Below are 71,402 nucleotides of genomic sequence, written 5' to 3'. Positions count from 1 at the left end.
CCTCTAAACTTTCAGCTCATACAAGGAGAAGACTGATCAGAGATGCAGCCAAGAGGCCCATGATCACTCTGGATGAACTGCAGAGATCTACAGCTGAGGTGGGAGACTCTGTCCATAGGACAACAATCAGTTGTATATTGCACAAATCTGGCCTTTATGGAAGAGTGGCAAGAAGAAAGACATTTCTTAAAGATATCCATAAAAAGTGTTGTTTAAAGTTTGCCACAAGCCACCTAGGAGACACACCAAACATGTGGAAGAAGGTGCTCTGGTCAGATGAAACAAAAATTGAACTTTTTGGCAACAATGCAAAACGTTATGTTTGGCGTAAAAGCAACACAGCTCATCACCCTGACCACACCATCCCCACTGTCAAACATGGTGGTGGCAGCATGGTTTGGGCCTGCTTTACTTCAGCAGGGACAGGGAAGATGGTTAAAATTGATGGGAAGATGGATGGAGCCAAATACAGGACCATTCTGGAAGAAAACCTGATGGAGTCTGCAAAAGACCTGAGACTGGGACAGAGATTTGTCTTCCAACAAGACAATGATCCAAAACATAAAGCAAAATCTACAATGGAATGGTTCAAAAATAAACATATCCAGGTGTTTGAATGGCCAAGTCAAAGTCCAGACCTGAATCCAATCGAGAATCTGTGGAAAGAACTGAAAACTGCTGTTCACAAATGCTCTCCATCTAACCTCACTGAGCTCGAGCTATTTTGCAAGGAGGAATGGGAAAAAATTTCAGTCTCTCGATGTGCAAAACTGATAGAGACATACCCCAAGCGACTTACAGCTGTAATCGCAGCAAAAGGTGGCGCTACAAAGTATTAACTTAAGGGGGCTGAATAATTTTGCACGCCCAATTTTTCAGTTTTTGATTTGTAATTTTTTTTTAAATATCCAATAAATGTCGTTCCACTTAATGATTGTGTCCCACTTGTTGTTGATTCTTCACAAACAAATACAGTTTTAGATCTTTATGTTTGAAGCCTGCAAAAGGTCGCAAAGGTCAAGGGGGCCGAATACTTTCGCAAGGCACTGTATATGTATATAATATCCATTTATTCAATACATTTTAGAATAAGGCTGTAATGTAACAAAATGTGGAAAAAGTCAAGGGGTCTGAATACTTTCCGAATGCACTGTGTGTCTATGTGTATGTATATATATATATATATATATATATATATATATATATATATATATATATATATATATATGTAGTACACACATACACACACAGTCGTGGACAAAAGTTTTGAGAATGACACAAATATTAATTTTCACAAAGTTTGCTGCTTCAGTGTCTTTAGATATTTTTGTCAGATGGTACTATGGAATACTGAAGTATAATTATAAGCATTTCATGATAATGACAAAATGAAAACAGGTTTTTAGAAATGTTTGCAAATTTATTCAAACTAAAACAGAAATCCCATATATACATAAATATTCAGACCCTCTGCTATGAGACTAGACATTGAGCTCAGGTGCATCCTGTTTCCATTGATCATCCTTGAGATGTTTCTACCTCTTGATTGGAGTCCACCTTTGTTAAATTCAATTGATTGGACATATGAAAAAGCACACATCTGTCTATATTAGGTCCCACAGTAGACAGTGCAAGTCAGTGCAAAAATATAGCCATGAGGTCAGAGTCCCTCTGTGGAGATGGGAGAACCTTCCAGAAGGACAACGATCTCTGCGGCACTCCACCAATTAGTGGCCAGACGGAAGCCACTTCTCAGTAATAGGCACTGGACAGCCCGCTTGGATTTTGCCAAAAGGCACCTAAAGACTCTCAGATACTGAGAAACAAGATTTTCTGGGCTGAAACCAAGATTGAACTTTTTGGCCTGAATACCAAGCGTCACGTCTAGAGGAAACCTGGTGAAGCATGGTGGTGGCAGAAACATGATGTGTGGATGTTTTTCAGTGGCAGGGACTGAGAGACTAGTCAGGATCGAGGCAAATATGAACGGAGCAAAGTGCAGAGATGAAAACCTGCTCCAGACCTCAGACTAGGACGGATGTTCATCTTCCAACAGGACAACGACCCTAAGCACACAGCCAAGACAACGCAGGAGTCTCTAAATGTCATTGAGTGGCCCAGCCAGAGCCTGGACTTGAACCCGATCGAGAGAGACCTGAAAATAGCTGTACAGCAACACTCCCCATCCAACCTGACAGAGCTTGAGAGGATCTGCAGAGAAGAATGGGAGAAACTCCCCAAATACAGGTGTGCTAAGCTTGTAGCATCATACCCAAGAACACTTGAGGCTGTAATCGATGTCAAAGATGATTCAACAAAGTACCGAGTAAAGTGTCTGAATACTTATGTAAAATGTGATATTTTTTATCTTTTTAATAAACTAGCAAACTTTTTTTTTACACAGTTTTGCTTTGTCATTTTGGGATATTGTGTGTAGATTGATGATATATATATTTTTTAAATACATTTTAGAACTAGGCTTTAACCTAGCAAAAAGTCAAGGGGTCTGAATACTTTCCAAAGGCACTATGTATGTATGTATGTATGTATGTATGTATGTATGTATGTATGTATGTATGTATGTATGTATGTATGTATGTGTGTATGTGTGTGTGTGTGTGTGTGTGTGTGTGTGTGTGTGTGTGTGTGTGTGTGTGTGTGTGTGTGTGTATCCATCCATCCATCCATCCATCCATCCATCCATCCATCCATCCATCCATCCCACTATAGGCACACAGTAAAACAACAACCTACTACATCTAATGATCTTCCACCCCCTTACTAAGCCATCTTCCTTTCCAGAAAGAAGACTAAACGAGAGAACATCATAAGGCCAGTTTCCCAGACCCAGATTAAGCCTAGGTCTGTGCTAAAAAGCAGATATCCTCCTTTGGAATAGATTTTTTTAGCCCATCACTAGGCTCAATCTGAATCCAGGAAACCAGCTCCAACAGTATATTTCTTATAGTCTGTCCCTTGCTTCTGAAGAGTGTTAAACAGTATACAAGCGTGGGAGGCATTGCCCAGTGTGACCACGCTGAGCAAAGCCTGGGAGAGACATTAGCACCAACTGGCATGAAGGCTGAAGGTCACTGGCCGCCCCTGACATTTTGTCTGGGCACTCATTTCCTAAGTATATATCCAGATGAACGTTCCCCCTTTTACCCACGTAACTGTTAAGGAAGAGGGGGCCTATGTACAGTATCAAGCTGTCGATAAAGAGGCTGTACAGAATTGCAGTTGCTAAATGTTAACTTCATATTTCCGCTTGAGTTTTACCTGTATGGTTCAAATACACACACACACACATATATAAAACCAAACAATCATTAAGGCTAATAATATAATATTTTGCTCATGGGCCTGGGTAGGTGTGCCCCTTTCTGTCCAATATGGTTATTTCTGGGCAATATTTCAGCCAATTTAGGGAATCCCTTTTGGCTCAAGAGCACTATCAAGAGGCAAAAGTTCATTATAGCCTCTTTAAAGATGTTGGACTCTCAGTTCCCTGTTGCGACTACAAATACAAGTGGTTGCGTTTCGGTTTTATGAGGGGATAACAGTACACAAAACCTATTCAACTGTTTCAATTGAAGTTTGTCAGATTTTTGTCAATGTAGAGTAATGTCAAGATGAAGCCATGTCTCACGACATCGGTTGAGCAGATCCAGCTATTTGAATCAATCACAAATGAATAGAAAATATAAGCAATGTCTAATTTCCTGGTTCTATTTGGCACTTATCTATAGCATTCAAGTGCATTGGAGGCATAGAGCTGGATCTACACAACCAATGTCATGGGATGTGGTTTCATCTTGACATTAGACTACTATAGAGGTTTAAAAATATCTGACAGACTTTGATTTGAATGTGTTATTTCCCTTAAAGGCTACTCACCAACAGTATTTATTTACATGGCTATAAATGCTATATGACAAAAGTTCTCTGGAATTTCAGCAACCTCAGCATGGTACGTTGTATGTAAGTACAAGACATTCAATACGCATCTAATCCCAACAGAAAGGTGAAACTAGCCTGACAGTCTGTGACAATTGGTCTTCCGGTATTCACACTTTTCCATTTCCAATCTCAACCGGTCTTTACATTTTTACTCACTCTCCCCTGAATAAGCACTTGGAAGTTGCTGAATTAATTGATTATTTACTTATTCAACATTGGTGAAAAGAAATTGAAATGTAAATATGTATTATGGAAATCATTGTCATTTGGGGGAATTGTTTTGGCACAAACTACATTTCAGTTACAGCTTTTCAATTCTGAAGATCTTGCTTTTTTTTTATACCTGTGGCCAATACATCTTGTAACCTTAAAAATAGCTGGTGTGAAACAACAAATAATTGCATATTGCGTGTCATCTGTGCTATGTAAGGGCAACCAATAGAGGGCGTGCATTTATTACTGTGGGAAAGCCCGCATTGCAACATACAGTATTATTCACACAGTCACAATTACAATTATGTAACCCTTATCCCTAAACCTGACATTCCATTCCAAATACTTCAGAACAGTTTGAAACATATGAAAGCAGCCCGTTTCCTTTTCCCCCATTTTAAAATATTTTATTCAAGTAACATGGTTAAATTGCACATTAATTAAATGGCTTTAAATAGATAATACAAAGGGGGGAAAAAGTCACAAGAAAAAAAGAGAACCTCCAATACTGAGCCAAAAGTATATACAGGCAACGCTGATTATAAGCTTACTACTAACGCTTTGCATATGACTCCCCCTACATTGAAAATGTAAACATTGGTATATAGTATGCATTTCATTTTTGATTATGCCATTTAAGGAGCAAGCTGTCAAACAATGTAAAGTATTGCAGCGATGACATATCATCTCAGATACCATCACTGCAGGTCTCTAGTATTTGTAATAGGAATTACTGCCACAACTGCAGTTTCTTCATAAGAAAAAGAGACCCCTCACAAGAAGTATTTAAGAAATATGTTAAGGTCTGGCAGCTGTTACATTCATTCCAGGGACGACGTTTAAAGCAGTTGAACACACACTAAAAGGTGCTCTACTTCCATTCCAAGTAGTTTAGAACGAGAGACACGGTCAACAACTTCCTACACTCTAGCACAGAAAACCTTAACACTTCAAAAGTGCTCATTTCATTCATTTATACATTTTCCAGGTAAGATATTTGTTTCATTCAATTTCGACGTGCACAACAGTAAGTGCAGCTATCATAACAACATGAGTAAAGACTTAAAAGGGACAGTTCACTCCAAAATCAAAGTTTGTGTTCAGACTTCCAGACTAATGTTGCGTTAAGTCCACATCCCGTGCCTTCAGAAAGTATTCATACCCCTTGACTTATTCCACATTTTGTTGTGCTACAGCCTGAATTCAAAATTGATTAAATAGATTTTTTTTCTACACAAAGTACCTATAATGACAAAGTGAAAACATGTTTTTAGAAACTTTAGCAAATGTATTTAAAATTAAATACAGAAATATCTCATTTAGATATGTATTCACACCCCTGAGTAAATACATGTTAGACTCGCCTTTGGCAGTGATTACAGCGGTGTGTATTTCTGGGTATGCCTGTAAGAGTTTTGCACGTATGGATTGTACAATAGTTGCCCATTATTACTTTTAAAATTATTCAAGCTCTGTCAAGGTGGTTGTTGATCATTGCTAGACAGCCATTTTCCAGTCTTGGCAGAGATTTTCAAGTCAATTTAAGTGAATATTCAACGTTGTCTTGGTAAGCAACTCCAGTGTATATTTGGCCTTGTGTTTTAGGTTATTGTCCTGCTGAATTTTTCCACATTTTAGAGATTTGTCACTGGCCTACAAACAATATACCATAATGTCAAAGTGGAATTATGTTTTTTTTGTATTATATATTTATACTATTATACTACTATTATACTATTTTAAATAAATGATGAAACAAATTGAAAGCTGAAATGTATTCAGTCAAATATTAATCCCATATGTTATGGCAAGCCTAAATAAGTTCAGAGGTAAAAATGTGCTTAACAAGCCACTCTGTGTGCAATAATCCTGTAGTGTTTAACCATTTTTTTATTGACTACCTCATCTCTGTACACAACACATACAGATAATTGGAAGGTCCCTCAGTCGAGCAGTGAATTTCAAACGCAGATTCAACCACAAAGACCAAGGAGTTTTTCCAATGCGTCGCAAATTATTGCACCTATTGGTAGACGGGTAATACAAATTAAAAATCAGACATTGAATATCCTTTTGAGCATGGTGAAGTTATTAATGAACCCTTTGGATGGTGTATCAAAACACCCAGTCACTACAAATATACAGGCACCATTAGGGTTTGCTAACTGTCCCGTATTAGCCGGGATGTCCCTTATATTGTGCTAAAATAGTTTGTTCCATACGGGACCTCCCTTGTCCCGTATATTCATCCAATCACAGTATAGTGTAAACGTGCCAATTTCTGCAAAGTCATTTCTGTTATTGTTCGGTCGGTTTGGCATATCAAGGAAATATGGATAAACATGCAAAAAAATACTGTTTATTGTAGCTGCACAATGTGAAGTAAAAAAGACGTGGGTTAAGCCCATCAGTGGTGACTCAACGAAAGCTTTCTGTACTTTATGTGCCGGGAATTCTCAATTGGCCCTGAAGGGGAGAATGACCGAACTCAGCATGCATCCACAGAAAAGCACAAGGCCACGCTAGCTAAAGGTGCTAGCAATATCGGTGCATTCTTCGTGAGCTCTCCTTCACTGACCCGGAGCAGGCGGTGGTGGCCCTCAAAATGACAGACAGTCAGTATGGACCAACTCTATGAAGAGTTTTGTGCTAGCGGGAGGAAATGCAGAAAGCCAGACAGGATACCACAAAAGTGAGAAGTAGTAGTGAGAAGTAGGTGGCAGTTTACCAAAACCTAGGGAATGCCAACTTGATCAACATGTTCAGGATTGTCTCATTGGTCCTCAGTGTGCCAGACTCAAATGCCTTTGTAGAGAAGATTTTCTTTCGGATGACCATTAAATGGTCAGACTCGAGAAACCGCTGTAGCACAGAGCTGAAGAAAAAAGAAGTGAGTGACTCATGCCCCTCTTTTCCACTTTTGCATTTGAAAATGTTATTTTTTTGCTGTAAAAGTTCCAAATTGTGATTTATTTTATTATTTATTTTGAAGTTTATTCACATAAGTTTACATAACGATACAGTTTTAGTAAAGCTATAGAATATACAAATGTTTTGCCTTTCCAATTGAATAAGAATATACGCTGTACATTCATTCACACAACACCGTACCCCCGTGGCACCGTGCACTGGCATGCAACCTTTTGTCCCTTATTTGGTAGTGAGAAAGTTGGCAACCCTAGGCATCGTTCCTAACTCAGATACCGGTGAGGAAGGACAGCACCAGGGATATCACCATAAGGACAATGGTGACTTTAAAACAGTTAGAGTTTAATGGCTGTGATAGGAGAAAACTGAGGGTGGATCAACAACACTGTAGTTACTCCACAATACTAACCTGATTGACAGAGTGAAGAGAAGGAAACCGGTGAAGAATACAAATATTGCAAAACATGAATCCTGTTTGCAACAAGGCACTGAAGTAATACATGTAGCAAAGTAATTCACTTTTTGTCCTGAATACAAAGTGTTATTGGATTTGTCCGGAACATACAACACATTACTGTGTACTACTCTCCATAATTTCAAGCATAGTGGTGGTTGCATCATGTTATGGGTATCCTTGTAACCATTAGGGACCGGGCAGTGTTTCAGGATATAAAAGAAACGGAATGGAGCTAAGCATAGGCCAAATCCTAGAGGAAAACATGGTTCAATCTGCTTTCCACCAGACACTGGGAGATGAATTCACCTTTCAGAAGGACAATAACCTAAAACACAAGGCCAAATCCACTGTGGAGTTGCTTACCAAGAAAACAGTGAATGTTCCTGAGTGGCCGAGTTACAGTTTTGACTTAAATCTACTGGAAATTCTATGGCAAGACCTGAAAATTGTTGTTTAGCAATGATCAATAATCAATTTGACAGAGCTTGAAGAATTTTGAAAATTCTTCAAGCCCAGGTGTGGGAAGCTCTTAGAGGCTTACCCAGAAAGACTCACAGCTGTAATCGCTGCCAAAGGTGCTTCTACAAATACTGACTCAGGGGTGTGAATACTTATATAAATGATATATTTCTGTATTTCATTTTCAATACATTTGCTAATATTCTACAAACATGTTTTCCCACTAAGGGGGCGAGTCAGCTTTGATATAAGCTTGTACAAAATGGAATTGGAAGTACAAAATGCCAAACATCACCAGGGTGTTGGTATTCAGACTAATTCTGCAGGTAGGTAGGTGTTTGATACACAGTCTTGCTCATGAGAAAATGTGTGATAAGTCTTGTGGCATCTAGCAGCATGTGGAGAGGAGCCGGTAACAGTTTATTTGGATAATCCCATACTGATGGCAAATGGACGTTCAACTAAGCCAGTGGACAGAATTTGTTGAAATTACGTAATTTCAACCAATTTTGCCTGCTGTGAACTATCAACAAATTGTTCAAACAATATCCACTAACCCTAACCTAGCCCTTAACCCTATACCTAAACATGAAGTGAGACCGAAGAGCAAAACAATAGTCCCTTGGCCGTAATAATAAAACAAAGAATATACAGTCACCGGGCAGGCAGAGTAATAGACGAGGGACTTACGCAGGTGCTCAATGGAGCCAACTTGGAATCAGGCGCTAAGTGAATAGTTCTACGACTCGATTGTGTCGGTAAGATTACATGGCTGGTCCTAGTGAATAAAAATGTACATTTTTGATTAACTCAATAAAACAAACTGCACATGATCTCACACTCGTATTATGAACTACATCCATACGACTGCAACACAGAATTATATTGGCTCACTCATCAGAGACATTTCAGACAGACATCCAGTAACAGTACATGGTTGTATCACGTAAGGCTCATGTAAACATTCAGTTGACAATTATTCCCTTGTAAACCAACCGACACCCACCCCAGTACTTAAATATATTTTGGAGATGACACTAATAGCTGAAGAGACAAAATCAAGAAATATAATATTTTGGATCATTTGTGTGACATCCCGGTTGAAACGGGTACTTACCATTTAAATTAATTTATACTTACTTTAATTAAGACATTTCTTAATTAGATGGTCAATACCGGACTGTAAAATAAATGATTACCAGTAGACCTGTTAGACACAGTGATGCAGCCAGCTCCGAGGGGCATTGAGACAGGTGTGCCTCTGGCAGTTACACGGTAAACTGCTTGAACATGAACTGGAGGGATATACAGTGCCTTCAGAATGTATTCACACCCCGTGACTTTTTCCACATGTTACAAAGGGGAATTAAAATGGATTTGTAATTTTTTGTCAATGATCTACACAAAACACTCTAATGTCAAAGTGAAAGAAAAACGCTAACATTTGCAAAAAATATATATAAGAAATAGAACTTCTTGATAAGATAAGTATTCAACCCCCTGAGTCAATGCATGTTAGAATCACCTTTGGCAGCGATTACAGCTGTGAGTCTTCCTGGGTAAGGCTCTAAGAGCTTTGCACACATGAATTGTGCAACATTTTCCCATTATTATTTACAAAAATCTTCAAGTTCTGTCAAATTGGATGTTGATGACGGCTGGAAAACAATTTTCAGGTCTTGCCATAGACTTTGAAGCAGATTTAAGTCAAAACCGTAATTTGGCCATTCAGTGTCTTCTTGTTAAGCAACTCCAGTGTCGCTTTGGTTATTGTCCTGCTGAAAGGTGAATTAATCCCCCAGTGCCTGGTGGAAAGCAGACTGAACTAGGTTTTCCTCTAGGATTAGGCTGGTGCACAGCTCCATTCCATTTCTTTTTCATCCTGAAAAACTCTCCAGTCCTTAATGATTACACAGATACCCATAACATGATGCAGCCACCACTATGTTTGAAAATTTGGAGTGGTACTCAGTAATGTGTTGTATTGGATTTGCCCCAAACATAACACTTTGTATTCATGACAAGTGAATTGCTTTGCCACAATTTTTTCAGTATTACTTTTGTGCCTTGTTGCAAAAATGATGCATGTCTTGGAATATTTGTATTCTGTAAAGGCTTTCTTCTCTTCACTCTGTCAATTAAGTTAGTATTGTGGAGTAACTACAATGTTGTTGATCCATCCTCAGTTTTGTCCTATCACAGCCATTAAACTCTAACTGTTTTAAAATCACCATTGACCTTATGGTGAAATCCCGGAGTGGTTAGGAAGGACACCTGTATCTTTGTAGTGACTGGGGGTATTGATGCACCATCCAAAGTGGAATTAAAATCTTCACCATGCTCAAAAGGATATTCAATGTCCGCTTTATATTTTATTACCCATCTACCAATAGGTGCCCTTCTTTGCAAGGTATTGGAAAAACTCCCTGGTCTTCTTGGTTGAATCTGTGTTTGAAATTCACTGCTCGACTGAGGGACCTTACAGATAATTGTATGTGTGGGGTACAGAGATGGGGTAGTCATCCCCAAAAATCCTGTTAAACTATTATTACACAGTCCATGCAACATATTTGATGACTTTTGACACATTTTTACTCCTGAACGTATTTAGGCTTGGCATAATGAAGAAGTTACTTATTGACTGAAGACATTTCAGCTTTTCATTTTTAATTCATTTGTAAAAATAAATAAAAAATAATTTAAAAAATTGAAAAACATAATTCCACTTTGGCATACTGGAGTAGGCACAGGTGAATCTGGGTGATTTCCCCCCAAAAAAATAAGGTGATTCCAAAATGTCAAAATAAGGCATGATCCGAGTATGAAATGTTTTATGGCAATAAAGACATTTAGGCATTCCTTCAAAACAATTAGATGTGGGTAATGTTCACTGTCAAAAACATGCCCAATTCCTATGGGATATGTATGGATACTAATTATCAAACATTTTATATTTTGTGAGATTGTGAATTGTTTGTAGGTATAAAATAGTATACAGAGTTATCTAACTGTCCAGTGGTCAAATATAGATCAATTCTAGAAATGGCCTTACAAAAATAGAAAACGAGACCCCCTATTCCAATCAATAAACTTGACTTTAATTATTATACCTAAACCATCAGCTACTTGTAATCACTTCATAGTAGTGCTATGTGGAAGCGTCAACTAAATTGGCGACACTCCCAACACATAAAATTACTCGCCAAATTGGTGAAAAATACAATAGGAAGACCATGGTGAATTCCCTCAAGTGCTTTTTGTTATACAATCGACTCTCGCAGGATGTCTATTGACTCACGGCTACACAAATAGGGGGTGACCTCTACGGGGACCACCAAGAGGTTTGGCCCAGCAGGCTCCGGCCAGGTAGGTTCCAGCCCTGTGGGCTCCGACCCCGATGGTTGTGTTTGCCCGGGGAGGTCCAATGGCGGATCAGACGTCACAGGGGCTGAGTGTAACACCACCTCACTGGTGACCTCAACGGGGACCACCAAGAGGAGTGGTCTGCCAGGCTCCGGCCTGGTGGTCTGGGTTTGCTTGGGGAGGTCCGATGGCCGATTGGACACCAGAGGGACCGATATGGGTTGCGCTCGCAACCCAGCCAATTCCATCTCTGCGGCAAGGTCCAGGTCGCTCCCATAGAGCACATTCATCTTTCGCACCAGAAGTCCCTCCGTCTCCGGGGGCTCCTCATTCTCCACCCGCCTTATCTGCCTCTTGGAGCGGCGCATGAAGGAGGCATGCAGGATGGAGCGCTTGAGAAGGTGCTTGCGGTAAGCCCGCTGGATGATCACGGCTGCTGCCTCCTCCTCCTTGCGCCGCAGCGTGGTGGTGATGGGCTCGTAGGAGTCTGTCGTGGGGTTGTTCATGTTGAACTTGGCCTCGATGCTCACCTTCATGGCCGTCATCTCCACCCCTTCGCCCAGCACCTCCTGGGTGACGGCCAGCAGGATGTCCAGGCAGTGAATCTTATCGCCCGTGACCAGGGGCAGGTCCATCGAGATCAGCTTGATCCGGTTGGGCTTGGCGATACGCAGGGGTTCCTGCAGGGTGTCGCAAAACTCTGACAGCTTGGCATATTCGATGAACTGCGTGCCCTCAAGGTCGAACTTCTCCCAGGTCTCTTCGAACATCACAAAGTCATCCTCGCACAGCAGGTCCCCACTCTCCTCTTGGGCCGTGTTGAAGTTCTCTAGGATGATGGCGATGTACATGTTGACCACCACCAGGAAGGACATGATGATGTAACTGCAAAAGAACATGATACCCATGCCTGGGTTGCCGCAGTTGCCCCGAACGTCCGAGCCCGGGTTCTCAATGTCTGGGTCGCAGTCTGGAGGACCGCTGTTTAGAATTGGCAGCAGAAGACCATCCCAACCCGCAGAGGTGGTGATCTCAAACAGGCAGATAATACTGCTGCCGAACGTCTGGAAATTGAAGATGTCGTCGATGCCCGCCTGTTTTTTGACGTAGGCAAAGTTGGACATGCCGAATATAGAGAAGATGAACATGATGAGGAAGAGCAGGAGGCCGATGTTGAACAGGGCAGGGAGTGACATCATCAACGCAAATAACAGCGTCCGAATGCCCTTGGCACCTTTGATGAGACGCAGGACCCTGCCTATCCTAGCCAGCCTGATGACCCTGAACAAGGTGGGTGACACAAAGTACTTCTCTATGATGTCCGACAGCATTATACCTGAAGGGAAATTAGATAAACAATGGTTAATGACCAATCACACCTCTCCATCTACTGTCGAAATAACTAATCTTCAATGCTTTTCAGTGTGGCATTTTTCAATTGGAGTTTGGTTTACTTTCTGAATCAACTTGATTTTCAATGGAATTGACCCCAACCCTGTAGTAACTTGTCTATGACTTATCCTATGTACAGTATACAATCAGGTATACAGTGTAAAGAATATTGAGGTACATACCCGCGACGGACAGGATGACCACGACAAAATCAAAAATATTCCATCCGATGGTGAAGAAGTAATGGCGAAGGGCAAACATCTTGAGCAGACACTCTCCGGTGAAAACGACGATGAAGGCCAGGTTGATCTTGTAAAGGACATTTTCCTTCTCCGCGCTTTGGTCGTCCGTCTCCACCATCATGGTGACCATGTTGAGGCAGATGAGGACCATGATGAAGATGTCAAAGAACTGCTGAGTGATGAAGTCAAACACAGCGCCTTGAATCATGTTCTGTAGGGGCCCGAGGGTCACATGAAAGAGAGAGTGAGGGAGACAAACACAAATTTCATTAGGTGTGTTAAAGCCAATGTTGTGTAGAACAGGTTAAGGTGGGTCAACGATGATGTCATGGCAAAGTCATGCATTTTAATGTCACTGTGTATGTGGTATACTCAGAGCAGGACCTGCAGACTCTAGCCCCATAACATAATTGAATTATTAGTTGTACATGAAATGTATCACACAATTACTGGTCAAAAGATTGACATTGAAATTCTACACATAAAAAATACACTTTCAACACAAAAGATCATTGATCAAATGATGTAATCCCTATAATCAGCTATTTATTTATTGAAGGTGCTTATGTAGAGTAAATGTAGTCTTGGATTAGAAAGATGTAATAAATCGTAATACTAGAGAGTAGCATAAGAGTGTGGCTATAACCGAATACCATTTATGTGTTGCATACCGTAGGCCTTGGGATAGGCTTCACTGGCTTCTTCGAGCCAAGTTTCTTCATGGCTTCATGATATTTCTTCTGCTCCTCTGTCATAAAGATGTCGTCACCAAAGTGCAGGATCAAAATCAAATCAACAATTATTCTGGGCATTTACATGTATACAGGTATATATCAAAATGAATTAAAACTGTATATATATTCAATCTAGATTTTTTTTAATTTGTAGTCAATCTGCGATTGGTACATCAATTTTTGGACTTTTAAAATAGTTATATATACAGTTTGATTCTTGAAGAGTATCTGTACAGTATACAGTGCATTCAGAAAGTATTCAGACCCTTTGACGTTTTCCACATTTTGTTACGTTACAGCCTTAATCTAAAATCCTCATCAAATAATACCCCATAATGACAAAGCGAAAACAGTTTTAGACAATGTAGCACATTTATTAAAAATATAAAACAGAAATACCTTATTTACATAACTATTCAGACCCTTTGCAATGATACTTGAAATTGAGCTCAGGTGCATCCTGTTTCAATTGATCATCCTTGAGATGTTTCTACAACTTGATTGGAGTCCACCTGTGGTAAATTCAATTGATTGGACATGATTTGGATAGGCACACATCTGTCTATATAAGGTCCCACAGTTGACAGTGCACATCAGAGCAAAAACCAAGCCACGACTTCGAAGGAATTGTCTGTAAAGCTCCAAGACAGGATTGTGTCGAGGCACAGATCTGGGTAAGGGTACCAAAACATTTCTGCAGCATTTGAAGGTCACCAATAACACAGTGGCCCCCATCATTCTTAAATGGAAGAAGTTTGGAACCATCAAGACTCTTCCTAGAGCTGACCGCCCTGCCAAACTGAGCAATCGGGGGAGAAGGGCGTTGGTCAGTGAGGTGACCAAGAACCCGATGGTCACTCTGACAGAGCTCCAGAATTCCTCTGTGGAGATGGGAACCTTCCAGATGGACAACCATCTCTGCAGTACTCCACCAATCAGGCCTTTATGGTAGAGTGGACAGACAAAAGACACTCCTCAGTAAAAGGCACATGACAGCCCGCTTGGAGCTTGCCAAAAGGCACCTACAGACTCTCAAGACCATGAGAAACAAGATTCCCCTGTCTGATGAAACCCATATTGAACTCCTTGGCTTGAATGCCAAGGGTCACGTCTGGAGGAAAGCTGGCATCATCCCTACGGTGAAGCATGGCGGTGGCAGCATCATGCTGTGCCAATGTTTTTCAGCGGCAGGGACTGGGAGACTAGTCAGGATTGAGGGAAAGATGAATGGAGCAAAGTACAGAGAGATCCTTGATGAACACCTACTCCAGAGAGCTCAGGACCTCCGACTGGGTTGAAGGTTCACCTTCCAACAGGACAATGACCCTAAGCACACAGCCAAGGCAACGCAGGAGTGGTTTCGGGACACGTGTCTAAATGTCCATGAGTGGCCCAAGAGCCCGAACTTGAACAAGATCAAACATCTCTGGAGAGAAAATAGCTGTGCAGCGACGTTCCCCATCCAACCTGACAGAGCTTGAGAAAATCTGCAGAGAAGAATGGGAGAAACTCCTCAAATACAGATGTGTCAAGCTTGTAGCATCATACCCAAGAAGACTTGAGGCTGCAATCACTGCCAAAGGTGCTTCAACAAAGTAGTGAGTAAAGGGTCTGAATACTTATTTTGAATACATTTGCAAAAAAATCATGTTTTATTAATGTACACTAATTGTTTGAGTGTTAATTATTTCGGGACTAATAAATTATATTAGTTGAATTGAGTAAATGCATTCCTCGTTTTACAGAGCAATTATTTGATTAACTACACGCTTATAATTTAGTGGGTCTATTGGTAGTTGTTATTTACACTATACACATAGCATATGCTTGGGTACCACATTGACATCTCTGATGTGCTTGCCTCAATAAATGAATGCTAGAAGAAGCTATTTGTATCTCGTCTCTTAATAATTGCATAACGGCGCAAGTTAGACATGTTCATTATTTTCCTACTGAGAGGTGATGTAAGGCTCGCTACCTTGACTAGATTCCTCCAGAGACGTACACGGCCTGTTGCCTTTATTCACATAATATGAATGTAGTTTACTATTATATTCAACATTTCTACATAATGGTTGGGTCATTTCCGAACCTTTACAAAATGGCGACTCATCCAGTTGTTGGGGAATTCTATATCCAACTATATATCTATCATCTTTTAATCACTTTATTTAATCGTAAAAAAATAAATAAAAAAGAGATGGTGCTTATCTTTTTCTTTTGCTGGTTGAAATTGTCAATAATGACACCAATGAAAAGATTGAGGGTGAAGAAGGAGCCGAAGATGATGAAGATGACAAAGTAGATGTACATGTAGAGGTTGATCTCATATGAGGGCTGCTCCTCCACCTAGGGGACCATAAATAGTTTCGCTCGTCAAACAAACGAAAAAACTATTTACTTACAACAATTCAACTGCCACCAATGTGTCCGGTAACACTTTGAAATGACTTTCCTGAATAAGCATGAATAATATCTGACTGTGTATAACTATACACTTTTAATAAAAGCATTTTGAAGCATTACAATTCACAAGCATTAATCACATTTATGATCATTTATAAAGCATATATACACACTTTTCAATGGCTTACTCAATAATGCTATGACTTTTGTATTCTGTGGTAATTTCTCCCCAAACCAAATGTTTATATTACAGTATCTTATATTTCTATAAGTACCTACTTCTCGAGAGTCCACGGCAGCATACATGATGTCCATCCAGCCTTTAAATGTGGCCTGTAGAGAGATAGGGCACTTTTTTTCAGATACTTTTGAGTACACCAACACCCTCAGAGAAGGAAACAATATTAAATACTTTAGTAGACCAGGGGGTGACCAAGTCTCTTCCTTCAGAGCTACTGGGTATGCAGGCATTTGCTCCAAACCTGTTGTTACACACTTGATTGAGTTAATCGAGTTCCTGGTGAGCAGCTAATTAGTTGAATCAGGTGTGCTAGAGTAGGGTTGGAGCAAAAGCCAGGAGGAAGGGTAGCTCTCCGGGAGGAGGATTGGGCCACAGCTTGAGAGCCAGCGCACAGCACCCATGCATCGCAGAAACCCTGGCCCTCACCACTTGCAGCAGAGAGAGGTAGCCCAAGCCCACGTTGTCGTAGTTGACTTTGACGTTGACCCAGCGGGCTTCCTGGGTGGCGTGCTGCAGGGCAAGGCAGTCGCTCCTGTTGTTGACCTCGGTGATGGGGAACAGCTCCTCCGTGGTGGTGTTGATGCAGCGGTAGAACTTTCCGGCAAACAGGTTGACCCCCATGATGCTGAAGATGAGCCAGAAGATGAGGCACACCAGCAGCACGTTGAAGATGGAGGGGATGGCGCCGACAAGAGCGTTTACCACCACCTTCCTCCCATAGACAGGACACAGTGCAGTCAAAACCATTAAAGTCACCTCCGTTACAATAGTCAGCCATGACCACTGCAGTCACCGCCGCCCAACAGTAAGTCATGCTCAGTCAAGACAGCAGTAAGTCAAAATAGTCAGTCAAGACAGCAAACACCACCTTCGTCACAATAGTCAGTCATGATGACCACTAACATCACCTCGGTCACAATAGTAATTTATGACCACTGCAGTCACCTTGGTCCCAATAGTAAGACATGCTCCCTGCAGTCAAAATAGTCAGTCACGACCACTAACGCCAGCTAACTCACAGTAGTAAGTCATGAGAATAATACACTTGTCACAAGTAGTCACCTCCGTCACAATAGTCAGTGATGACCCCTAACACCACCTACATCCTAACAGTCAGTCATGACCATTTACATCACCTCCTTCGCAATAGTCATAGCTAACCACAGTCAATTCTGTCACAAGACGTCACTGTCAGAGACGTGTCACTGTCAGTGTGTGTATGCGTTTAGGATTGTCTGTATCAGCATTTCTGTCGGTGTGTCTTTCTCTGCGTGGATATTTAAGTGTTGTACTAATAGGTTTGAAACAGTTACTCACCCTCATTCCCTCAAATCTTGACAGGGCTCGAAGTGGCCTTAGAGCCCTGAGTGTTCTAAGAGACTTGATTGGTCCAAGTTCAGAGTAGCCCATCCAGTTAGCTCCTAAAGTGACTAAGGAAACCTGAGGCAGGATTGTAACGTCATTGTAGTCACCCAACATCTCGTTAGATGCTTGTACGAATGACCAAAACTTTACAAATTTAAGGTCTTGTATTTTCTGCCAAGCAGGATAACAAAAAAAAATCTATTACTTGCGGAGAATACAAGGTAACCCAAATTTCATGTCTTCCTTGATTTTCACGTAGATGTATTATGGAGCTCGCCCACAACAGTGATAATAGTTGTAACATTGCTTAACCCACGTTTCATTCTGTGTAAATATCACTACAAAAACAATTCAATGGAAACTCACATCCACAATTAGGAAGTCCAGCCAACACCAAGCGTTGGTGAAGTAGGTCTTGAAGCCGTACGCCACCCATTTTAAGAGCATCTCAATGATAAAGACATAGGTGAAGACTTTGTCTGCATACTCCAGGATGATTTTGATAGTTCTTCTCCTCTCAATGTAAATATCCTCAAAAGCCTATCAGAAGTGAGCCAAAGAAAATGGATCTCAATTTAACCAGTGGCCTTCCCAGAGAATGTTATAAACAGAAGGAAAAAATGATGAATTAACACTTTCTGAATATATTTTATTCATCAGGTGAGCCAAGGTCATTAGGACAAAAGTCAAATAGCTCGGTAATGGAGTATCAACTGTAAATAGGTCAACGACCAGGGACTCACTCACCAGAGCTCCACTGCTTAGGAGGATCATGAAGACTATGAAGGTCTCAAAGTAGTCGTGTTCCACGATGGTGAAACAGGTCCTGCGGAGGTTCCACCACTTCTTGCCTCTGCCCTGAGAGACGTCAAATGTCAGACACGGCCATCGCGCGATACAGCCTGGAGCGAGAGGGCGAGAGAGAGAGAGAGAAATGCCAACATGGTGTTTTTGTACGCCTCATTTGGACTGTTTCACTTGCCTCCCGAGGTGCTGTCTGTGTAGCATAGCCTACAGTCTAGCCAGGTCCTGAGCAAGTTGGACAATCACGCAAATAGAAGAAAAAAAAGATGTGACAAATCATGGCAATCACTTTACTGACATTATTAAGATGTGACTCCAAACTCTATGGTCCGACCTTACTCTGCTGATGTGCCAATTTGTGTGATATGGGACAAAGTTTACAGGTATATTAGACATCAAACACTTGAAATTAGTGTTGCATTTTTGTAATTTAGTAACAATACATTGTAAAGACCATGAAAATCAGGAAACCCAACCCAGATATATTTAAGCAGGGGACAGTATTTCCTGTGTACCATCAGTGAAGCAAGCTTCTGGTTCCTCTGGCTCTGGCTCCTCCTCTTCCTCCTCTTCCACAGGCTCTGGTTCAGGTACATAGTCCACCGTGCTGCACACCGAGGACTCGTCACCCACTGCACCCAACAACTACGGATGGGGAGGAGAGAGACTGAGTGGCTGAGACAAAATGTCAGCCACAACTTCAGGATAGGAGAGAGAGGAGAAATCTAACTCATGTAGGATTGTGAACTCGGATTGAAAAGAACCACCAAGTGAGATTTGTCCTGATTCTTATACTTGTTTGCTTAAATATCCAGGTAACACTTTACATGGTATACTTGAAAGATTTCTGAAGGGTTTATAAGTAGTTTATTAACTGATAATTATTAGTTCATAGATAAAGCAGAGTACAATTATCGTCTTCAGTTTGCCATCATACTGTACCTTCAAGTGATCACCTTGTCCATTTTCTTCATCTGATGTAAAAGACCCACTGTAGTCATCATCGTTCTCAAAGTCCGTCTCCCCCTGGGCAATGGGCACATTGAGGCTCATCTCGCCGTCTGCCTGAAGCCCGTCCACACAGTTGGCCATCCCGTCGGCCATCTTGGAATCCTGGCACATGTCTAAGTGGTTTAGTGCAAAGGTCTCCTTTTCGGGGTTTCCTTCGATCCCCTCACCCCCTTCCTTGTCCCCGGTGGCCTTTTTGCCCAGTAGCTGCAGGACCATGTGGCGGACAGAGGCTTTCACCCAGTCGATGCCCCAGTTGATCCTGCCGATGGCGATCTGGAGGTTGTTCATCTCACCGTCGTCATCACTGGACAGGTTGTCTCCACTGAATGAGCTGAGCAGCAAGGCCAGGAAGAGGTTCAGCACCTACAGGGAGGTAGAGGTGGCAGTTCTCTTTGAAAGTTAGAGAGAAGGTGTCTGACAGGGCAGTGTGGGGAATCTGATCCTACTTTACTCCCAGCTACTCCAAGCCTTGTGCGTTTAAGGGAGGTGTCCTGGGAGAATTAAAAGACAGCCAAAAGACACATCTATTCTATTCTGCTTCATGGCTTAGTGACTTACTGCGAGCTTACAGGCAGCTGAGCAAAAAATTGAGGAAAACTAACTAAATTTCAGGCTTCTGCCTCTAACCCTAGGAAACTATTTTCTACCTTTTCCTCCCTCCTTAATCTTCCATCCCCCTCACTGCTCCCTCTCTGCGGATGACCTTGTCAACCACTTTGAAAAGAAGGTTGACAACGTCTACTCATTAAATCAGCCTACTGACTCCACTGGTCCCACTCACATAGAACTACCCAATGCCTTGACCTCTTTCTCCCCTCTCTCTTCAGATAAAATCCTGCAACTAATAAAATCACTTTTTATCGCTACTGTTTACAGGCCTCCTGGGCCATATACAGCGTTCCTCATTGAGTTCACTGAATTCTTATCGGACCTTGTAGTCATAGCAGATAATATTCTAATCTTTGGTGACTTTAATATTCACATGGAAAAGTCCACAGACCCACTCCAAAAGGCTTTTGAGCCATCATCGACTCAGTGGGTTTTGTCCAACATGTCTCTGGACCTACTCACCGTCACAGTCATACTCTGCCTAGTTTTGTCCCATGGAATAAATGTTGTGGGTCTTAATGTTTTTCCTCATAATCCTATATCGAATCTTCCATTCCTCTCAAATTTTTTGGAAAAGGCTGTTGCGCAGCAACTCACTGCCTTCCTGAAGACAAACAATGTATACGAAATGCTTCAGTCTGGTTTCAGACCCCATCATAGCACTGAGACTGCACTTGTGAAGGTGGTAAATGACCTTTTAATGGCATCAGACCGAGGCTCTGCATCTGTCCTTGTGCTCCTAGACCTTAGTGCTGCTTTTGATACCATCGATCACCACTTTCTTTTGGAGAGATTGGAAACCCAAATTGGTCTACACGGACAAGTTCTGGCCTGGTTTAGATCTTATCTGTCGGAAAGATATCAGTTTGTCTCTGTGAATGGTTTGTCCTCTGACAAATCAACTGTAAATTTCGGTGTTCCTCAAGGTTCCGTTTTAGGACCACTATTGTTTTCACTATATATTTTACCTCTTGGGGATGTCATTCGAAAACATAATGTTAACTTTTACTGCTATGCGGATGATACACAGCTGTACATTTCAATGAAACATGGTGAAGACCCAAAATTGTCCTCGCTTGAAGTCTGTCTTTCAGACACAAGGAAGTGGATGGCTGCAAACTTTCTACTTTTAAACTCGGACAAAACAGAGATGCTTGTTCTAGGTCCCAAGAAACAAAGAGATCTTCTGTTGAATCTGACAATTGATCTTAATGGTTGTACAGTCGTCTCAAATAAAACTGAAGGACCTCGGTGTTACTCTGGAACCTGATCTCTCTTTTGACGAACATATCAAGACTGTTTCAAGGACAGCTTTTTTTACACCTACGTATCATTGCAAAAATCTGAAACTTTCTGTCCAAAAATGATGCAGAAAAATTAATCCATGCTTTTGTTACTTCTAGGTTAGACTACTGCAATGCTCTACTTTCCGGCTACCCGGATAAAGCACTAAATAAACTTCAGTTAATGCTAAATAGGGCTGCTAGAATCCTGACTAGAACCAAACATTTTGATCATATTACTCCAGTACCAGCCTCCCTACACTGGCTTCCTGTCAAGGCAAGGGCTGATTTCAAGGTTTTACTGCTAACCTACAAAGCATTATATGGGCTTGCTCCTACCTATCTCTCTGATTTGGTCCTGCCGTACATACCTACACGTACGCTACGGTCACAAGACGCATGCCTCCTAATTGTCCCTAGAATTTCTAAGCAAACAGCTGGAGGCAGGGCTTTCTCCTATAGAGCTCCGTTTTTATGGAATGGTTTGCCTACCCATGTGAGAGACGCAAACTCGGTCTTAACCTTCAAGTCTTTACTGAAGACTCATCTCTTCAGTGGGTCATATGATTGAGTGTAGTCTGGCCCAGGAGTGTGAAGGTGAACGGAAAGGCTCTGGAGCAACGAACCGCCCTTGCTGTCTCTGCCTGGACGGGTTCCCTCCTTACACTGGGATTCTCTAACTCTATTACAGGGGCTGAGTCACTGGCTTACTGGTGCTCTCTTTCATGCTGTCCCTAGGAGGGGTGCGTCACTTGAGTGGGTTGAGTCACTGATGTGATCTTCCTGTCTGGGTTGGCGCCCCCCTTGGGTTGTGCCGTGGCAGAGATCTTTGTGGGCTATACTCAGCCTTGTCTCAGGATGGTAAGTTGGTGGTTGAAGATATCCCTCTAGTGGTGTGGGGGCTGTGCTTTGGCAAAGTGGGTGGGGTTATATCCTTCCTGTTTGGCCCTGTCCGGAGGTGTCATCGGATGGGGCCACAGTGTCTCCTGACCCCTCCTGTCTCAGCCTACAGTATTTATGTTGCAGTAGTTTGTGTCGGTGGGGCTGGGGTCAGTTTGTTATATCTGGAGTAATTCTCCTGTCCTATCCGGTGTCCTGTGTGAATTTAAGTATGCTCTCTCTAATTCTCTCTCTCTCGGAGGAGGAGGACCTGAGCCCTAGGACCATGCCTCAGGACTACCTGACATGATGACTCCTTGCTGTCCCCAGTCCACCTGGCCATGCTGCTGCTCCAGTTTCAACTGTTCTGCCTGTGATTATTAGTATTTGACCATGCTGGTCTTTTATGAACATTTGAACATCTTGGCCATGTTCTGTTATAATCTCCAACCGGCACAGCCAGAAGAGGACTGGCCACCCCACATAGCCTGGTTCCTCTCTAGGTTTCTTCCTAGGTTTTGGCCTTTCAGGGAGTTGTTCCTAGCCACCGTGCTTCTACACCTGCATTGCTTGCTGTTTGGGGTGTTAGGCTGGGTTTCTGTACAGCACTTTGAGATATCAGCTGATGTACGAAGGGCTATATAAAACAATTTGATTTGATTATGGAGGTCTGACCACACGACAACCTGCCCGCTCAACCTCATTCCCTCCTCAAGACCATCTATGGATACCTTCTCCCATTCCTCACATCCCTCATCAACTCATCCCTGACCATTGACTGCTTCCCCTCGGACTTCAAAATTGCCAGTCGATCCCCTTCTCAAGAAATCAACACTCGACTCCCTTCTTTCTTTTCTTTCCAAAACACTTGAGCGTGCTGTCGCTGACTAACTCTCTCGCTATTTCTCTCAGAACGATCTTCTTGACCATAACCAGTCAGGCTTCGAGACGGGTCACTCAACCGAGACTGCTCTTCTCTGTGTCATGGAGGCTCTCCGCCAGTGTTGTGTTCGAGACCACCTAAAGTGGGACCGGTTCAAGACAAAGACCGGAGCAAATCGATTCCGAGTCAAGACCAAGACCGGAGGGGGTGAGAACGAGTCAAGACCGAGACCAGGAGGGAGACAAAGGGCCCGAGACCAAGCCAAGACCAGGAGGGAGACAAAGGGCCCAAGACCAAGCCAAGGCCGAGACCAGGAGGGAGACAAAGGGCCCGAGACCAAGCCAAGGCTGAGACCAGGAAAATGTGAGTCCAATTCAAGACCATGATTGTAATTTTGTCAAATCATCACCATAGTAAGAGTTTGAAATGTCCAGTATTTCTGCATTCATATTTCAGAACAACATATGGATTCTTTAGATATTAAGAATGGTGAAATGCTGAATGCTGGGGGAGAATAGAGCCACTCTACAAATTATTACTAACCCAAACCCAGTGGGGAACATTGAGTGCCTCCTATAATAATACCTCTAATTACCTTATTCTTTTCAATGATGTTCTGATTTAATCTATTCAGTTTTTGTTGAGAAGGGTTAACACTGAAGAGAAAAAGAGATCCAATCAGGATTTTTCTTTAGTGGTCTCTGGGGAGATAAATCTAGCTAGCTAAGTCAGCCATTGGCTACCAAAAAAAGTATGGAAACTTTTGCCTTCTCAAAGGCCAACAGGTCCTTGCGCAACAGCGAGCAGTAGTTTTCCAGTTTATCCACGGTCTAGTAGGCTAGGTTTGCAGTGGCTGCAGCAGGTGTTATTGAAGAGGAAGTTGTTGCTAATTTGTTAGCTTCTCCCTTTTCAAGAATAACTTTCAAATGATCATCAGCTGGTGAATGGAAGTGTGTTTTTTTATTGCAGGGAGCTTGCTGTTATCCATCTCTTTGAAAATAACTTGTTGCATTTAAACTTTAGGTCAGCGGATACTTTGTGTGCTAAACGTGAAATGCTTTTGCAATGGGAAGTCATAGTTGTACATTTCGATTCGGAAATGCTTAGCCTCATGGTTGTGTTTTTGTATTATTTTGAATAGGCAACTACCACAGTCTTGTAGTGGATGCGAGCTTCGACTGGAAGCCAGTGGAGTGTGAGAAGTAGCGGGGTGATATGGTAGAATTTCGGAAGGTTGAAGACCAGGTGGGCTGCATCGTTCTGGATAAGATGCAGGGGTTTGCTGCCCGCTCTGTCCAGTTCAAGCTCTTCTCTGTCCTGGCACCCCAATGGTGGAACCAGCTTCCCCCTGAAGCTAGAACAGCAGAGTCCCTGCCCATCTTCCGAAAACATCTGAAACCCTACCTCTTAAAAGATTGCCTTTCATGTACTAACACTCGCACTTAATAGCTACTTTATTAAGGAAAATGTGCTTACAAGGACTGTGATAAGTGGTTGTCCCGAGATAATGAAGAGAAGCAAACTTACACTATTTTCAAGTGCCTCCTAAACCGAACGTTTGTGAGACACGTGTGCACCAAGCCTCGTGCTGTAAAATAAAGTGAATCCGTTTAATCATACACCTGGGCGTCTCGTATACATAACGCATATAAAGTTGATGTCGTTCGGTGGTGACAATATAATGTTGCCTATGATTCTTCTGGAGGTGGCTATCTTTAGTGTCTAAACCCCGTTAGACCATATCTGGGTTCTTATTTCTCAGATTAAGATGTAGATCATGGTTACATGGTGGACTGGGCAAGGCTGATCTCTCTCATTCCTCTGTAAGGAGCTGTGAATCAGCCAGAGGCCCTGGGAAAGGGCTGAGAGGGGCAGAAACACAAGGCGTAAGGGGGTTAGCAGCACAGGGGGCTCGAAAGGGCTAGAAATGAAGGGCTACGGTAGCGGTGGATAGGGCTGTGGAGGGAATCAAAGTGTGTTGAGACATAGGGCTGACAACGGGCTGACTTGTTGCTAACATAACACCACAAAGAAAAAAAAGGACTTGGGGGGGGCGCAAACTGGACTGAGAATGGTAGAAGTAGTCTCTTGGAGCAAATACAGGGCTTATAGGAGAGACATCGGGGGAGAAACAGGCTGGAGGGGAGCAGACAATAAAGAGTTCAAATCGAGATGATGACCAACCATAATATACATTGTTGGCTGCCACTCAGAGCGGCCTACCGTTATTGAGCTCGTAAGTCACAACTGTACTCAAAAGGAACCTCCCCCATATTCCATACAGCGTGTGTTCATGTGATGGGACATTTGATTACCTTCTCTATCAATTAGTGATGCATTCTGCAGACGTCTCTCTTGGATCTGATCCCCGAGCCCCTCTCGCCGTGCGCCGCTCAGCTGTCCGTGTTTGTTCCGTCCGTGCCAGGGGGCTCACTTAAGCTGGGTCTTAGCAGATACCCAAGGTCAGAACCACTGTTTGCTGGCTCAAGTCATTTGACTTAAATAGATAGAAGCCCCCCCCCCCCTCCTCCACCGATTAATAAATAGACTTAAAATAGAATGACCCAAAACACCATTATTGTGCAGTAAAACCACGAAATGTAATGAAAGTGAACTGAGATCTGGTGTTTGGTGGTTGTTTGAATGTAAACTCAATGTGTATTATGATACATCCAAAGTGGAAACATCCACAGTGGTTCTGCAATCTGAATAATTGTGTTTTTAAGAGTGGGTTGAGAAAACATTTTTTTTATATATATTTTTTTTAGTGCATGTACAATGCAGCATCAAAACACAAACAATATGTTTTGGCAGACTGTGTCTCTCATACAAGGCTTATGTAAGTTATAGAGGTAATGTGGAAAGTGGGCCTTCATCACTGGTTTTCATGTGAGAGAACTGTTCAGAATTCTCCCATTCTGAGGTAATGGAGGTGGAGAGAGGGCACTCGTGGAAGGTTTGCCCTCTAGCAAACTCTATAAAACAGGCAAGTTTTCGGGCACCTCCCCTGTATTCGGACACATATTTAACCCCTTATTTTTGTTGGCACCAAACTACCTTCATGCTTCCATTAATTTGAATGGGTAACAAATGAACAAAAGCGGAGAACACCATTGTGTTCATGAGTCTCCCCTTTCCATAGTGGTCATAATAGTTTCTCTAGGCCAAACTGTTCGGACGCTACAGATGTTTTTGTGAGAAGACCGTGGTCTCATGGTCTGACAAACACCGCTGTTGCTCGGCAACCGTCCACCACAGATGCGGTGGATTGAGATGCAAAAAAAAAAGAAAATCTCTACCTTAAACTGACGGATTTTGATGGGGATTTTTTTTATTATGTTACTTAGATTCTTAAGGATTTTAACTAAACTATTTGTAATTTAAGTGCATAAATATTATTTTAATTATGATTAATCGCATTGTCTGAAAACATCCCAAATACATAATCTGTACAGATAAAATCTACAATGCAATGCAAAAACAAGTTGACCTCGAGTAGGATGTCTACCAACTCTACCCAGAGGTATTGAAAACAAACTTGTGATTAAATTTCATTTTCTTATGTTATAAAATACATTTTAACAAGGCAAATGTGATTATTCATGTCCTCAATAATTCAGTGGGGTCTTTCTCTAACATTATATCCAAAAAGTCAGATTTCATAACTTATCTAGTCTATCCCATAATAAGCACCAAGCACTGTTGACATGGAGGTGCAGTTTACTAGCAACAACTTTTGAGGATTTTACATTTTGTGGTGGTCGTCTTCAAAGTTGTTTACCTGGTTAACAAAAAGCTAAATTACCATGATACAAGTTGAAATAAATGTAAGAGGCTTTGAAAATAAAAAAGCTTGTATTAAACTTAGTGCTCCATTGCCATTTCACAGAGGTACACTTGTTTTTGTAAGAAATCTTCAAAAGAGAACAGGACTTTCTAATTAATATGAGAAACGTATACTAAAATTCTACATGTCATGTCTCAAAATCGATATCCGTCTTACCTCTCTATATATTGTTTTATGTCCTGTGAATTCAACAGGAAAAGATGAGTTCATCGGGAAAGTGAGTATGTCGGGTAGCCAGTAGCCTTAATTCTTTCAAAATCCAGCCTAGCTGACATTACTCAAATTTCCATTTTTTGACCACTTTTTTCCTCTGGCCTCCATTGATTTAATCACCATAATTCTGACTGTCCCACAAGGGTTAACACTCCAATAACTTTTGAACAGATTCCCTCTCTCCACTGGGATTCTCTGCCTCTAACCCTATTACGGGGGCTGAGTCACTGGCTTACTGGTGCTCTTCCATGCTGTCCCTAGGATGGGTGCGTCACTTGAGTGGGTTGAGTCAATGACGTGATCTTCCTGTCCGGGTTGGTGCCACCCTCGGGTTCGTGCCGCGGGGGAGATCTTTGTGGGCTATACTCGGCCTTGTCTCAGGGTAGTAAGTTGGTGGTTGAAGATATCCCTCTAGTGGTGTGGGGGCTGTGCTTTGGCAAAGTGGGTGGGGTTATATCCTGCCTGTTTCACCCTGTCCAGAGGTATCGTCGGACGGGGCCACAGTGTCTCGACGCCTCCTGTCTCAACCTCCAGTATTTATGCTGCAATAGTTTGTGTCGGGGGGCTAGGGTCAGTCTGTTATATGTGGAGTATTTCTCCTGTCTTATCTGGTGTCCTGTGTGAATTTAAGTATGCTCCCTCTAATTCTCTCGCTTTCTCCTTCTCTCTCTCCAAGGATCGAAGCCCTAGGACCATGCCTCAGAACTACCTGGCCTGATGACTTCTTGCTGTCCACAGGTGCTGACCTGTTGCACCCTCTACAACCATTATTATTATCTGACCCTGCTGGTCATCTATGAACATTTGAACATCTTGGCCATGTACTGTTATAATCTCCAACCGGCACAGCCAGAAGAGGACTGGCCACCCCTCAGAGCCTGGTTCCTCTCTAGGTTTCTTCCTAGGTTCCGGCCTTTCTAAGGAATTTTTCCTAGCCACCGTGCTTCTACATCTGCATTGCTTGCTGTTTGGGGTTTTAGGCTGGGTTTCTGTACAGCACTTTGACATTGGCTGATGTAAAAAGGGCTTTATAAATCAATTTGATTATGATTGAGACATGAATTTTGGACCATTGTTTTTCTTAGAGAATTACATACACAATTAACATATTATTTGACCATTGGTCAAAAGATGAGCTTTTAATTGGACACCCTACATTGGAGGTAAAAAAATGTGTTCTTTATGAATGTACCTAATTATGCTTCCCGTTACTTTAGAAAAAAAAATATTGTAAATTATTTGTTTGTTTTGCTTTTTATGCGCTTTGAGATTTTTTTTTTATATTGTTTTACCCCTTTTTCGTGGTATCCAATTGGTACTCTTGTTCCAATGCTGCAACTCCTGTAATGGACTCGGGACGCCCGCTTAACCTGGAAGCCCGCTGCACCAATGTCTCGGAGGAAACACTGTCACCGTAAACCTGACGACCATATCAGCGTGCATTGCGCCCGGCCCACCACAGGAGTAGCTAGTGCGCGATGGGACAAGAACATGCCTGCCGGCCAAACCCTCCACTAACCCGGACTACGCTGGGCCAATTGTGCTCCGCCCCTTGGGTCTCCCGGCCGCGGCCGGCTGCGATAGAGCCTGGACTTGAACCAAGATCTCTAGTGGCACAGCTAGTACTGTGATGCAGTGCCTCAGACCAGTGCGCCACTCGGGAGGCCCGTGCTTTGAGCATTATTAATCTAATCTACAGCTCACTTTGAGCAAATTCTGGATTTTTTGACAGCCCTAATAGAAATGATCTGGTATATTGTAATATAGTGTAATCTGATTACGGGATTCGTAGAGGGACACTACTGATAGTGGTTGGCTTAGATGCCTTGGTATTGCATGGAACCACAAGTGGTGGCTAAGGCAATCCACTCCACCTATGATGGGGTGCAAGATGGGAGGCCCTGTCCCTGTCTTTACTCATCTTCCAGAACAAGGACATGCAGATTAGCTGTTAGCAGCTGACCACACAAGCACAATATTTGCGGCGTGAGGCCAAATGCATTTCCTCTCTCTGGTGGTTATTAATAGAATCAAGCGGAAATGGCTATTCTCATCCCGACGAGCTAACAAAAGCACTGGGTACTCGCGCCAACACTAACATGGCTTTTTTTGTGTCTCACACCCCCTCAATCCCCATCCAAGTCCCCTGCTGCCTATGGCTGCTGTGTCTTCCAGACCAACAGCATATACTGTAACTTAGACACTACACTGTTAAAATAAAGTGTGTTTTTTAACACTAAATCTAGTGGCAACTGAGCTGCCACCACCTTAAAGGAGACGAGACCTTAACTTTACTGAAGTATTGAAACACTTGGTTGTGAAGGTATTGGGACAGATTTAAGGTGTACTGAAACATTCATCCTGAGGTGTTCTGAAACATGACACGGTATGTTGTAACATCACATAATCAAGAGTTGTGCCACACCTTCCCTAAGACTGGAGAACTAACCCAGAAAAGGTTGAAAACACAATTCCAAATACTGTACTGTAAATGGGAGTGCCTCCTCTTATTGTACAGTGGTTCTTCCTTTAAAAGTTGCAGCGTACTGCAGCACAGCGCCGCAGAATTCTATGGCACGTTATTTAACTGTCAGCCATAGTTGCCAGAATGATGCAATTTACCACAATCGCCAACCATCTACCACAAACGGTCACGGCATAAGCTCAAAACTTTCAAAGGAAGAACCACTGTATATTCCCTACTCTTATATGGTTTGTTGATTAACTCCTCATTAGTAATTCCAAAAGGTCAAATGTATTTTTACTCGTTACGTGGTGGTCCTGTTCTGTGAGCTTGCGTGGCCTACCAGTTCACGGCTGAGCCTTTGTTGCTCCTAGACGCTTCCACTTCACAATAACAGCACTAAGAGTTGACCAGGGCAGCTCTAGGCAGGGCAAAAATTTGACAAACTGACTTGTTGGAAAGGTGGCATCCTATGACGGTGCCACGTTGAAAGTCACAGCTCTTCAGTAAGTCCATTCTACTGGTTGTCTATGGAGATTGCATGGCTGTGTGCTCTATTTCATACACCTGTCAGCAACAGGTGTGGCTGAATATAGCCAAATCCACTAATTTGAAGGGGTGCCCACATACTTTTGGCCATGTAGTGTGTCTGTTCTTGGTGTCTCTAGGGGGCCAAAAATAGACTCTCCATCAGCTGTGTGCACAATATCTCCTGGATTGACTGAGCATTACAATACTATAATCGTTAGGTCTGCAGAGATTTCGAATAACTGTTACGGAGATTTACAAGTTGACAGTAGTGACAGATGTTCACAGTTGGGGACCGCGTGTGTTGAGAGGCATTATCTAGGATCTCTAGAATGTTCACTATACTTAAAAGATTTATTGTGCCCTCACATTGAATCTATTTATATTTCCATACAAGCCTAATTAAAGGGATAGTCTTTACGTAACCAGATAAGACAGTGTCTGTCCTATATTTGAGAGATATAAGTAAGCCCTGGAAACAAAACACATGTATTACCCGTATACATGTGTAAGTTCCCTATTCACTTCCATACATTTTTCAGTCTGGTACTAGGTTACCTTCAGACGAGTCTTGTGAAGCTTGAGCGTCGTAGAGCAAAAACAACTGATATGTACATATTTGAGAGCATCTCACCTTTCCATAGTGAGTCCTAACAGTTTCTTGCCCAAACCATTTGTACTCTGTGGACGTTTCCATGAAAACCAATTTTTCGGGAACGTTTCCTGGTCTGACAAACACCACTGTTGCTCTGCCACCTTCCACCGCAGATGCGGGAGGCCGACATCGGCGGATACAGTGGGTTGAGACGCTGATATCTCTAGCATAAACAGACTGATTTTGAAGGGGATTTCATTTATCACGCAAATTAGATTCCCACACGGGAGTGGGCATCGACTCTATGGTGAAACAGCTACGCCCGTTTGTGATATTATGAAAACAACAAACTTTTCCGCCCTCTGACATTGCACATGCAATAGAAGAGCACAATATGCACTGCAAATGTTTTTGGACCATGTTCCGCGACCCTCCTGAGCTCGGTAACAAAAACAATAAGAATGTTGGCGGGGCGTCCGTGGTGCTATTTCCCACTACCGCAGCTTTAAGGATGAGGGTTAGGTTTAGGGATTAGGGTTACAGTTGGGTGTCTGCTGCACTCACCACCAGGTTTCCGATGACCATGACCATCATGAAGACCACCAGGCACATCCCGGCTCCGGCCACCTCCATACAGTCCCACATGGTCTCGATCCACTCCCCGCACAGGATGCGAAACACGATGAGGAATGAGTGGAAGAAGTCGTGCATGTGCCAACGTGGCAACTCGCAGTCGGTGGCAATCTTACATACGCATTCCTTGTAGCTCTTGCCAAAGAGCTGCATGCCCACCACGGCGAAGATGAAGACGATGATGGCCAGCACCAAGGTCAGGTTGCCCAGAGCGCCCACAGAGTTGCCAATAATCTTGATCAGCATGTTGAGCGTGGGCCACGACTTGGCTAGTTTGAAGACACGCAGCTGCCTCCAACACATAGTACATTAACAGACAGACAACACACAAATTGCATTTTTCATGGCTTGATGTACTCTTGATGCAAGTTCCATTGTTGTACATTGTCCCTGTAAACTAAATGAGTACAATAAAGTTAATCTACGAATACTATTTCACAGACATGAATTGACTGGAAATCAGTGTGTCTTACCAAACGGAAAGACCTGAGAACGGACAGGCCTTGGACATTGGCTAGACCTAACTCCACCAGACTGAACGTGACAATGATACTGTCGAAAATGTTCCAGCCGACCTGGAAGTAGTAGTACGGATCCATGGCGCAAAGCTTGAAGACCATCTCTGCTGTGAAGATCCCAGTGAAAACCTAGAGGGGGATTCATATCAGAAATATAAACAAGTTGTCATTTGGATACATCATGTCAAATACCATAACTCGGATGTTAAGATATGTTCTCATCAACACAAGAAAAGACTAAGTAATATCCGATTCAAGCGAACAACATGACACCTGAAATGATATGTCACGCAGTTATAATAAGGAAGCGAGAGTAGCAATGCAAGTTTGAGCTAGCAATACAGCTAGCTTTACACACCTAACATCTACCTCTAAACTACCCCTTTAAAAGTTGTTACCAGGTTCCCCACGGAGAGCATGTGGTCAAACTCTGGGCTCATGGGGTAGTGCTCCATGGCCATGAAGAGGGTGTTGAGCACGATGCAGATGGTGATGCCTAGGTCCACGAAGGGGTCCATCACAATAAAGAGCAACCACTTCTTCAACCATACCCAGGGCACGCAACAGTCCCACTTCAGGAAGATGTCGGCAAACTTGTACCAGCCGGGTGGACAAGGCTTCTGGGCGTCTTCCAGCTCTATTAGAAAGAGAGGGAAGGTTTAGATGACCAGTTCAATAATAATGTTTAATGGAAACATAAATAATGGAAACGTTTAATGGAAATAACAAACAAACATTTTTTATATGATTTGGAATTATGGCTGAAAACTCTACAATTCATCCCTCTTGCCATTGTTATGAAGTTAAAAAAAAGACAACGAAACAAAGTTACCCAAGACTACTAAGACACCCCTAGAATATTGATCTGGCATTCGAGCAAAATGTCCTGCTCTAAAAAAGTGACAGGAGGGGATGAGTGGATGATTGACAGAATAAGGGACATTTGTCATTCATTGCCCTAGTTCAACGCTCTTTGATTTTAAGAACATGCATTGGTGACATTCATGTGTCGTTAAATGTGTACAAATATGGGCAATCTGTCTGTTCTAAACAAAAAGAACAAGTAAATGAAATGCAACGGTGGGTAACACCAGAATTCAAGCCCGTGGTGCCAGCCCGCCCTGGAAGGCTGAAATAGCTCAAGCTTAGCACCAAGAGGGCATGCAACTGTACATTAACAGGGCTCTCTCCCCCCTCACTCACACACACAATGTGATTGGCTGCTCTGTGTGTGACAGACTTCAGACAATGCTACTGTAATGAGAGGTGGGGGGTGGGGGGGGTCAGAAGGCCATGTCTACAACCACCATGATAAGCTAGGCAATTACACTTCACATTAGAGCGAAGACTGCATCCACTCCCAACTAAGCCTAGTGTATTTCTAAACTTGCCTGAGGGACTTGACTTGTCTCCTACTGTGGATGGTTATGTTTGTCTCACAGGCAAGAAACAGACCAATGACACACAGTACATTTCAGGGCATATATATGTATATACACACTGCTCAAAAAATAAAGGGAACACTAAAATAACACATCCTAGATCTGAATGAATGATATATTCTTATTAAATACTTTTTTCTTTATATAGTTGAATGTGCTGACAACAAAATCACACAAAAATTAATCAATGGAAATCAAAATTATCAACCCTTGGAGGTCTGGATTTGGAGTGACACTCAAAATTAAAGTGGAAAACCACACTACAGGCTGATCCAACTTTGATGTAATGTCCTTAAAACAAGTCAAAATGAGGCTCAGTAGTGTGTGTGGACTCCACGTGCCTGTATGACCTCCCTACCATGCCTGGGCATGCTCCTGATGAGGTGGCGGATGGTCTCCTGAGGGATCTCCTCCCAGACCTGGACTAAAGCATCCGCCAACTCCTGGACAGTCTGTGGTGCAACGTGGCATTGGTGGATGGAGCGAGACAGATGTGCTCAATTGGATTCAGGTCTGGGGAACGGGCGGGCCAGTCCATAGCACATCTTGCAGGAACTGCTAACACACTCCAGCCACCTGAGGTCTAGCATTGTCTTGCATTAGGAGGAACCCAGGGCCAACCGCACCAGCATTTGGTCTCACAAGGGGTCTGAGGATCTCATCTCGGTAACTAATGGCAGTCAGGCTACCTCTGGCGAGCACATGGAGGGCTGTGCGGCCCCCCAAAGAAATGCCACCCCACACCATGACTGACCCACCGCCAAACCGGTCATGCTGGAGGATGTTGCAGGCAGCAGAACGTTCTCCACGGCATCTCCAGACTCTGTCACGTCTGTCACTTGCTCAATGTGATCCTGCTTTCATCTGTGAAGAGCACATAGCGCCAGTGGCAAATTTGCCAATCTTGGTGTTCTCTGGCAAATGCCAAACGTCCTGCACGGTGTTGGGCTGTAAAGCACAACCCCCACCTGTGGACGTCGGGCCCTCATACCACCCTCATGGAGTCTGTTTCTGACCGTTTGAGCAGACACATGCACATTTGTGGCCTGCTGGAGGTCATTTTGCAGGGCTCTGGCAGTGCTCCTCCTGCTCCTCCTTGCACAAAGGCGGAGGTAGCGGTCCTGCTGCTGGGTTGTTGCCCTCCTACGGCCTCCTCCACATCTCCTGATGTACTGGCCTGTCTCCTGGTAGCGCCTCCATGCTCTGGACACTACGCTGACAGACACAGCAAACCATCTTGCCACAGGTCGCATTGATGTGCCTTCCTGGATGAGCTGCACTACTTGAGCCACTTGTGTGGGTTGTAGACTCCGTCCCATGCTACCACTAGAGTGAAAGCAACGCCAGGATTCAAAAGTGACCAAAACATCAGCCAGGAAGCATAGGAACTGAATGTGGTCTGTGGCTGCCACCTGCAGAACCACTCCTTTATTGGGGGTGTCTTGCTAATTGCCTAAAATTTCCACCTGTTGTCTATTCCATTTGCACAACAGCATGTGAAATTTATTGTCGATCAGTGTTGCTTCCTAAGTGGACAGTTTGATTTCACAGAAGTGTGATTGACTTGGAGTTACATTGTGTTGTTTAAGTGTTCCCTTTATTTTTTTGAGCAGTGTATATATATATGATAGTAGTTGAAGTTGACAAAAACAAATATTTATTTTATGACTGGATCTATAAGGACATTTCTTTCTGAAAATACACTGAACAAAAATATAAACGCAACATGTTGATCCCATGTTCCATGAGCTGAAAGAAGATCCCAGAAATTCTCCATACACACAAAACGATTATTTCTGAAATTTTGTGCACAAATTTGTTCACATTCCTGTTAGTGAGCATTCAATCCTTTGTCAAGATAATTCATCCACCTGACAGGTGTGGCATATCAAGAAGCTGAGTAAACAGCACCTTGTGCTGGGGACAATAAAAGGCTGCACTAAAATGTACAGTTTTGTCAAACAACACAATGCCACAGATGTCTCAAGTTGAGGGAATGTGCAATTGTCATGATGACTGCAGAATGTTCACCAGAGCTGTTGCTAGAGAATTCAATTTTAATGTGTCAACCATAAGCCACAAACTCCAACTTCATTTTAGAGAATTTGGCAGGACATCCAACCGGCCTCACAACCGCAGACCACGTGTAACCATGCTAGCACAGGACCTCCACATCTTCACCTGCGGCATCCCCTTTAATGGGGAAAAAACTCTTTCTGATTGGCTTCTCTCCCAGGCCCATCCATGGTGGCGCCCCTGCCTAGTCATGTGAAATCCATAGATTTGGGCCTAATGAATTTATTTCAATTGACTCATTTCCTTTTATGAACTGTAACTCAGCAAAATATTTTAAATTGTTGCATGTTGCGTTTATATTTTTGTTCAGAATACAGTTATCAATGCAGGGCTGCATTTTACTCTCTTCCCAAACAAATCCTGAATTAAAATGATATCATGGTCATTGTTGATGATATCACAATGGTAATACTATCATTCAAGAATCATCGTCATCATTATCAGCATTTTCACCATTGTTGTCGTCATCATCATGACCATCACTGTGTCGCTCTCTTACCCTCCATGACGGTGGTGAGAACACTAACAGCACTCGCCGATCTGTTCTTCAGGCCTGGCTGCTCCAGATGGAACATGCTGTCCTCTTTGAGCTCGTCCTCTGGAACCGACTGGGGGAGGGGGGGGGTGTGAAGTCTCACCATCACTGGCCACTAAACATCTTACATGCTGTCTACACCGCGTGCTCAAGCATTACAAAATAAATGTACACATACATGTTATTTAATCATTGCACCCACACCACTAGCGCGCATTAGCGAGCGTCTGCGTAGCCGGGCGCTAAAATAGAACTTGGTTCTATTTGTGACGCTCAACGCGCTGCAAGTCCTGCCTCCCAAATCTCCTCATTGGTTTTTAGGAGCATATACTCATGTGGGTGATTGAAAGATGAACTGAGGTCCACACTCCATTCGGTTGTAGCAATGCACCTTAAATTTGGTTGCCAGGAAGGAAGAGAGATGACGAGAAAGGAATTCCGTTGACCGTTTTATCTGTGGATTAATTGTCGAAGTAGAGGACCTTGTGCATTTCAGGTAAAATAACAACCCAATGTTTATATCCCAGGACAAATTAGTGAGCAACAGCAAGCAAGCTAGCTAAATTCGCCATAAATGTTTAACGGTTTTCGACCTGGCCCCAAATTAATATAATTGGTTCAGTTTGTTTTGATATTTAAAAAATATAATTTGTTTTACCAGACCACATGACCACACGTATACATATGGTCTAGTAAGCATGTTAGGTGTCACTGAACTCTTACGATAGAAGGGTTGTGTATACAAGACAACAAAGAACAATAGCCAAAACAACCTGCGTTTGATGTGAATTTGTAAAAGAATGAGACAAAACAAACTGCACTCCCACCACTGTGGACCCATTCTGACCTATAAACGTTGACCTGATAAGATAAACATTAGCAAGGAGACGTCACACTGACCTCCGACTCAGAGGACACTGGAACGATGGCCAGACGGGGCACGATTCTCCCATTACAGTCCTTGATAACGTCATCTCCGAGGCTCTGCTCGTCATCCGCAGAGCCCCCGTATGACCCAGAGTGATGACTAAGCTCTTTCCGACTTGTCAGGGTCGCCTGACTTCCAGCAGCAGCATCAGCTTGCTCCTGTGAAACACCAATGATAAATCGATCAGAGTTAATTGTGTAAAGTAGGGCAGCCACTGGCCTACTGGACAGGCCGTGGTGAAAACATTTGCACACAAAAATGCAGTCAAAAAGTTGAACTGAATATTATTTAATTTACCTGCAACCCATTTGTGTAGCCTAATAGCCAGACAAATCAATACATAGTGGCTGAATTGATCCTCAAGCAAAAAAAAAACATTTCCTAATTGTTAGGCTATTTTAAGTGTAATTTTTATAAAAACCTTTGTAGTAGCTAAATGGTATATAGTTAAAGATAAGAGGCTAGACTGCATGATGAAACAATCCCTAGTAAGCTAGTGTTTTGAGGGTGGACTGTATTTCTATCCAATCTGGTAGAGTGAGGTGGGCTCATGTCATGCAGGTTCAGGTAGGCTATACAGGACGGTTGTATATTCCAAAAAATCTATTGGTAGTTGTTTAGGGGTGAACTTGTTACGCCAGTGAGGGCTGCATGATATGGGCAAAAATTTGAATTGCTATACTTTTTTTCAAATTGCTACCAAATATTGCGATTTGACTTGGATATGTAAACTATACATTGAGGTTACAAAACATTCTAAACACCTTCCAATTATTAAGTTGCACCCCCTTTCGCCCTCAGAAAAGCCTCAATTCGTTGGGGCATGGGCTCTACAAGGTGTCAAGCGTTCTGCAGGGATGCTGGCCCATGTTGACTCCAATGCTTCCCACAGTTGGCTGGATGTCCTTTGGGTGTTGAACCATTCTTAATACACACAGGAAACTGTTGACCATGAAAAACCCACCAGCGTTGCAGTTCGTGACACACTCAAACCGATACGCCTGGCACCTACTACCATACCCTGTTTAAAGGGACTTAAATCTGTTGTCTTGCCCATTCACCCTCTGAATGGCACACATACACAATCCATGTCTCAATTGTCTCGAGGCTTAAAAATACTTATTTAACCTGTCTTCTCCCCTTCATCTACACTGGTTGAAGTGGATTCAATAAGTGACATCAATAAGGGATCCTAGCTTTCAACTAGATTTACCTGTCATGGAAAGAGCAGGTGTTCTAAATGTTTTGTATACTAAGTGTAGCTCAGAACATAGAAATATAATGATTTATGTTAAAACGCAAAGTGGAAAGCAGTATTTGTCTTGTTTGGAACAATCTTTTGACTGCATTTGACCTAACAGAAAAGCATGCAAACGTATAGTGAATATAAGTGAATCTAACAGCGAGGAGGAGGAATTGTGCTGCTTAAGGGAACAAGCCGCAAGAGGAGAGAGGAAGAGAGAGACGAAAAAGAGTAAACTATTATTATTCTTTTTTATTTACACGCTGCTGAGTGGTGTTTCAAAACATTCCGATATGGACATCTCTTGCGATATGGATATTGGGTAAACCGATTTGAATTCAGTCACTTTTCGACAGCACCCCTTTTGATTGGAACGAAAACTTCCATACATACTGTATTTGCCTATTGTAGAAGTGCTCAAGAGACAAAAGTGCGCAAAGTTGACCTATTTTGCTGACCTTTAACACTGGAAAAGATAAACGGTTTAAAGCTTACAAACAGGTTTGTTAAACTATTTAATTTCTTGAAAAAAAATAATTGTTGTACAAATTGTCATTTTACCAGAAAAAACAATAAACTCCTTTTTTTTCATATTCACATACAGTATGTTGTAGCTTAGACCCTATTTTACCTCATCTGAGGTTTTGTGTTGTGCCCGCCATCGTTTGATACACAACATGCTCTTCATTACAGGTTGGGTGTCATGTTTTGGCTGACTAAAATTGGAATAAAATTGACATTTCAACTTTCAAAATTTAACACAGAGATGGTTGGAGGTTCACGCAGAAAACGTTGACTTGAATGGGAATATCTGTTTAAAACTATACTGTTGAACTATTGAAATAATAGAATAGACGTGACTATTTAAGTTGACATTCAACGGTGGGTGGACTGGCGGCCGTCTTTGTGGTAGTAATTAAAGATCAAATTTAAATTGGTGTACCAGCTAAATTGCTTAATATATTTGCAAATAAATTCATTAAAAACCCTACAATGTGATTTTCTGGATTTTCTTTTCTCATTTTGTCTGTCATAGTTAAAGTGTACCTATGATGAAAATTACAGGCCTCTCTCATCTTTTTAAGTGGGAGAACTTGCACAATTGGTGGCTGACTAAATACTTTTTTTGCCCCACTGTATATTTTAAACCAAATACTTTTAGACTTTTACTCAAGTAGAAATTTACTGGGTGACTTTTACTTGAGTCATTTTCTATTATGGTATCTTTACTTTTACTCAAGTATATGACAGTCGGGTACTTTTTCCACCACTGATCTTTTCCAATGCTAAATACATGGAGGTCTCATGGTATGGTGGTGTATGCAAAATGGGTCAACTTTGAGCACCTCTATCTCCTAAATGTTTTGGCATTCAGGTCCAAAAATCACTTGCTGTCTACTTCTTCCCTGGGTAAACACATATGGAAAGTGTTGTTTAAATCAAAAGGGATTCTGTCAAAAAGGTATTGAATTCAAATTGATTTACACTATTGCACATGTCAATATTGCGATTTTGATGTGAATTTGATTAAATGTGCAACCCAAGTGATGTAAAGGATAATACTTTGGGTTTTGTGGGCCAGCATCCCTGACACAAAGAGAAAGTAAGTCCAAACTATCCTATTTGGTAGCCATTCAATATACCATCAGTCAATTGCCCCAACCTAATGATATGTACATTAGTCCATATATACTGAGAGGCTTCAAAAATTGTATTTACATAGTGTTCAGTTTGATGTCATAATTCCTCATATCTTTTAAAATTATTATTAAACTTTTACTTTGACAGGGAAGTCATACTGAGACGAGATGAGCCCCGCGTAAAATACATAAAACATATATACAATACACAAAATTACAAAACAAATTTAATAGAAAAAGACATTTATCAACATAGATTTCTCTGAACTGACCAAGGGGAACCAGAACATCTCATTTCAGAGATCTCTGGGAGTTGTTCCCCATAAAGGGCGCAAAAAAACCTAAAAGCATCTTTACCCAACTCTGTGGAGACTGAAGGGACCTCCAGTGTTATCTAAGCCTGTGACCGGGTTTGTTCATTTGTAAGTCCACATTTAATTAATAATGATAGATACATAGGACGTTTCTGTATGAGTGCTTTGTAAATAAACAGAAGATAATTCTGCTCTCTCCTTACATAGAAATAGTCCCAACACACTTTTTGATACAAAACACAATGGTGAGTTCTATAACCATCACCAGTAATAAACCTAAGGGCACAATGAAAAACAGCATCTAGTGGTTTAAGTGTAGATGATGCTGCATGCAAATAGATAATGTTCCTATAATCTAAAACAGACAAAATTGGCCTGGACGATTTCCTTTCTATTATTTCCTTTCTATGCTTTCTTTCTTTAAAAGAAACAAGCCTTGAGCTTTAACTTCTTCACCAGCTCAGTGACGTTTTTTTTAAATTAGTTTTTCATCAAGCCAGATACCAAGATATTTGTAGGAATGAATTTGCTCATTTTCTTTACCGTTCAAACTAGTCTTTACAAATTCATTTAAATCTGGGGTATGGGGTCTAGAAAAAGAGCATGCATTTATTTTTGTTTGCACTAACTTTAGATCCAAGGGAGCCTGGAAAATGGGTTGATAATTATTAAGATCACTTCTACCACCACCTGTAATGGCAGATTTCCTCCTCTTCTTCTGAAGAGGAGATGTAGCAGGGATCGGACCAAAACGCAGCGTGGTAAGTGTCCATATCGTTTATTATAAAACATAAACTGAACACTAAGAACTACAAAACAATAAATGTGAACATGAACGAAAACCAAACCGAAACAGTCCCGTGTTGGTGACAAACACAGACACGGAAACAAACACCCACAAACCAACAGTGAAACCCAGGCTACCTAAATATGATTCTCAATCAGAGACAACTAACGACACCTTTCTCTGATTGAGAACCATACTAGGCCGAAACAGAAACCTAAACATAGAAACACAAAACGTAGACTGCCCACCCCAACTCACGCCCTGACCATACTAAATAAAGACAAAACAAAGGAAAATAAAGGTCAGAACGTGACACCACCCTTAGTGTCCATAGCTAATAATGCAGCAGTAACTTTTGTTTCTGTGAATTGCCAAAAAGGAAAACTCTGACTACCATTTCCCAAGTCATGTGAGGTTGACTGATCATCCATCGAGGCAACTGGAGACTCTATGTGGGAAGAACAGTCAACTAACTCACCAAGACCAGTATGACCGCCATTTCGTTCAAATAAGAAACCAGCTGAGATAAAATGTTGATTAAAAGCATCACAAATCTGAACTTTTTCAGTAAAGGCGCAGGAGTCTAAAACTACTTTCTTTTCCAGAATTTAGAGGGATCACTAACAGAGTCTGCCATAGCTCTAAGGTAGTAGTGTGATTTGGCCTGTTTTGTCATGAGGATATGCAGTAGCTGTCACCTGACCTGGGCTTGGATCCTGTATTGCTCCAGAAGCCTCTGAAACTCCTCCTCCTTATCCTGCGCCTCTTTCAGAGTGGCCTCGTTCTGCTCGTCGTAGGCCATGGCAACCACGGCCAGGATGAGGTTGATGAGGTAGAAGGAACCCAGGAAGATGACCAGCACAAAGAAGATCATGTACGTCTTCCCCGCTGCTCGAAGTGTCTGCATACAAAGAGGCATGCAAAGACAAGTTTGGAGAATGACACAAAATGGTAAGTCAACATGCAGTTTGTAGTAAACCTCATGAAATTCTTTTTAGGCACACTCCCTGCAGTCCCTTTCGAGGAATGGAGAGCGCTCACATTTTTACAGGACAAAGTCCAGGAAAAGTCAAACTTAAGGCTTAAATTTGTACCTATGAAACAATTTATCATTCTATACTATATTATATATTGTAAGTACCAACCAGTTGGAACAGGTTCTCCCAGTAGTCCTGCGTCATGAGTCTGAAGAGGGACAAGAAGGCCCAGCCAAAGGAGTCGTAGCTGGTGTAGCCGTAGTTGGGGTTTCTCCCAGCCTTTATGCACGTGAATCCTTCTGGGCACTTCCTATCAACAGTGGTGGGTAGCGGGTGAAGAATCAGTTTGCACACAGCCGGCCACCCCTCCTTGACCCCACAATCCTCAACATCTAGAATGCTGCTTGTCAGAGACAAGAGCATAACTTATATCTGATAGTTGTATTGTGTGTATAGCTTACATAACATTTGACTACTTTTCCAATAGTGTTCTGTTTGCCCACAGTGGTGTGCATCCTTCTATCAAAACCCTGATATTGCTTTACTAAATGTAAGAAATACATTCATAACTCATCTTTGTATCATTGTGCCATTTGTGTTATCACAAAGTAACATACCCAGCATCAGAGCTGTTTCCGCAGAGAAGAGCATCCAGACTACCTTCCAAATAGTAGTGGTTCTCTATAGCCGAAAGACAGAGCAAATCAAACACAAACTAAAAGTACTGTTCATACCGTCACATCAGCCAGAAGTAGAGGAACAGATGACTTGTCTCAGTGGTTCAAACGCACCTATATTGCTGATGTACTCCTTGAAATCGACAGGAACAGTGGAATTTGATGTTTCGCCGAAACCCATGGTGGCGTCAAGCGACGAGGTGGAGTTGTAATCGTCGAACACCGTTGAGTTGAGGATGGGCCATCGGACACACTTGTTGCGCAAATTTCCCATGAAGAGTTGCAGGCCGATGAGCGCAAACACGGCCAGGGCGAACACAGTGAGGATCATCACGTCTACCATTTTCTTTACAGACTGGACCAGGGCGCCCACGATGGTTTTTAATCCTGGTCAAATGGATGCATGTCAGTGACACATCTGTAGGCCGAGATAAACCAGATCGTGCATAGTGGCTCTGATGGCTTACTGGTTTCAGCATGGTGCTGTCAACACCAAGGTTATGGGTTTGTTTCCTGAATTGGCCACACATACTATATATTTGACTGTGTAAACAGTAAGTTGCTTTGGATACTATTACTATTATTATCTGACATCACAGTGTCAATAGTTCAATAAGTCTGAACGTGTGCATACAAACCAGGTCAATTAATTGAAGACATAATCAAGAAAACATTTTGATATTGACATCAGTTTAGCGAGTCTCAACAAGAGCTGCAGATTAAACAACCTGGACTCGGGTAGAGGTAACATGGTAAATACAAATCTGCTAAACGTATGATATATTACGAATTCCAATTTGCTGTGGCTAATGTTAGTTAGGTGGGAAACGGTTGGGAGTTCGGGTTAAAGGGTTAAGGTTCGGATTAGCTAACGTGCTAAGAAGTTGCAAAGTAGCAAAACATTTGTGTAGTTCCAAGTTACTACTTAGCTAAGATGCTAAATTTGAAACGTGATGAGATTCCAACACGCAACCTTTGGGGTTGCTAGAAGTTCGCGTTATACGCCTGCCCAAACACCTCGACCAACCACCCTACTTTAGTTTTTTCCTTCAGTGACCTTCTGTTTTATGTAACCATTCCGAAAGCAACATATCATACTAATTAAGATAGTACATGTAAATCTGGGACAATGAGACCAGGCTGGATGAAAACATACCAGGAATCACAGTGATTGTTTTAAGGGCTCGGAGTACACGGAACGTCCTAAGGGCTGACACGTTGCCGAGATCAACAAACTCTGTGACGTACCTGTGGAGAGACACACAGTACAAGCAATATATTAACATTATTTAATTGTGGACTGACTGACAGTGGACAACAGTGGACCTGTCACTGAAGAACGTCTTGTGTGTTAAAAAACATTACACAAAACATCAGACATGGTGTTCGCTGTGGTATATGATATCTTGTTTTATAGAGTCTATTTTTGTATTGGTCCAATTCTTGGGCCAAATGGACACACTGCTTGAGAGGGTGGCCAGAACCATTTATCCATCTCGCAACAAGACGTGTTGTATATCACAAACTATTAGATTGTTTTTTCATTTTTTAAAACATTATTATTGGGTATGTTTTCAAATGTTTTACATGATTTAATCATAAATGTATTTAAATGTTTTGGGCAAAAATGCACAGAATGTATTTCTTAAATATAATATGGCCAGGGGGTCATTGCAAAAAGAAGAATTTATCAATTTACTTACTTGGATAAATAAAGGCTGGATGTATAAAATGTGTTATAAAACATTTACTAACCATTCCAGTTTGCTAACAATTATATCATTTGTGAAAGAGGGTTGAGAGCCAGTCGGGTGTTTAGGTACTCACGCCATGCTGATCACCATGAAATCCAGCCAATTCCATGGATCTCGAAGGAATGTAAAAGGGCCAACAACAAAGCCTCTTGACAACACTTTGCATGAGGCCTCAAAGGTATAAATACCAGTAAAAACATACCTGCAATGAGAAAACAGTATCTTCCCAATGCACTACTTCTGCAATTCTCTCTCTGTGAGCTACATTGTAATTCAGAAATAATTCATTGTTTACATGACTTAAGACACTTTGAACCATTAGATATCGTGGTAAAACAGTGACAAGTGCAAAAGCCCGTTCAGGAATCAATTCTGAAATTCAGCACAGGTTGGTATACTTACTCAACAGTTTTACTCCATGACGGTGGGTCGCTCATCGTCATAAAAAAGCAGTTCGACAGAATGGTAATCATGATGAACATGCTAAATAACTTAATATAGAGTCAAGGCAAACCGGCGGGCACACTGATTGTACTGCAAAAGACAATAGTAACATCAAAGGTCGCTAAACCCTGATGGGGTACAGCTTTATATACAGTACACAACAATATAAGACCATCCTTCTTACAATCAGCCCTTCCCTACACAGGGCAGCTAGAGTCCCTACATTAAAAAGGATATGAATGTATGAGAATTTTAATGGCTCCTCTTCTAAGATGATTGAAGGGGCTTAGAATGTAGCAAGCTGATTCAGCATTGAACCTGAAGATTGTGTTTCCTTTGGTGATCACGATAAAGGTCTGGAAAAACACAACATGAAAAGACATTACCGCACTGCTAAGCGAAGGACTAAAGTAACAAATTGTAAATAATAACGGTTAAACTCTGAACACAAAGCTTACATGGTGGTAATGCAGTCTTATGCATGACATAAAGGATATTACATGCACTCCGGACAATTTATGGAATCATATTTGTCAAGTCATCCACCCTGTCATATTGCAGTGACACTCCAGCAAGCTAATCCAGGCTAGCATCCTAGTTCGCTAATCCCTTTTAGCCCCAAATTAATTATATCACAGATAAAGGAAAACCACACTGTAGGTTTCACCCAGAATTTTAAAGGACAATCTTGGTTTAGTGGCAATATCCAATGACAATGTCCCTGAAAGAACAGTGTGTGTGGGGTGTGTCTGTTTGAACGCATGAAGTTAACACCTCAGAAGCAGCAATAACGATTGAGAACCTTGTGAATCTCGTGAACCCGTAGTGTGGTTTTCCTTTATTGGTAAGTGATCAAATTGGGGCCTTAGTGTGCAAGACATGTACAGTCGTGGCCAAAAGTTTTGAGAATGACACAACTATTAATTTTCACAAAGTCTGCTGCCTCAGTTTGTATGATGGCAATTTGCACATACTCCAGAATGTTATGAAGAGTGATCAGATGAATTGCAATTAATTGCAAAGTCCCTCTTTGTCATGCAAAGGAACTGAATCCCCCCCAAAAAAACATTTCCACTGCATTTTAGCCCTGCCACAAAAGGACCAGCTGACATCATGTCAGTGATCCTCTCGTTAACACAGGTGTGAGTGTTGACGAGGACAAGGCTGGAGATCACTCTGTCATGCTGATTGAGTTCGAATAACAGACTGGAAGCTTCAAAAGGAGGGTGGTGCTTGGAATCATTGTTCTTCCTCTGTCAATCATGGTTACCTGCAAGGAAACACACAACGTCATCATTGCTTTACACAAAAAGGGCTTCACAGGCAAGGAGGGGCTTCACAGGCAAGGCGGGGGCATATGCTTTATGGTTAACGAGACGTGGTGTGGTCACAACAACATACAGGAACTCAAGTCCTTCTGTTCACCTGATTTAGAATTCCTCACAATCAAATGTCGACCGCATTATCTACCAAGGGAATTCTCTTCGATTATAATCACAGCAGTATATATTCCCCCCAAAGCAGACACATCGATGGCTCTGAACGAATTTTATTTGACTCTTTGCAAACTGGAATCCATATATCCTGAAGCTGCATTCATTGTAGCTGGGGATTTTAACAAGGCTAATCTGAAAACAAGGCTCCCTAAATTGTATCAGCATATCGATTGCGCAACCAGGGCTGGTAAAACCTTGGATCATTGCTATTATAACTTCCGCGATGCATATAAGGCCCTCCCCCGCACTCCTTTTGGAAAAGCTGACCACGGCTCCATTCTGTTGCTCCCTGCCTACAGACAGAAGCTAAAACAAGAAGTTCCCACGCTGAGGTCTGTTCAACGCTGGTCCGACCAATCTGATTCCACGCTCCAAGTCTGCTTCCATCACGTGGACTGGGATATGTTTCGTATTGCGTCAGACAACAACATTGACGAATACGCTGATTCGGTGAGCGATGTCATTAGAACATGCGTTGAAGATGTCGTTCCCATAGCAACGATTAAAACATTCCCAAACCAGAAACCGTGGATTGATGGCACCATTCGCATGAAACTGAAAGCGCGAACAACTGCTTTTAATCAGCGCAAGGTGACCAGAAACATGACCGAATACAAACAGTGTAGCTATTCCCTCCGCAAGGCAATCAAACAAGCTAAGCGTCAGTATAGAGACAAAGTAGAATTGCAATTCAACGGCTCAGACACAAAAGGTATGTGGCAGGGTCTACAGTCAATCACGGATTACAAAAAGAAAACCAGCCCAGTCACGGACCAGGATGCCTTGCTCCCAGGCAGACTAAATAGCTTTTTTGCCCGCTTTGAGGACAATACAGTGCCACTGACACGGCCCGCAACCAAAACATGCGGACTCACTTTCACTGCAGCTGAGGTGAGTAAAACATTTAAACGTGTTAACCCTCGCAAAGCTGCAGGCCCAGACGGCATCCCCAGCCGCGCCCTCAGAACATGCGCAGACCAGCTGGCTGGTGTGTTTACGGACATATTCAATCGATCCCTATCCCAGGCTGCTGTTCCCGCATGCTTCAAGAGGGCCACCATTGTTCCTGTTCCCAAGAAAGCTAAGGTAACTGAGCTAAACAACTACCGCCCCGTAGCACTCACTTCTGTCATCATGAAGTGCTTTGAGAGACTAGTCAAGGACCATATCACCTCCACCCTACCTGACACCCTAGACCCACTCCAATTTGCTTACCGCCCAAATAGGTCCACAGACGATGCAATCTCAACCACACTGCACACTGCCCTAACCCATCTGGACAAGAGGAATACCTATGTGAGAATGCTGTTCATCGACTACAGCTCAGCATTTAACACCATAGTACCCTCCAAACTCGTCATCAAGCTCGAGACCCTGGGTCTCGACCCCGCCCTGTGCAACTGGGTACTGGACTTCCTGACGGGCCGCCCCCAGGTGGTAAGGTTAGGCAACAACATCTCCACCCCGCTGATCCTCAAACTGGGGCCCCACAAGGGTGCGTGCTGAGCACTCTCCTGTACTCCCTGTTCACCCACGACTGCGTGGCCACGCACACCTCCAACTCAATCATCAAGTTTGCGGACGACACAACAGTGGTAGGCTTGATTACCAACAACGACGAGACGGCCTACAGAGAGGAGGTGAGGGCCCTCTAAGTGTGGTGTCAGGAAAATAACCTCACACAAAACTAAGGAGATGATTGTGGACTCCAGGAAACAGCAGAGGGAACACCACCCTATCCACATCGATGGAACAGTAGTGGAGAGGTTAGTAAGTTTTAAGTTCCTCGGCGTACATATCACAGACAAACTGAATTGGTCCAGTGCCTCTTGAACCTCAGGAGGCTGAAGAAATTTGACTTGTCACCAAAAGCACTCACAAACTTCTACAGATGCACAATCGAGAGCATCCTGTCGGGCTGTATCACCGCCTGGTATGGCAACTGCTCCTCCCACAACCGTAAGGCTCTCCAGAGGGTAGTGAGGTCTGCACAACGCATCACCGGGGGCAAACTACCTGCCCTCCAGGACACCTACACCACCCGATGTCACAGGAAGGCCATAAAGATCATCAAGGACAACAACCACTCGAGCCACTGCCTGTTCACCCCGCTATCATCCAGAAGGCGAGGTCAGTACAGGTGCATCAAAGCTGTGACCGAGAGACTGAAAAACAGCTTCTATCTCAAGGCCATCAGACTGTTAAACAGCCACCACTAATATTGAGTGGCTGCTGCCAACACACTGACTCAACTCCAGCCACTTTAATAATGGGAATTGATGGGAGTTGATGTCAAATATATCACTAGCCACTTTAAACAATGCTACTTAATATGATGTTTACATACCCTACATTATTTCTCATATGTATACGTATATACTGTACTCTATATCATCTACTGCATCTTTATGTAATACATGTATCACTAGCCACTTTAAACTATGCCACTTTGTTTACATACTCATCTACTGCATCTTGCCTATGCCGCTCTGTACCATCACTCATTCATATATCTTTATGTACATATTATTTATCCCTTTACACTTGCGTATATAAGGTAGTAGTTTTGGAATTGTTAGCTAGATTACTCGTTGGTTATTACTGCATTGTCGGAACTAGAAGCACAAGCATTTCGCTACATTCGCATTAACATCTGCTAACCATGTGTATGTGACAAATAAAATTTGATTTGATTTTAGGATATTTCTGCCAGTAAGATTGCACCTAATTCAACCATTTATTGTATCATCAAGAACTTCAAGGAGAGCGGTTCAATTGTTGTGAAGAAGGCTTCAGGGCGCCCAAGAAAGTCCAGCAAGTGCCAGGACCGTCTCCTAAAATTGATTCAGCTGCGGGATCGGTGCACCACCAGTACAGAGCTTGCTTAGGAATGGCAGCAGGCAGGTGTGAGTGCGTCTGCATGCACAGTGAGGCGAAGACTTTTGGAGGATGGACTGGTGTCAAGAAGGGCAGCTAAGAAGCCACTTCTCTCCAGGCAAAACATCAGGGACAGACTGATATTCTGCAAAAGGTACAGGGATTGGAATGCTGAGGACTGGAGTAAAGTAATTTTCTCTGATGAATCCCCTTTCCGATTGTTTGGGGCATCCGGAAAAAAGCTTGCCCGGAGAAGACATGGTGAGCACCATCATCAGTCCTGTGTCATGCCAACAGTAAAGCATCCTGAGACCATTCATGTGTGGGATTGCTTCTCAGCCAAGGGAGCTGGCTCACTCACAATTTTTCCTAAGAACACAACCATGAATAAAGAATGGTACCAGCACATCCTCCGAGAGCAACTTCTCCCAAACATCCAGGAACAGTTTGGTGACAAACAATGCCTTTTCCAGTATGATGGAGCACCTTGCCATAAGGCAAAAGTGATAACTAAGTGGCTCGGGGAACAAAACATCGATATTTTGGGTCCATGGCCAGGAAACTCCCCAGACCTTAATCCCATTGAGAATTTGTGGTCAATCCTCAAGAGGCGGGTGGACAAACAAAAACCCACAAATTCTGTTAAACTACAAGTATTGATTATGCAAGAATGGGCTACCATCAGTCAGGATGTGGCCCAGAAGTTAATTGACAGCATGCCAGGGCGGATTGCAGAGGTCTTGAAAAAGAAGGGTCAACACTGCAAATATTAACTCTTCGCATCAACTTCATGTAATTGTCAATAAAAGCCTCGGACACTTATGAAAGGCTTGTAATTATACTTCAGTATTCCATAGTAACATCTGACAAAAATATCTAAAGACACTGAAGCAGCAAACTTTATGGAAATTAATATTTGTGTCATTCTCAAAACTTTTGGCCACGACTATGTTAAGTCAGCTGTCATGACAAGTCTAAATATAGTATCTTCGGGATAAGTCTGCTTTGCTTGAGTCATGACTATGTAAAAAAAAAGTACTAAAACAAAAATATTTATTTATTACAGTCAAGTGAAATTGCTAGGTGAGCTTGAGGTGTCCTGGACTGACCTTCTGTGCTTTGTAGAAGGGGTCTATGTCCTCCAGTGGTGTGTTAAGCATCTCCGTTGGGGCGTCTCCAAAGATCATGGGCAGACTCTTGCCGGCTTCCAGGTCTTTGCTGGGCTCCGACGGCCCATCACCCTCTACTTCCGCGGCTATTCTCTTTTCCTCCATGAGCCTCTCGATCTCTGCCAGGGATTCCGGGGTGAAGCGGCGGAACGCATCAGCGCCTGTGGGAGGGAGCAGGGGTGCCATCTTCGCATTGCGAAGAGATACCACCACACCAGAATCGCTCTAGTCTAGAGTGAGCTATAGAAAGAGAAAGAGCGAGGGTGAGAGTCATCCACAGAATTAAATAGAACACATCTCTATGGAGTCATAGCCATAGCTGGTTCTCTCTAGAGCAGTGTTCTTCAATCATGGTCCTGAGGACCCACAAGGTATGTATGCTTTTGTTCCTGCCCAGTGCTAACACACCTGATTTTAACTAATTAAGGGTCTTAAATTAGGTGATTAGTTGAATCAGGTGTGTAATTACTGGGTTGGAACAAAACACTGTGGGTTGCCAGGAGTTGAACAACACTGCCCTGGAGTGAGCAGAGAGACAGAGGGAGGACTTTTACAGGAGGAAACCATGCAATAAGGGTATTTTTAGAGAAGGAGAGACAGTGAAAAGAGATACTTTCACACAAGGGTCTCTATATAGTGAGCCAGGATAAGAGAGGGAGAGACAAGATTGCAACACTCTGGTGTTTCTAGTCAAACCTGGGTTCATACACTATTTGAAATCATTTCAATAATTTGAGCATTTGCTTCAGCCAGCCAGGAGTGCCAGGGGGGCGGGAAAGGGGTTGGAACTTTTGGAACTTTTCCACCGGCTCTATTAGTTCCATTCCAACAGGCACGCTCAATCGAGCACAGTGAAAGTATTTGAAATGATTTCAAGTAGTATTCTGAACCCAGGTCAGTTTCTAGTGCACACTAGATACCCAGTCATTCACACTAGTAAAGTGTGGTGTATCGAACATTGGTTGTCTGCATGCTATAAAACGACAAAGGCTGCTGAGCTAAATCCTAGGTATTAGCTCAAAAATGTAACACAAATTGTAAAGTCTCAGGCACGATTCCTCATCACACGATCGTGGTTCACCAACCCTCCTATGTTACACTTCACCACCTTTGACCTCCTCCTCTACAGAACAACCCCAGCAGCTGACAGGTATTAAGTGACCAAATCCAGGTCATCCCAACAATGCCACTGACCAGTTATTGAACCTGTGTCTGCGTGCCACTGCAGTAGCCGATTGAGCTAAAGCCTAGGAATTAGCTCGGGGAGTAAACTTCAGGCAAGGACATACCATCTCATTAGATTATGCTAGGATAGAAAAACAGTGTGCGTATCAGCGTGCCAGTCTTCTGTGAGAATAACCACTTCCGTCTTTGTTACACTTCACTCCCCCTTTGACCTCCTCCTTCTCTCCGTAACAACCCAAGGAGCTGACAGACATCAGCTGACCAAATCCCGGTCACCCCACCAATGCAACTGATCAGCTATTGAACCTGGGTCGTCTGTCTGACACATGACTGTATTAGCTGCAGGGCTTAAGCCTATAGGCATAAGCTCAGGGAGTTAATGCAAGACTTTAGATCTTAGGCAAATTTACTCATAACATGAGCATGTTTCACTGAACCACTTCCATTACACTAGTGTCGAAACATTAACTTCTGTTTGCTACCTTAAAACATGACATTGATGCCATTGCTATATTTGTGTAGATGTCACACAGTCTGGACATATATCTTATGCATACTCTCACAGTAGCAATTATTTTCAGTATACCTTTGATTAACAGTACACAACCAGAACATCAAATCTGAAATGTTGCCTAATGGGTAGGCCATCCACATTTGGCATGAAATCGTTGCTTGGGATACATGGTGCCAAGTCCTTTACCATTGACATCAATACTTTTTGCAGTTGAGAAACAAAATACAAATATTAATTACGCACTTACTTGTAAGTATCATGCTTTTCTGTGTATATGTGCAGGGACATATGCGTGTATAAGTGTGTGCCCGTGTGTGAAAGAGTGCATGCAGTGCTTGACTTGGACTGAAATAGGTGCTGGTACTCATTTTGTGTGCCGATACTGTTTATATTTAGGTGCAGGAACCCCACAATACTTTTGAGCTAATATTCTATAAGAGGTGCAGGAACTCAAGCATTAAAAAAAATGTGAGGTGCCGGTACTCAGCTCCGGTGAGCTCCTGCCCAAATCAAGCACTGAGCATATGTGGTATATTTGTCTGCGACTTGGTAACGATCCCAGGCTTGAATGCCTTGATCTAGATCCAGTCCCCATAAAAATGGTTTACTGATCACATGAGCATGTTTCACTGAACCACCTCTGTTACACTGTTTTATTCAACACATTAACTTCTCTTCGGTACCTTAAAACATGACACTGAGGCCATTGCTGTACTTATGTAGATGTCCCACAGTCTGGACATATATCTTATGCATACTCTCAAAGTAGCAATTATTTTCAGTATACCTTTCATTAACAGCACACAACCAGAACATCAAATCTGAAATGTTTCCTAATGGGTAGGCCCATCCATGAAATCATTGCTTGGGATCCATGGTGCCAAGTCCTTTACCATTGGCGTCGATACTCTTTGTAGTTGAGAAACCAAATACAAAGATTAGTTACATACTTACACACTTGTAAGTATCATGATTGTGTGTATATGTGCAGGGAGGTATGTGTGTATAAGCGTGAGCCCTTGTGGGAAAGAGTATTCTATTTAGGTGCAGGATCTCCACAATACTTTTGAGCTAATATTCTATAAGAGGGGAAGGAATTTAAGCAGTAAAAAATGTGAGGTGCTGGTACTCGGCTCCTGCCCAAGTTAAGCACTGATTGTATGTACAGTATGTGGTACACTCTTAGAAACATGGGTTCCAAAAGGGTTCTTTGGCTGTCCCCATAGGATAACCTTTTTTGATTCCAGGTAGAAGTCTTTTGGGTTCCATGTAGAACCCTCTGTGGTAAGGATTTTACATGGAACCCAGAAGAGTTCTACCTGGAACCAAAAAGGGTTCTTCAAAGGGTTCTCCTGTGCGGACAGCCAAAGTACCCTTTTAGGCTCTATATAGCACCTTTTTTTCCTAAGAGTGTGAGTGTCTGCGAGTTGGTAACGATCCCAGGCTTCATTGCCTTGATCTAGATCCAGTCTCAATGTAACCCCCACCCCATCATATTACTTATTAGCTTAGCAGACGGCCAGTATCCAGGCCAATTGGCATTGCTTACATGCTAGCACAACATCGTGTTCAGCGGCCAGTCTGCTTTTCTCTGTAGAAGTTAAGGTTAAAGAGCTATGCACTTCCTGATTTGGCCTTGTTTTCCACCAATGGTCATTAGGAAATGCAAGCAGCCATGGTTGAGGGCAAATGAGAGTTGTCGAGGGTGTGGTTTGACGTGCTTGTTTCTTTGCCATTCAATCACAAAAAACAAGGGCAGTAGTGAGTAGAGAAAGGTTAGCTAAGATAGCTTTGCAATGGAGAGAACGTTTTGAAGTTGAGGACCCCTCCTGATTGACTCGCCATCTCAAGAGTCAGCGCTGACCCTGTGTTTAGCCAAGCTGACAGCAGCTAGCGAGCATAGATTTGGTGATAGCTGCAGCTGGCCATCCTATCTAGTTGACATTTCTCTGTCAAATCAGTTATGGCAAGATAGCAAGAGCCAGTGTCTGGAATATGTTTCATGAGACAATCCTATAACACCTTGCTACGAAAGTAGCTTGCAAAGCAGTTTCATCACGTCATGTAAATACATGTTACCATGGAAACTATATTAACTGCGTGTTGAAGGCCCGTTCTTGAGTCAGCTCAGCTGTCCTACAACACAATATTCTAACTGACTAGTTGTCTCGTCTCTCCTTATGTCCGCTGTTAGATCTTTCCCAGGGGACAAATCCCAGAACTACTAATATCCCTACAACAGGTGTAGGCTACATGTGAATATTGCACAAACATTGCCCAGCTTGAGTGTACTGTACATGCATTAATCAACAAAAATCGATGGGTGTTCATGTTACAAAGACAAAACATGTCATGCTGTAAATATCATATTGATGTGCATATAAAGATAGTATGCCTACACTTACCTAGCAAATAAAACAAGTTGTGTGTAGAGTACAATTTCAGCTGTCTAACCAGAACAGCATTCTATTTAGCCATATCTAAGGATTTGTCTATCTAACCACACACTGACATGCACAGCTCTCTGGGTGATGAAGTCCCTTCCATCTATGTAATGTATTACAGGTTATGGATAGGTAAAGTCAGGTGGCAGGAGGGGTGGAGTGCATGATACTCCAACCTGGATATGACAGATTTTGCCTCAACCAATGGGTCTAAGAGTTCAATAACTACAGTACAGGCAGATGTGAGATGCAGGAGGATGGCGCACTCATACTACTCAGTAGGTAACTGACAATTCATCGGGCAGTAGCCTACAGAGTAATATGAGAAGAGTTCAATTGCTGAACTTCTGTAGATATTCTAAACAAAGTATTTTGATAACATTCAAGTGTAATAGTTCCATGTAGAATAAACCTTACTTTACGTAATACTGTAGAAGCAGTGTTCTGCTAGTACTGGTCATGGGTGCACCTCAGCCACGCTCAAGGTCCTAAACGATATCTTAACCGCCATCGATAAGAAACATTACTATGCAGCCGTGTTCATTGATATGGCCAAGGCTTTCGACTCTGTCAATCACCACATCCTCATCGGCAGACTCAACAGCCTTGGTTTCTCAAATGACTGACTCGCCTGGTTCACCAACTACTTCTCAGACAGAGTTCAGTGTGTCAAATCGGAGGGTCTGCTGTCCGGACCTCTGGCAGTCTCTATGGGGGTGCCACAGGGTTCAATTCTTGGACCGACTCTCTTCTCTGTATACATCAATGAGGTCGCTCTTGCTGCTGGTGAGTCTCTGATCCACCTCTACGCAGACGACACCATTCTGTATACTTCTGGCCCTTCTTTGGACACTGTGTTAACAACCCTCAAGGCAAGCTTCAATGCCATACAACTCTCCTTCCGTAGCCTCCAATTGCTCTTAAATACAAGTAAAACTAAATGCATGCTCTTCAACCGATCGCTACCCGCACCTGCCCGCCTGTCCAACATCACTACTCTGGACGGCTCTGACTTAGAATACGTGGACAACTACAAATACTTAGGTGTCTGGTGAGACCGTAAACTCTCCTTCCAGACCCATATCAAATATCTCCAATCCAAAGTTAAATCTAGAATTGGCTTCCTATTTCGCAACAAAGCATCCTTCACTCATGCTGCCAAACATACCCTTGTAAAACTGACCATCCTACAAATCCTCGACTTTGGCGATGTCATTTACAAAATAGCCTCTAATACCCTACTCAACAAATTGGATGCAGTCTATCACAGTGCAATCCGTTTTGTCACCAAAGCCCCATATACTACCCACCATTGCGACCTGTACGCTCTCGTTGGCTGGCCCTCGCTTCGTACTCGTCGCCAAACCCACTGGCTCCATGTCATCTACAAGACCCTGCTAGGTAAAGTCCCCCCTTATCTCAGCTCGCTGGTCACCATAGCATCTCCCACCTGTAGCACACGCTCCAGCAGGTATATCTCTCTAGTCACCCTCAAAACCAATTATTTCTTTGGCCGCCTCTTCTTGCAGTTCACTGCTGCCAATGACTGGAAACGAACTACAAAAATCTCTGAAACTGGAAACACATCTCCCTCACTAGCTTTAAGCACCAACTGTCAGAGCAGCTCACAGATTACTGCACCTGTACATAGCCCACCAATATTTTAGCCCAAACAACTACCTCTTTCCCTACTGTATTTAATTTATTTATTTATTTTGCTCCTTTGCACCGAATTATTTTTATTTCTACTTTGCACATTCTTCCATTGCAAATCTACCATTCCAGTGTTTTACTTGCTATATTGTATTTACTTTGCCACCATGGCCTTTTTTGCCTTTACCTCCCTTATCCCACCTCATTTGCTCACATCGTATATAGACTTGTTTATACTGTATTATTGACTGTATGTTTGTTTTACTCCATGTGTAACTCTGTGTCGTTGTATGTGTCGAACTGCTTTGCTTTATCCTGGCCAGGTCGCAATTGTAAATGAGAACTTGTTCTCAACTTGCCTACCTGGTTAAATAAAGGTGAAATACCAATAGATTATCAAATAACAAAAGACAATAAAAAGTAATAGATGTGTCTTGTAAAATTTTAATGCCGAGTTGCAAGGTCTCTCCCAATTCTGACATCAATATTAACCTATCTTTCAGTCAGAGGACTCCATCTGAAAAGCAAATCTTTTTCCCATCTGTAGAAAACCAAGGAAGAGTTGATGAGTGACACATTGAAAGGGTGATATGATGTACTGTCTTATTAGTAATCACTGTTTGTTTGTCCCTTTTGAGGCGTTTGCCAACGCCTGATTGGCATGGCAGCGTAGATCAGCTCCAGGTCCCTCTCATCACAGATACTGGTCATGCAGAAGCCCGACTACGGCTCCTATATCCGACCCAGCTCCTATATCACAGAGGGAGGGAGAGAAATACTGTCACCATACAGTCATGGAAGCCAACAGTAAATACACAGTTGAAATAGCCAATCAGAGATCCTGATTCACAAGGGACACGTGCCAGCATGGCACTGACTTGTTGGCATTACTCACTCTGGGCCCAATAGTCCATTGGAAGGAGGCAGCTTTCTTACAACGTACAGTACAAGACACACATATACACAGAGCACTGATTACATTATCAATGGTGGTTAGGTGAATTCCAGGACAGATAGTATTTTGACCATTGACCAGATCAAATGTGACCAACCTGATTCAAGTGTCCTCCATTACTCTCAAGCAGGACTGGTGTATGGCCACTGCCTCAGCCTTCTGTAACAGCTCCTGATATGGCAGGGGGGTTCCAACAACATTGCTGAACTACAAATCAACCAGGTCTTGTACGTAGCCTGTGGATGAAATCAAATATCATCACTCAATAAACATATAGTGAGATAATAAAAAGTTATCGTTTGGAAGTAATTTATATGCTAATAGAAGGACTGCAACTACAGAACAGATTCAGGCAGGTGAATCTGACAGTGTTACTATGCAACCAGTTGTGTACGATGCTGAATGCTTGCTAATATGTTTTGTATCCACTGACAGAGCCATATCTGTAGTAGACAAGTAACATAATTCATTTATTTTTGCCAAAGAAAATACAAACTTTTACGAGAACAGGCCTGTGGTTTTTGGTTAAGCAGACGAAGCCCCCGAATGCTAGCTAGTTAGCTACCTAACTTGAAAACCCGGGTTAGTTATATCTGTCTGAGTTGAAATGACTTGGCTAGTGTTAGCTAGATTTGAAACATTATCGAAAGTAAGCTGACTACATCCTATGATTAGCTAGCAAGCTAGTATCCAAGTGCCTGCCCTGTATTGACCCTAAATGTCAATGGGCTACAGTTAGCTGTTGTTAGCAAGGTAACTAGCTAATGTGAGCTATGCACAATTTTCCTCTGACATGCTACATCGCATTAGCTTCATGTATTTAGCTTGCTACAGTACCATTCCCCTTTCATCTGTGGCATCTTAGCTAGCCTGGTTCGCTAGATTATCAAATAATGTTGAATAACCAAAAGTAGCTACTAGCTAACTAGCACCAATGATCTAACTTAGCTAACGTACTCACCAACACCAGTGCAGTGGTTTGACGGTTGACAGGCAGCAGAAGTGACCGTGTCGAATGTAATCCACTCCTGGCAATATTGTTGAAATGTATTGGAAGTTTGCACCAACTTTATGGAAGCCCATTTTCACTCATAATTGCAGAGCGAAATGTGCGTTCCACCCATATGCAGCCTTGACAACACATGTCCACATGGCAGCTGGATGCGGACTACAACGTGTTTTCTCTGCAATTTGGCATAAATGGGCATGATCATAATCCATACCCAACCATCCAGTAAATCGTGACGAATTCAATTACAAAACTATGTTTTGGACGAGACTGACTTTATGACCATAATTATCCTATTTGCACTTTGTAATACATTTTGACACTATAATATTGTAACGACCCTGGGTTTATAAGCGCGGAGGGGCACAGCTTTTGGGGCACAGTCGATAGGGCGCTGGACTTCGGGCCTGAAGGTCGAGGGTTCTGCCGCATATCGATGGTACATAAAGTCATTTAAAACCACAGAAGGGGCAGTTGACCTTAATGCTCCTGATAGGACCAGTAATATGTTCATTTGTTTCTCAACCGTCTCTGAACGTTAAAAAAATAATATTAGATGATATGGATTTAAACTAATTCAACCAACCGAAAACTATTCAGTCAGGTGTTACTTTTCCCCCATCAATATACAGTATATACACTGAGTATACCAAATATTAGGAACACCTTTCCAATATTAAGTTGCACTTTAATTATTTGGTCTGTTTTGCATGGGTTTGAAGGCTCAGTGTTTGTTGTTTCCATTTCATGCCTAAATTTGCTAATCTTGTCTGCAAAAAAAGTGTATTAGGACATGTTTGCGATTAGCCCACTATGCTGTTTTGGGATAGCATATGAACCACAGTCGATATCTCAATATACACAATATACACAGGCAGCTAGGAAAGCAAAGGCTAGCTTTTTCAAACAGAAATTTGGATCTTGTAGCACAAACTTCAAAATGTTCTGGGACACTAAAGTCCATGGAGAATAAGAGCACCTCCTCCCAGCTGCCCACTGCACTGAGGCTAGGAAACTGTCACCACCGATAAATCCACGATAAATGAGAATTTCAATAAGCATTTTTCCATGGCTGGCCATGCTATCCACCTGGCTACCCCTACCCCGGTCAACAGCTCTGCACCCCCCACAGCAACTTGCCCAAGCCTCCCACATTTCTCCTTCACCCAAATCCAGATAGCTGATGTTCTGAAAGAGCTGCAAAATCTGGACCCCTACAAATCAGCTGGGCTAGACAATCTGGACTCTCTCGTTCTAAAAATATCCACCACAATTGTTGAAACCCCTATTACTTGCCTGTTCAACCTCTCTTTCGTATCGTCTGAGATCCCCAAAGACTGGAAAGCTGCCACGGTCTTTCGAATCCCACAGTACCTTCTCCGCTATGCAATCTGGTTTCCGAGCTGGTCATGGGTGCACCTCAGCCACGCTCAAGGTTCTAAACGATATCATAACTGCCATCGATAAAAGACAATACTGTGCAGCTATATTCATCGACCTGGCCAAGGCTTTCGACTTTGTCAATCACCAAATTCTTATCGGCAGACTCAACAGCCTTGGTTTCTCAAATGACTGACTCGCCTGGTTCACCAACTACTTCTCAAACAGAGTTCAGTGTGTCAAATCGGAGGGCCTGTTGTCCGGACCTTTGGCAGTCTTTATGGGGGTGCCACAGGGTTCAATTCTCGGGCCAACTCTTTTCTCTGTATACATCAATTATGTCGCTCTTACTGCTGGTGATTCTCTGATCCACCTCTACGCAGACGACACCATTCAGTATACATATGGCCCTTCTTTGAACACTATTAACTAACCTCCAGACGAGCTTCAATGCCATGCAACTCTCCTTCCATGCCCTCCAACTGCTCTTAAATGCAAATAAAACTAAATGCATGCTCTTCAACCGATCGCTGCCCTCACCTGCCCACCCATCATACTCTGGACGGTTCTGACTTAGAATATGTGGGCAACTACAAATACAGAGGTGTCTGGCTTAGAGTGCAAACTCACATTAACTACTTATGGCTGCAGGGGCCGTATTGAGTAGCTTGGATGAAAGGTGCCCAGAGTAAACGGCCTGCTCCTCAGTCCCAGTTGCTAGTATATGCATATTATTACTAGTATTGGATAGAAAACACTCACGTTTTTTAAAAACCATTTGAATGATGTCTGTGAGTATAACATAACTCATATGGCAGGCAAAAAACCTGAGAAGAAATCCAAACAGGAAGTGGGAAATCTGAAGTTGGTCGATTTTTAACCCGGCCCATATTGAATACACAGTGGGATATGGATAAAGTTGCACTTCCTAGGGCTTCCAGTAGATGTCAACCGTCTTTAGAAACTTGAATGAGGCTTCTACTGTGTTGTGGAGCCGGATGGGAGCTGTTTGAGTCAGTGGTCTGGCAGAGAGCCAGATCCTGGTCATGCGCATTTCACATGATAGCGACCTGCGTTCCATGGCTTCTCTACAGACATAAGAATTCTCCGGTTGGAACTTTATTGAAGATGTATGATAACAACATCCTAAATATTGATTCTATATTTAGTTTGACAAGTTTCTTCGACCTGTAATATAACTTTTTGAAGTTTTCGTCCGACATTCGGATGGACCTGCACGAGCGTTTGACTCCAACATGGCGGATAAATACATTTTTTTGTCTGAGCTCTCTCTCAGATTATTGTATGGTTTGCTTTTTCCGTAAAGTTTAAAAAAATCTGACACAGCTTGGCATTAATAAATCTCCCCATCCCGGATCCGGGATCGTGACTAAAGCCTCAGGCTCATTAGCATAACGCAACGTTAACGATTTCTGAAAATCGCAAATAAAATGAAAATAATGCGCCTGCTCTCAAGCTTAGCCTTTTCTTAACAACACTGTCATCTCAGATTTTCAAAATATGCTTTTGAACCATAGCAATGGACTAATTTGTGTAAGAGTATGCTAAGCTATCTTAGCATTTTGAGTAGCATTTAGCACGCAACATTTTCACAAAAACCAGATAACCAAATAAATAAAATCATTTACCTTTGAAGAACTTCGGATGTTTTCAATGAGGAGACTCTCAGTTACATACCAAAAGCGCAGTTTTTCCTGAAAGCGTCTGTGTGTAGGAGAAATCGCTTCGTTTTGTACATCGCATTTGGCTACCGAAACGAACCGAAAATTCAGTCACCTACAACGTCAAACTTTTTCCGAATTAACTCCATAATATCGACCGAAACATGGCAAACGTTGTTTGGAATCAATCCTCAAGGTGTTTTTTCACATATCTCTTCATTGATATATCGTTCGTGGAAGCCTGTATTCTTCTCTAAATTCCATGAAAAAATACTTGCAGCTGACTTTTGCGCACCAATTTCGGCGCAGGACACCGGGCGGACACCTGGTAAATGTGGTCTCTTATGGTCAATCTTCCAATGATATGCCTACAAATACGTCACAATGCTGCAGACACCTTGGGGAAACGACAGAAAGGGCAGACTTACTCCTCTCGCATTCACAGCCATATAAGGAGACAATGGAAAACAGAGCCTCAAAAATCCTGCTCATTTCCTGGGTGCCGTCTCATCTTGGTTTTGCCTGAAGCTCACGTTCTAGGGCACGCACAGAAAATATCTTTGCAGTCCTGGACACGTCAGAGTGTTTTCTTTCGAAAGCTATCAATTATATGCATAGTCGAGCATCTTTTTGTGACAAAATATCTTGTTTAAAACGGGAACGTTTTTCATCCAAAAATGAAATTGCGCCCCTAGAGTTCCAAGAGGTTAAGGAGAGATAAATCTATATTTCCATGTATAACAATTGTATTTATCAACATTTATAATGAGTATTTCTGTAAAATGATGTGGTTTTCTGCTATATCACCGGATGTTTTTGGAACTAGTGAACGTAACACGCCAATGTATACTGAGATTTTTTAAATATAAATATGAACTTTATCAAACAAAACATACATGTATTGTGTACCATGAAGTTCTATGAGTGTCATCTGATGAAGATCATCAAAGGTTAGGGATTCATTTTATCTCTATTTGTGCTTTTTGTGATTCCTCTCTTTGGCTGGAAAAATGGCTGAATTTTTCTGTGAGTTGGTGGTGACCTAACATAATCGTTTGTGGTGCTTTCGCTGTAAAGCGTATTTGAAATCGGACACTGTGGTGGGATTAACAACAGGATTACCTTTAAAACGGTATAAAATACATGTATGTGAGGAATTTTAATTATGAGATTTCTGTTGTTTTGAATTTGGCGCCCTGCACTTTCACTGGCTGTTGTCATATAAATCCTGTTAAGGGGATTGCAGTCCTAAATTAAGCATCTCCAATCCAAAATTAAATCTAGAATCGGCTTCCTGTTTTGCAACAACGCATCCTTCACTCATGCTGCCAAACATACCCTCGTAAAACTTACTATCCTACCCATCCTTGACTTTGGCGATGTCATTTACAAAATAGCCTCCAACCCTCTACTCAGCAAATTGGATGCAGTCTATCACAGTACCATCCGTTTTGCACACCAAAGCCCTATATACTACCCACCACTGCGACCTGTATGCTCTCGTTGGCTGGCCCTCGCTTCATATTCGTCACCTAAACCCACTGGCTCCAGGTCATCTATAAGTCTTTGCTAGGTAAAGCCCCGCCTTATCTCAGCTCACTGGTTACCATAGCAGCATGCGCCAATTCCTCCTTTGGCCGCATTTCCTTCCAGTTCTCTGCCGCCAATGACTGGAACGAATTGCAAAAATCACTGAAGCTGGAGACTCATATCTCCCTCACTAACTTTAAGCATCAGAACAGCTTACAGGTCATTGCACCTGTACATTGCCCATCTGTAAATAGTCCACCCAACTACATCATCCCCATATTGTTTTTTTGCTCCTTTGCACCCCAGTACGATTCGGTTGACCGTTTTATGTGTGGATTAATTGTCTGAGTAGAAGACCTTGTGCATTTCAGGTAAAATAACACCTCAATGTTTATATCCCAGGACAAATTAGCTAGCAACAGCAAGCTAGCTAAATAGGACATATTTGCTAGCATGTGCAAGCTAGCTAGCTAAATTGCCATACAGGTTTAATGCTTTTCGACCTGCCCCAAAATTAATGTAATTGGTTCATAGTTTGTTTTGATATTTTAACCTGCGTGTCGTGATCGCGTTTGTTGTAGGGGGACAAAATAAATGTATGCACAATGGCGCACGCGTGCAGCCGGTTTGGGTTCCGTGTTAGAGTTTGTCAAAAGGCACCGAAAGGACTCTGACCTTGAGAAACAAAATTCTCTGGTCTGATGAAATCGAACTCTTTGGCCTGAATGCCAAGGGTCATATCTGGAGGAAACCTGGCACCATCCCTACGGTGAAGCATGGTGGTGGCAGCATCATGTTGTGGGGATGTTTTTCAGCGGCAGGGACTGAGAAACTAGTCACGATTGAGATGAACTGAGAAAAGTACAGAGAGATCTTTAATGAAAATCTGTTCCAGAGTGCTCAGGACCACAGACTGGGGCGAAGGTTAATCTTCAAACATGACAACGACCCAAAGAACACAGCAAAGACAACGCAGCAGTGGCTTCGGGACAAGTCTCTGAATGTCCTTCAGTGGCCAAGCCAGAGCCTGGACTTGAACTCGATCGAACATCTCTAGAGAGACCTGAAAATAGCTGTACAGCGATGTTCCCCATCCAACCTGACAGAGCTTGAGTGGAGTGGGAGAATGGGAGAAACTCCCATTGTGTGCCAAACTTGCAGTATCATAGCCAAGAAAACTCAAGGCTGTAATCGCTGCCGAAGGTGCTTTAACAAAGTACTAAGTAAAGGGTCTGAATACTTATGTAAATGTGATATTTCCTTTTTTACATTTTTGTTATACATTTGCAATTTTTTTCTAAAAACTAGTTATTGCTATGTCATTATGGGGTTTAGTGTGCCGATTAATGATGGAAAAAGGCAATTTAATCCATTTTAGAATAAGGTTGTAACGTAACAAAATTTGAAAAAATCAAGGGGTCCTAATACTTTTCGAATGCACCGTATATATATGTATATATATATATATATATATATATATATATATATATATATATATATATATATATATATATATATATATATATATATATATATGCATATACATATATGTATATACATATATATATATACATATATATATACGTATATATATACATATATATATACATGTATATATATACATATATATATATACATATATATATATATATATATATATATATATATACATATATATATACATATATATATACATACATATATATATATACATACATATATATACATATATATATATATATACACATTTGTACATACATACACACACACACACACACACACACACACACACACACACACACACACACACACACACACACACACACACACACACACACACACACACACACACACACACACACACACACACACATATATATATATGCACACACAGTACCAGTCAAAGGTTTGGATACACCTGCTCATTCAAGGGTTTTTCTTTATTTTTTTACTATTTTCTACATTGTAGAATGGTGAAGACAAACTATGAAATAACACATATGGAATCATGCACTAACCCAAAAAAGTGTCAAACAAATTAAAATATATTTTATATTTGAGATTCTTCAATGTTGGCACCCTTTGCCTAAATGACAGCTTTGCACACTCTTGGCATTCTCTCAACCAGCTTCAAATTGGCTCAACCAAAGGTAGTCACCTGGAATGCATTTCAATTCACAGGTGTGCCTTAAGTTAATTTGTGGAATTAATTTCCTCCTTAATGCCTTTGAGCCAATCACTTGTGTTGTGACAAGGTAGGGTCGGAATACAAAAGATAGCCCTATTTGGTAAGTCCATATGTGACCGACCGGCTCAATATTTGAAATTGTGTTTTTTACATTGGATAAAAGTAGAGACTCAGAGCTACAAAATGGTATATCATACACTACAGTTGAGTTGATAAACTTACAAACTCACTTTTGAGCCCTTCTTTTTTTACACCCATTCAGTATCATTCACACCCTTTTAAGCTTTAGCCCCACCCATCTCTTTAAGGGTTGATCCAAATGTACTAACAACAGCAGTCAAGCTAACTTGCTAGCTACTTCCAGTCATCTAAGTGAGAGAGAACAACACACTGAACATTACTCACCCTAGCAGAGCTAGTTAGGCTTTCATGTTTTCCAGAGTGGTGGTGACTCAGATTGTCCTTTCGTAAATTCAGAACGTTTTGCGTTCAGAGCGCACACCGAACACTCTGGCCGATGAGTTTACTGACACCAGCCATATTCAACGGGTGTTGAGCATTCGTAAATTCATCAGTTTTTCTGCGGTCTCTGGCACACTCAGACGAGAGTGCTCTGAAATCGGAGTAGATGGCCAGACTGAATTTATGAACGCAATGGTTACTTGCCCCGAAATGGTTACTTGCATAGTGGAGTCTTTTGTTAAGACATGTAGCTAGCTAGCTAGCTCGGTAAACAATTAACCATAATCACAATGACGATACTACCCTACCTGAATCTGCAGGTAGCTAAACAACCAAGTTCAAAGTTAGTTAGCTAACATTAGGCTCTAGCTAGCCAAGCACATAGCCCTTAAGATACATGTATGATCTTATTATGTGTAATGTTAGCTAGCGAGCCAGCCAGCTGACATTAGTTAGCTAGCTAGGTATAAAATTAACCATAATCACAACTCATGACGTTACTACCCTTCATGAATCTGCAGGTAGCTAACCAACCAGGTTCAATGTTAGCTAGCTAAAATTAGGCTATAGCTAGCTAAGCAAATGGCTCTTTCTGTCAAAATTAGAAACGTGTAATATCTGAAAATGTAGCTAGCTAGACTATCTTACCCATATACACCACTCCTTTCAGATACCATGGTTTTCCTTAGTTTGAATAGGTAATCCAGAGACAGGTGTTTTCTCCATCTCCCTAGCTATTATACTCTAATTCCACTGATTTCAAAACTCAGTCCTCCAGACAGTGGAGAGCAACACTTATGCAGTTTTATTACACAATACATAATTTTTTTAGACAGAATTACCTAGACATCATGACCAGCTCAAATAGACAGAAGCATGCTATATGGCAGACCAATCCAAACTCATCTCTCGGCAAGTCCAGCCAACTCATTGTCTCAGCCAATCATGGCTAGCGGGAAGGTTGCCCCTTTTTCTTTGGCTAAACCAACTAGGCTCATAATTTAACAATTTTATTTGTATTTACAGATGACATACACGTTTGTTGTTAAGGCACATGAAAGTTCACATGTTCATGAAGGCAGAATTTTTTAACGACCAAACGGCTCTCCTGTGAAGTAGTGACCCACGACATACGCCTAGTTTCCTGAGACGGGTCACATATTATGGCAAGAACAGCTCAAATAAGCAAAGAGAAATGGCAGTCCATCATTACTTTAAGACATAAAGGTCACAGAATAAAGAACATTAAGAACTTTGAAAGTTTCTTCAAGTGCAGTCACAAAATTCATCAATCGCTATGATGAAACTGGCTCTCATGAGGACCGCCACAGGAAAGGAAGACCCAGAGATATACTCTGCAGCAGAGGTAAGTTCATTTGAGTTAACTACACCTAAGATTGCAGCCCAAATAAATGCTTCACAGAGTTCAAGTAACAGACGCATCTCAACATCAATTGTTCAGAAGAGACTGCATGAATCAGGCCTTGATGGTCGAATTGCTGCAAATAAAGCACTACTAAAAGGACACCAATTAGAATTAGAAACTTTCTTTGACCAAGAAACACGAGCATTGAACATTAGACCAGTGGAAATCTGTCTTTTGGTCTGATGAGTCCAAATTTGAGATTTTTGGTCTTTGTGAGACGCAGAGTAGGTGAACAGATGATCTCCGCATGTGTGATGGTGTGGGGGTGCTTTGCTGGTGACACTGTTGTGATTTATTTAGAATTCAAGGCACACTTAACCAGCATGGCTACCACAGCATTCTGCAGCATCCCACCTTGTTTGCGTTTAGTGGACTATCATTTATTTCCCAACAGGACAATTGACCAAGGAGAGTGATGGAGTGCTGCATTAGATGACCTTGCCTCCACAATCACCCGACCTAAAGCCAATTGAGATAGTGTGGGATGAGTTGGACCGCAAAGTGAAGGAAAGGCAGCCAACACGTGCTTAGTATATGTGGGAACTCCTGCAAGACTGTTGGAAAAGCATTCCTCGTGAAGATGGTTGAGAGAAGAGTGTGCAAAGCTGTCATCAAGGCAAAGGGTGGCTACTTTGAAGAATCTAAACTATAAAATATATTTTGATTTGTTAAAAAAAAAGTAGGTTACTACGTGATTCCATATGTGTCATTACATAGTTTTGATGTCTTCACTTTTATTATACAATGTAGAAAATAGTAAAAAATAAAAAATAAAGAAAAACCCTTGAATGAATAGGTGTGTCCAAACGTTTGCATATTGTATATATACAGTATATACATGTATGTATGGATCAGCCTGTTACATTTACATTTACATTTAAGTCATTTAGCAGACGCTCTTATCCAGAGCGACTTACCGGTGCTTAGCAAATTTTGGGGAAAAATCATGTTCGACCAAATACAATGTTATTTTACAGAAAACAAATTAACAACAGACTTTCAGCATGCTTATAGGGAAGGGCACTCATTATGCTCAGCACTGAAACAAATTACTGATGATTAGCTGAAAGAAAATTAGAATAATAAGATTGTGGAAGCTGTTTTGGCTTTATTTACACCCTCTGCCTTATCATCGATTGATAATTACTTATCTATTAGAACACAGAGGTTTTTCTTTATTGGAAGCCTCTCTAATGCAAATTCAGTTGAGTGTGGAGTACCGCAGGGCAGCCGGCTTGGGCCATTGTTATTTTCTGTTTTTACTAATGACCCTCCACTGACCTTGAATAAAGTATGTGTATCTATGTACGCTGGTGACTCAACAGTATACACATCAGCTACAACAGTAAAATAAATAACTGACACCCTTAAAATAGAGTTCCAGTCAGTTATAGAAGTGGTAACTAGCAATAGGCTGGTGCTAAATATTCAAAAACTAAAATCATTGTTTTTGGGACAAATCACTCGCCTAACCCTAAACGTCATCTAGATCTATTATTGAATAATGTGGCGATTGAGACTACACTGTTGGGTGTAACCCTAGATAGGAAGCTGTCATGGCCAAAACATATAGACTCAATGGTTGCTAAAATGGTAAGAGGTCTGTCCATGATAAGGCATTGCTCTGCTTTCTTGACATCTAAATCAACCACACAGGCCCTACATGCCCTAGTTTTGTCGCACCTAGTTTACTGCCCAGTTGTGTGGTCAGGTGCGGCAAAGAAGAACATAGGCAAATTGCATTTGGTCCAGAACAGAACAGGCACGTATTGCACTTAGATGTACATGGAGAGCGGATGTCAATAACATGCATGTCAATCTCTCCTGGCTCAAAGTTGAGGAGAGATTGACCGCATCGCTATTGGTCTTTCTGCGAGGTGTTGAAGGTACCAAACTTTGTTCAAGCAGGCACATAGTTCGGACACTCATCGGTACCACACAGACATGCAACCAGAGGTCACTTCACAGTCCCCAGGTCCAGATCAGAGGCTGGGAAACGAACCGTATTAAATAGAGCCATGACGACATAGAACTCTCTGCCACCCCAGGTAACTCAAGCTAGCAAAAAAAAACAGATAAAAGAAAACAGATAAAAGTACATCTTGAGGCATGACAGGGACTGTGAAAAGACACACAGAAATGTTTATGTATTTTATATTGTATTTTGCATAGTATTATGTATTGTATTATTTTGTGATATGCAACATGTGGTTGTCTCGCCTGGCTATCTTGTGATGAATGCACTAGTTGTGGGTCGCTATGGATGGGAGCATCTGCTAAATGACTAAATTGTAATATAAATGTAGTGCTATACAAACACAACATGCAACAATTTCAAAGATTTTACTGAGTTACAGTTCCTAAGGAAATCAGTCAATTGAAATTAATTCATGATTTTTAATTTATTTTTAATTTCACCTTTATTTAACCAGGTAGGCTAGTTGAGAACACATTCTCATTTGCAACTGCGACCTGGCCAAGATAAACCGTAGCAATTCGACACATACAACAACACAGAGTTACACATGGAATAAACAAAACATAGAGTCAATAATACAGTAGAACAAAAGAAAACAAAAAGTCTATATACAGTGAGTGCAAATGAGGTAAGTTAAGGAAATAAATAGGCCATGGTGGCTAGGTAATTACAATATAGCAATTAAACACTGAAATGGTAGATCGGCAGAAGATGAATGTGCAGGTAGAGATACTGGGGTTCAAAGGAGCAAAATAAATAAATAAATACCAGAATGGGGATGAGGTAGGTAGAATAGATGGGCTGTTTGCAGATGGGCTATGTACAGGTGCAGTGATCTGTACGCTGCTCTGACAGCTGGTGCTTAAAGCTAGTGAGGGAGATGTGAGTCTCTGGCTTCAGAGATTTTTGCAATTCGTTCCAGTCATGGGCAGCAGAGAACTGGAAGGAAAGATGACCAAAGGAGGAATTGGCTTTGGGGGTGACCAGTGAGATATACCTGCTGGAGCACGTGGTACAAGTGGGTGCTGCTATGGTGACCAGTGAGCTGAGATAAGTTGGGGCTTTACCTAGCAGAGACTTGTAGATAACCTGTAGCCAGTGGGTTTGGTGGCGAGTAAGAAGTGAGAGCCAACCAACGAGAGCGTACAGGTCGCAATGGTGGGTAGTGTATGGGGCTTTGATGACAAAATGGATGGCACTGTGATAGACTGCATCCAGTTTGTTGAGTAGTGTTGGAGGCTATTTTATAGATGACATCACCGCAGTCGAGGATCGGTAGGATGGTCAGTTTTACGAGGGTATGTTTGGCAGCATGAGTGAAGTATGCTTTGTTGCGATATAGGAAGCCGATTCTAGATATAATTTTGGATTGGAGATGCCTAATGTGAGTCTGGAAGGAGAGTTTACAGTCTAACCAGACACCAAGGTATTTGTAGTTGTCCACGTATTCTAAGTCAGAGCCGTCCAGAGTAGTGATGCTGGACGGGTGAGCAGGTGCGGGCAGTGATCGATTGAATAGCATGCATTTAGTTTTACTTGCGTTTAAGATCAGTTGGAGGCCACGGAAGGAGAGTTGTATGGCATTGAAGCTCGTCTGGAGGTTAGTTAACACAGTGTCCAAGGGGGGGCCAGAAGTATACAGAATGGTGTCGTCTGCGTAGAGGTGGATCAGAGAATCACCAGCAGCAAGAGCAACATCATTGATGTATACAGAAAAGAGAGTCGGCCCGAGAATTGAACCCTGTGGCACACCCATAGAGATTGTCAGAGGTCCGGACAACAGGCCCTCCGATTTGACACACTGAACTCTATCAGAGAAGTAGTTTGTAAACCAGGCGAAACCAAGGCTGTCGAGTCTGCCAATAAGAATGTTGTGATTGACAGAGTCGAAAGCCTTGGCCAGGTCGATGAATACGGCTGCACAGTAATGTCTCTTATCGATGGCGGTTATGATGTCGTTTAGAACCTTGAGCGTGGCTGAGGTGCACCCATGACCAGCTCTGAAACCAGATTGCATAGCAGAGAAGGTATGGTGGGAATCAAAATGGTCAGTAATCTGTTTGTTAACTTGGCTTTCGAAGACCTTAGAAAGACAAGGTAGGATAGATATAGGTCTGTAGCAGTTTGGGTCTAGAGTGTCACCCCCTTTGAAGAGGGGGATGACCGCGGCAGCTTTCCAATCTTTGGGAATCTCAGACGATACGAAAGAGAGGTTGAACAGGCTAGTAATAGAGGTTGCAACAATTTCAGCAAATAATTTTAGAAAGAGAGGGTCCAGATTGTCTAGCCCGGGTAATTTGTAGGGGTCTAGATTTTGCAGGTCTTTCTGGTCATCAGCTATTTGGATTTGGGTAAAGGAGAAATGGTGGGTGCATTGGCGGGTTGCTGTGGAGGGTGCCGGGCAGTTGACCGGGGTCGGGGTAGCCATGTGGAAAGCATGGCCAGCCGTAGAGAAATGCTTATTGAAATTCTCAATTAAAGTGGATTTATCAGTGGTGACAGTGTTTCCTAGCCTCAGAGCAGTGGGCAGCTGGGAGGAGGTGCTCTTATTCTCCAAGGACTTTAGTGTCCCAGAACTTTTTTGAGTTAGTACTACAGGATGCTAATTTC

At 42.2% G+C, this 71,402-nt stretch overlaps 1 protein-coding gene across 1 annotated transcript; it reads right to left on the bottom strand.

Moving 5' to 3' along the window:
• Positions 1-11,277: 11,277 nt before the first annotated feature.
• Positions 11,278-50,572, bottom strand: scn4aa (sodium channel, voltage-gated, type IV, alpha, a). The gene is made up of 25 exons (XM_064993548.1): positions 50,327-50,572; positions 45,082-45,200; positions 44,803-44,880; positions 44,474-44,602; positions 43,803-43,894; positions 42,761-43,033; positions 42,587-42,650; positions 42,138-42,279; positions 41,702-41,893; positions 36,981-37,166; positions 36,045-36,153; positions 32,426-32,664; positions 31,983-32,156; positions 31,441-31,797; positions 19,474-19,938; positions 19,080-19,209; positions 18,508-18,662; positions 18,127-18,300; positions 17,713-17,835; positions 16,822-17,103; positions 16,434-16,487; positions 15,960-16,097; positions 13,686-13,787; positions 12,955-13,225; positions 11,278-12,716 (listed from the first exon to the last, which is right to left on the bottom strand). Exons 1-25 carry the CDS (start codon positions 50,570-50,572, stop codon positions 11,278-11,280), a joined length of 5,733 nt encoding a protein of 1,910 aa, XP_064849620.1.
• Positions 50,573-71,402: the final 20,830 nt, after the last annotated feature.

Source organism: Oncorhynchus masou, chromosome 18, assembly GCF_036934945.1.
Source record: "Oncorhynchus masou masou isolate Uvic2021 chromosome 18, UVic_Omas_1.1, whole genome shotgun sequence".
NCBI lineage: Eukaryota > Metazoa > Chordata > Actinopteri > Salmoniformes > Salmonidae > Oncorhynchus > Oncorhynchus masou.
Note: the sequence above shows the minus strand (reverse complement) of the source record. Positions and strands in the feature narration are given on the sequence as shown.

Bases quoted from the DNA above. Each gene is read 5' to 3' on its own strand.
- scn4aa (XM_064993548.1), bottom strand. From the start codon at position 50,572: ATGGCACCCCTGCTCCCTCCCACAGGCGCTGATGCGTTCCGCCGCTTC. The intron at 31,798-31,982 runs GTAAGACACACT...TGTTGGAGGCAG, and splicing joins TTCTCAGGTCTTTCCGTTTG to CTGCGTGTCTTCAAACTAGC. The intron at 16,098-16,433 runs GTAGGTACTTAT...ATGGTCCCCTAG, and splicing joins CTGCCGTGGACTCTCGAGAA to GTGGAGGAGCAGCCCTCATA.